Below are 67,236 nucleotides of genomic sequence, written 5' to 3'. Positions count from 1 at the left end.
TATTTTGTCCTTTCCGTGACTGGCCTACAGAGGGTTCATCTTGGCCTAACCCACTTTACGGCTGGGTAGGGACAGATGGCAATGGGTGATGGATACTTTGGTTTAGTGGTTGGTTCAATTGACTTTGGTCACAGGGCACACATGTATGGTGAGAAAGACAAGAGGTTGAAACAGATAGTAAGTACCCTAAGACATGTTTGAGGTGAACAGGGATGCCAGAGATGCAGATCACTTTTGAGGTTAACCTATGCCACTTGGATTTTTAAGGCCCTGAAGAGGCATGAATCAGGTAAAGGTAAAATGTAAAGGACCCCTGGACGGTTAAGTCAAGTCAAAGGTGACTATGGGGTTGTGGCGCTCATCTCGCTTTCAGGCCAAGGGATCCGGTGTTTGTCCACAGACAGCTTTCTGGGTTATGTGGCCAGCATGACTAAACCATTTCTGGCACAACAGGACACTGATGGAAACCAGAGCGCACGGAAACGCCGTTGACCTTCCCACCACAGCAGTACCCATTTATCTACTGGAACTGGTGTGCTTTTGAACTGCTAGGTTGGCAGGAGCTGGGACAATGCAACAGGAGCTCACTCCGTCATGGGGATTTGAACTACCAACCTTCTGATCAGCAAGCCCAAGAGGCTCAGTAGTTTGACCACCTTGTCACCTGTGTCCTACATGAATCAGGAATACCTCCATCCTCACCTTAAGGGTGTGGCAGGGGGAAGAGTTGGATTTCTAGGCCAATGTTACTCCCTGCATTGTAGACTGAGGAGCCGGACAGAGTTTGGGGATATTTCCCCACACATAGTTTTATTTCCATGTTCTTGTGTTATATAATTAAGTGGTCCAAGTTTTACCACATGTTTGTATTCTGCTTCATTATTTTCCATCTCAAAAAACAAAAAAATCAAACCCCACTTCTGACTAGGTATGAGAGAGGAAATCGTTCAGAGACCACAGCTTCCTTAAAATTCACACTTCTCTGAATTTTGCTGTGCAATTGTCCAACCAAACAAGGTGTACAAAAAGGGGATATGCTAGAGAATTGTGCGCACAAAAATAAATTTATTGGTGAAAATAGCTTACACAAATGCATTATGGGGATTGATGGGGGGTGTATAGTATGGGAAAGGCACAGACAATTTGTACAAATTTCCACATGAGTTTCTTTAATGCACCACACACACACTGATGTGCAAATAGGGCCAGTGGAACTTAAATAAGGAAACAATGAGAAATGGAAAGAAACAAAAGTTTATGGATTCATCCACCCGTAAGTCTGATACAAGTCATTTCTTTTGTTCCTGAAAAGGAACCAACTTTGGTTACCTGTAGATTGTGCCTGAACGGTATATGTCTTCCCAGGCATGGTCATTTCATTTGCACATTGTGATACTAAAACCAGTGGGTTGCATCCAAGCTGCTCATGCTATCAGCACAAGGATTTCTGCTTGCCCCTCTGTTCATGCACCCCTGAAATAGATTTCAGGATACCATGGAATGCACACAGGGAGAGGAGATGGGGGAAAGTTCTACTGGGCAATGGATAAACCCTTTTTTGGATGGGATGCGTTACTTGGATACCACCCAAAGCATGAATCAACTTTCACTCTTGCAAGTGCATATGCCATTAAAAAAATTCTGTGCAGTTAGTGTTTACTGAATGGGGAAGAACCACCTCAAGCTGACATTTTGCACTGAAATGGTGAGTGGGTTTGAAGTGAGATCAGCCTCTTCTTGGAACTTTTCTAGCTTTACCTCGGAACAATTGTTCTCTGCAAGGGAAAACATGCATGCTCAGTATACAGCTTAGGATACTGCCATCTCAGAGTTGAGACACATGCCCTATTCATGCATTCAAAATAATATTGTGTTAGTAAGGTAAAGGTAAAGGGACCCCTGACCATTAGGTCCAGTTGTGATTGACTCTGGGGTTGCGGCGCTCATCTCGCTTTTTGGGCCAAGGGAGCTGGCGTACAGCTTCCAGGTCATGTGGCCAGCATGACTAAGCTGCTTCTGGTGAACCAGAGCAGCGTACGGAAATGCCGTTTACCTTCCCGCTGGAGCGGTACCTATTTATCTACTTGACTTTGACATGCTTTCGAACTGCTAAGTTGGCAGGAGCTCGGACCGAGCAATGGGAGCTCACACCATCATGGGGATTCAAACCGCCGACCTTCCGATCGGCAAGCCCTAGGCTCTGTGGTTTAACCCACAGCGCCACCAGACATGGCAATTTGTCTCTATTAATCTTGAAGAAAGATAGCAGGCGGTTTTATTTACCCTTAGATGTCAGTCTTTTGGTAGCACTAATCCGTTTTCAAGGTTCTAAAGCTTTTTAGTTGGAGAAATCAGAAGGAAACCCCTCATAGCTCCATCCCTGCACTGAAAGTCCCCTGTACTCATGCATTTTAGACTCTTGAAAATCAAGATTCTAAAAGGAAATGAGATTCCCCACATCCTTTTTTTTAATTGTTAATTACAATAACTTAAAACAAAACAGAGTAAACAACATCAACAAAACAAAAAAGAACTAAAGAAAAACAGCCACAAATGAAAAAGGAAAAATATCAATCCATAATACAAAAGTCCAAACCAAAATTACATATAATCTTGATTTCCCTCCACCTGTATATGACCTCTTTCTCTCATTTTAAGTTTGATTGTTGTGTTATTAATCTTATTTTACCTTTATATCTCTTATAACCAATTCCTTCTTATCTTTACCTTGCAAATTTCATTCATTGCATATCAATATATTTATACCATAACAACATTTTTTCATATACTCCTTTACACAATCCCACTCCTCTATCGGTTTTTGGTCTGTTTGTCCTCTTATCACAGCCATAAGTCTTGCTAAAACTATATATTCACAAAATTTAGTTTGTTGCTCTCTTATTGAAGGGATCCCCACCCCCTTCCAGTTTTTTTGCTATAAGCATTCTGGCAGCAGCTGTTGCAAATAAGAATACTTTTTTCTTAGTCGCAGGAATGTCGTTTGTTATTATTCTCAAAAGGAACACTTCTGGTTTTTTATTACATGACATTTTAAGCATTTTTAAAAGTTCCTCTTGTATAGTACTCCAAAATTGTTTAATATGCACGCATTCCCACCATATATGGTACATTGTTCCGGTTTCTTTTTTGCATCTCCAACACGTATTAGATTTTGATTTATATGTTTTAGCCAATTTAACCGGGGTTAAGTAACATTGGTATATCATTTTCATTATGTATTCTCTCATTGTGAAGCATGCTGTAAACTTAATATCATGTTTCCACAATTTCTCCCATTGTTCCAATTGAATTGTGTGACCTATATTGAATTGTATGATCTAGATATAGAGACTACCGACTTCCATTGCTTGGAAGGCAATTGAAAAATCATGGAAGGCAATTGAAATAGCAATGGTCCCACAGACATAGCCCACTCCCAAATTAATGCAAACATAAAAGGCCTGAGGTGGTTTGAGGTGTATTAGCAATATAGTGCAGGGGGGAAATGATGTACAAGAGGGGAAATATACATATATATATATATATATATATGCAGGTTTTGGTGTCCTCGGGTGTCTTCCCGTGTAAAAGTTGGGGTGTCTAGGCGACGTTTCGACGAGGTCTCACTCGTCATCTTCAGGCTGGTGCTTTCGGCTTCTTGTTACTGGAACAGAGCGGGATCTCAATGTTTGAGTTCCTATAAATACTGTAGAGGGGGTGTGGTGTCTAGCCTCCAATGTTCTGGGCAGAGAGGAAGTTCCCAGGCTAGTGTGCCTTTTCTTCTTTTGTTCCTTAATTACTTGAGAGATACCTTGAGTGATTTCTTGAGTGATATCCTGAGTACCACTTAGGTGGGTCATTAGGTGTGGATTAGTTGCTAAAGTCTTTGTGTCTTGACCTCTTGAACTTTGTGAAGAGTTTTCCTGAGAAGATGGCTGTATTGCACTTAGTTGTGCTTTGGCTTGGCTTCGTGTATAGGGGCGAGCTGTGGTTTTGTGGCTTGTGTCAGCCAGATCTGTGTAGGGATTGCAGGGGGGTGCAGCATCCGGAGGTGCCATCATGGATTGGCTACTGGATGGTGTCAGTAATTCATCTGTGGAGAGGGTCTGGGTTTGGGTCTGGTGTGGTTGATTGGTGTTGGCGTTCTGTGTGCCTCTGGATCTGGTGTCAGTTTTTGTGGGGAGGGCTAATTTCCAGATGTCTGGCAAGCGGGATGTGTCGTCACGCTTGTTCATGTTGTGAGGGTGTTTCTCTATCTCGATGGCTTCCATGATTATTCTCTTGTGGTGATGTTCCGTGTTAAAGAGCAATTTGGAATCTGCAAAATTAATTTCGTGTCCTGTTTCTTTCATGTGTTGGAAAAGAGAAACCTTCCAGCTGACAAGAACCTACGAGAAACTAGAAGTCCGAAGAGCCACCATCTTATGTGATCTCTTGTTCCTACGCAACTGCCGAGACAACAAATTAATTCCCACATGCTTCCAACTTAAATTCCATTCTAAAACCCCAGCCACCGAAAGGATCCTGAAACGAACTGAACTATCCCTAATCAGAAACGAACTACACAAGAAAAGATACCTACTAGACCAAACCAACAAAGATCTACTCACTCTTCACCTCAAACTCTGTAACAAAATCCACCCTGCACTCTGGGACAAATGCAAACAACTAGCCGTCTGGAGAGCTGAAACGGAGACCTCACATAAGACAGACACACACACCAACAAACTCCACAAACTAGAGAAACGCCAGAAGCCCGGCCACCCTCCACAGCAACCCATGAAACAAACAGTACATAACATATCAGACAGGATCCTCACCACAACTGAAACCAAAGTACTCTCCAAAGGTTTCAACTTTGCAGTCGCCCCGAGACGCATCCCCACGGAAAACATCATATGCGGAGTCGAAGCTAGCCTAACCAAATTCAACCCAGATGAAGCCAATAAAATCAGACTTGAAGTCACCAACATCCTCTGCTCCAGCAAACCACCCAGAAGCAATTTACACAAAGAAGAACAGAAAGCACTCACCAACCTGAGGAAAGACAACAACATAATCATTCTCCCAGCAGACAAAGGTAATGCCACAGTGGTGATGAACACATCGGACTACCAAGCAAAACTATCAAAGCTACTCCAAGATCCTGCCTACAAACCTATAAAAACAGATCCCACCACCTATCTGGAAAAAACCACCAAATCCAAAATAAAAGCCTCTCCTATCAGTGAAGAAATCCAGCTAAGAATCATCCCCAGAGAAAAATCATCCAGATGCCCCAAACTCTACGGCCTCCCCAAGATACACAAAGAAGGAACACCACTCAGACCAATAGTCAGCTCCATAGGCTCACCTCTACAAAATCTCGCTAAATTTCTCGCCAAGCAACTTCAGCCCTATGCAGAATCCATCTCTTCACACGTACCAAACTCCTTCCAGTTCATAGAAACAATAAAGAAGCAAAACCTACATCCTAATGACCTACTTGTGAGCTTCGATGTTGTATCTCTCTTCACACAAGTGCCCATTAATGAAGCCTTGACAGCTATTCAAAACAAATACAATCCCCCCGAATACATCTTGGACCTGACCAACCACTGCCTAACCAACACGTACTTCATCCACAATGGACAAAGATACAAACAGATAGAAGGAGCACCTATGGGATCACCCCTCTCACCGGTCATCGCAAACCTGTACATGGAACACTTTGAAACCAATGCTTTAGACAAGTCAGAACACAAACCCAAACTTTGGCTCAGATATGTTGACGACACCTTTGTAATTTGGCCACACGGGAAGGAAAAACTGGATAGCTTCCTCACACATCTCAACAACTTACACCCCAAAATACAATTCACTATGGAAATAGAAGCCAACAACCAACTTCCCTTCCTTGACGTCCTAATCTACAAAAAACCTGATGGCTCCCTAGGACACACTATCTACCAGAAAAAAACACACACCAACCGCTACTTACATGCACAATCACACCACCACCCTGCACAAATAAACTCCGTAGCCAAGACTCTCATCTCCAGAACCAAACGCCTGGCTGACAAAGACCACTTGACAACTGAGTTACAGAATCTCTCAAATGTGTTAATTGCCAATGGATACCAGCAAAACAGGATTACGAAGCTAATCCAAAAGGAAACACCCCCCAAAAACCAAGACACAGAAGAAAACAATGGCATGGCCCTCCTTCCTTATATCAAGGGCACTACAGATAAAATTAGCAAAATCCTCCATAAACACAATATCAAAACAGCCTTTTGCACCAACCAAAAAATAGCCAATATCCTCAGAAACCCCAAGGATAAAATCCAGTTGGAAAACCAAGGGATCTATGAAATACCCTGCAAAGTCTGCCCAGCCACGTACATTGGACAAACAAACAGACGAATAAATGCACGTATCGCAGAACACAAGAATGCCGTCAAAAAAGAAGAAAAAACTTCCTCTCTTTTCCAACACATGAAAGAAACAGGACACGAAATTAATTTTGCAGATTCCAAATTGCTCTTTAACACGGAACATCACCACAAGAGAATAATCATGGAAGCCATCGAGATAGAGAAACACCCTCACAACATGAACAAGCGTGACGACACATCCCGCTTGCCAGACATCTGGAAATTAGCCCTCCCCACAAAAACTGACACCAGATCCAGAGGCACACAGAACGCCAACACCAATCAACCACACCAGACCCAAACCCAGACCCTCTCCACAGATGAATTACTGACACCATCCAGTAGCCAATCCATGATGGCACCTCCGGATGCTGCACCCCCCTGCAATCCCTACACAGATCTGGCTGACACAAGCCACAAAACCACAGCTCGCCCCTATACACGAAGCCAAGCCAAAGCACAACTAAGTGCAATACAGCCATCTTCTCAGGAAAACTCTTCACAAAGTTCAAGAGGTCAAGACACAAAGACTTTAGCAACTAATCCACACCTAATGACCCACCTAAGTGGTACTCAGGATATCACTCAAGAAATCACTCAAGGTATCTCTCAAGTAATTAAGGAACAAAAGAAGAAAAGGCACACTAGCCTGGGAACTTCCTCTATGCCCAGAACATTGGAGGCTAGACACCACACCCCCTCTACAGTATTTATAGGAACTCAAACATTGAGATCCCGCTCTGTTCCAGTAACAAGAAGCCGAAAGCACCAGCCTGAAGATGACGAGTGAGACCTCGTCGAAACGTCGCCTAGACACCCCAACTTTTACACGGGAAGACACCCGAGGACACCAAAACCTGCATTCCTGTACCTGTGAAAATCTACGAAAGCAAATATATATATATATATATATATATATATATATATATATATATACCATATTTTTTGCTCTATGAGACTCACTTTTTCCCTCCTAAAAAGTAAGGGGAAATGTGTGCACGTCTTATGGAGCGAATGCAGGCTGCGCAGCTATCCCAGAAGCCAGAACAGCAAGAGGGATTGCTGCTTTCACTGCGCAGCGATCCCTCTTGCTGTTCTGGCTTCTGAGATTCAGAATATTTTTTTTCCTTGTTTTCCTCTTCGTTTGCATTCTGAAAACATTTTACAGGACTCGGGGGCAGGGAGAGTTGTCAGCGAATATAAATGCCATCTCAGATATCTGAAGCTACTCACTTTTTTTCTTTTTTTTCTTTTTAATTTTTTTTTACAATTTATTGTACACACAAACAAGTCAGTGGGATGCAAGGGGTACTCACTTTTTACAGCAAATTTTCCCTCTAGTGCATCTTCCAATCAAGAATGCAGGATATTTACAAGCTCCCTTTGTAGGACGGACGCAGTGGCCTTTGTGACGCACACATTTTCTCCTATTGTTTATGATAGTGAATCCTGCACAAATGAAGGTGGGACAATCTTTCTAAAATAATAGTAACAATAATAATAATCTCCCCGCACACTTTTTTGCCGTCTTCCTGATTTCAGAATGTTTCATATGCATGATGTCTGTCGGTGTTCCCGCCAGCATTTCTCCTAATTCATTATTTTCGTGACTTAATTTCTATATATAACTGAATGCAACTGATTCCATTTCCTCTTCTTTGCTGCACTTTAAATACAGTTGCATGTTTTTCAGTCTCTTTAAATTGCACACGGGTTTAGATTTTGCTCCAGTGCAAAATTAAAAGCTGGAGACGAAAGTTCAAAATCAAGCAAATAAAAAAATAAATAAACTAACCACAGAAGCTTATGGGTCAGTATTGCAATTATGATTAGACTTTAGAAAGTCACATTATGGGTGCTTTCTTCATGCTGAGTTTGAATTCCTAAGGCCTTTTGGTGTGGGGCTGCCTGGGTGGTGTCTGGTGATCAAGGCTGTCTTTAGCAGATGTGACGCCAGGGTTCAAATATCTGCTCAGCACCCCCAAATTACCATGGATGGGGGGGTGAAGCTGTGCACTGCCAGCCACTGGGAGGGGCGCACAACTCTCCCCCATGTCGCTGCAGGACAGCAATCCCTGCAGAGGCTTGGAGGGAAGCTGCATGCCCGCCAATCATGTAGTTGGCAGGGCGCATCTTCCATCCTAAGCTTTTGCAGGGATCGCTCAACTTCCATGGAGGCTTCGGAGGCAAGCTACAGGCCCCCCAGCCATATGGTTGACGGGGTGCAGCTGGCGGACATGCAGGGAAAGGGGAGGCCGCTGGCAAAGCCGCGCAGTTCCCCAACTCGCTGGGGCACCCCTGAGAGGCCTGCGCCCTGGTGCAATGCACCACTAAGCCACATGGGAAAGAAGGCTCTACTGCTGATGAAATGGCTGTACTCGCCTCCATGCCTATGAGGTTTACCTTTAGTGAAGCAGCTGCCTTGGGTGAGGGAAGCCAGAGAGGAGATACCCCCCATAGGCTCATAGGCTCACTATCTACCCTGCTGCCTCTGATGCTGGTTTCTGATGAGATCTCACAATATTTCACTGCACTCTCATGAGATTTCCCCAGAGGACAGGATCACACTTCAAAACGACCTTGACAGATTAGAGAACTGGGTCAAAACAAACAAGATGAATTTTAACAGGGAGAAATGTAAAGTATTGCACTTGGGCAAAAAAAAAATGAGAGGCACAAATACAAGATGGGTGACACCTGGCTTGAGAGCAGTACATGTGAAAAGGATCTAGGAGTCTTGGTTGACCACAAACTTGACATGAGCCAACAGTGTGACGCGGCAGCTAAAAAAGCCAATGCAATTCTGGGCTGCATCAATAGGAGTATAGCATCTAGCTCAAGGGAAGTAATAGTGCCACTGTATTCTGCTCTGGTCAGACCTCACCTGGAGTACTGTGTCCAGTTCTGGGCACCACAGTTCAAGAAGGACACTGACAAACTGGAATGTGTCCAGAGGAGGGCAACCAAAATGGTCAAAGGCCTGGAAACGATGCCTTATGAGGAACGGCTAAGGGAGCTGGGCATGTTTAGCCTGGAGAAGAGGAGGTTAAGGGGTGATAGGATAGCCATGTTCAAATATATAAAAGGATGTCACATAGAGGAGGGAGAAAGGTTGTTTTCTGCTGCTCCAGAGAAGCGGACACGGAGCAATGGAGTGCTCTGATTGTGTTTCCTGCTTGGCAGGGGGTTGGACTCGATGGCCCTTGTAGTCTCTTCCAACTCTATGATTCTATGAGATGTCATTAGACCCTGCTTTGTAGGTGCCACCAAGCAGCTCAGGTAAGGGGGGGGGGCTTCAGCAGCAGCACAACGGCACATTCCAGTTTCACCTCAGGTGGCAAAATGAGACCTTTGGGTATAGGGCAGTATATCAATTCAATGCATAAATAAATAAATACTCCCGGATCCCCATCTATCGTTATCCCTAGAATCAACAACAACACCTTGAAGATCTCGGGCCCCAAGGGGTTAGACTGGCCTCGACTAGAGCCAGGGCCTTTTCGGCCATGGCCCCAGCCTGGTGGAACCCTCTCCCACAAGACACCAGGGCCCTGTAGGATTTGACATCTTTCCGCAGGGCCTGCAAGACGGAGCTGTTCCGCCTGGCCTTTGGGCAGGATGGAGTTTGACTTACTTTCCTTTGAATAAAACAAGCCCAAAGGAGGCCCCCAACCTAAGGTTACCAGATTTTTTCCAATGAATCTGGGGACACTTATTGTTTGCTATGTACATGTAAATGCTGAGAAAGCTGTAAATCTGGGTACTGTCCCCGGGAAACAGGGACGTCAGGTAACCTTACCCCATCCCACTCACACGTCCTTGTATGATCAGTGGAAACAATTGGTCCTGGCAAGTATTAACCACTCTCAATTCCAACCTGATAATTGCCACCTGCCCAGGTTTTAATTAATTGATGTCTGTTTTTATGCATATTGTGTTGTTTTTATGATGTTTGCTGCTCTGAGCCTGGCCTCATCTGGGGAGGGCAGGATACAAATTAAATTTTGTCATCATCATCATCATCATGATAGAATTTTAGACAAATTTTCAGCTTGTCAATAAACTGTGGTGCACAGAACTGGATACAGGATTTCAGATATGGTCTGACCAAGGCAGGATAGAGTGATACTATTACTTTCCTTGATCTGGACACTAGACTTCTGTTGATGCTGTCAGAAATTTCCTTAGCTTCTTTTCTTTTCTTTTCTTTTCTTTTCTTTTCTTTTCTTTTTCTTTTTCTTTTTCTTTTTCTTTTTGTTACTGCATTACTCTATTGACTCTTGTTAAGCTTGTGGTCTACTAAGATCCCTAGATCTTTTTCACATGCAGCACAGTTGAGTCAGGGGCCTTTTATATATTAGAGCACCTGATTATTCCTGCCTACGTATAGAACCTTACATTTGTCCCTAATGGAAATTCATTTTGTTGGTTAAGGCCATCTTGAATCCTGGTTTTGTCTTCTGAGGTATCAACTACCTCTCCTAGTTTGGTGTCATCTGCAGATTCATTGAACATTCCTTCTATTCCTTCATACAAGTAATTTATAAAGATGTTGAACAGCACAGAATAACCATGCAACACCCCACTTTTCCCACACAGTAATTAGCAATGTAACAACTACCATCAAGCACAGCTCTCCCATGCTAGGGTGCAATCCTATGCCTGGTTACCTGGAAGTAAATTCTGATCAAAATTGGTGGGATTTACTTTGCTGTTAATAAATGCAAATTCAGACTGTTAGATGGGGAAGATTTTGAGTCAGTGCAAAATAGGACTTATAGTGCTTTATGTAGGAAGGAAGCTAAAAGCACTACATGCATTTACCATACATTTCTTAGGGTCTTTCTTTCTTTCTTTCTTTCTTTCTTTCTTTGGAAAAACTTACCTGGCTCGATAAAAAGCACCAGGAAGAAGACAGAAAAGAGTATATAACAGATCTCCATAGCGATGGAAAATTAGCAGTGGATATTTGTCTGGGAAACCTGCATCTGAGGGGACAAGGATTACAGAAGATGGAAGCAACTGTGACTTAGTTGAGCCTCTTAAGTTTAGGAAATGCTTATTGGTATATTTTGCTAGTTCCACAGCCCTTCAGTAGGAAGTTCTTTCATGAGCTACCCACCGTGACAGCCAAATGGAGACATGTTGTGCAGAGGCAATATGGTTCTGAAAACGAGATGCTAGAGGCAAGCAAGGCATGATGTTGGCTATGACCTTCATGCTTCGTTTGGGCATGGAAGTAATTTGTGAGTCACTCTTGTAATCCTTCCAAACTCCCCTTGCTGATATCACAGAGGATATTGTCACTGGTGCATTTAAGGGTCTCTGCTTTGTTCTCTTCCTATTTACTGCCTTTTCTGCACTGAAAATGTTAACCCTTCCCCCACTCTCTCCTACTTAGCAGTATCCATGTATCCACGTAGTTTTCAGAAATGTTCTTAGCTGCTTTTATCTGTCACAATGCACTCAATGTTTCCATTGGGGGAGGAAGCTCCTCTGCTCTCCTTTGTTCCATTGAAGTCCCCAAGAGGGTCTGCTTTAGGCACTTATTCTCCTCTCCCTTCCCTCCCTCTGTAGTCTCCTTAGGAGGTCTCATTAAATCCTAGTGCTTTCAGTACCATCGATATACAAACAATACCCAGCTCTATATAGAATCACAGAATTTTAGAGCTGGAAATGACCCCAAGGGTCATCTAGTCCAATCCCCTGCAATACAGGATTTTCTACCAAATCATACATGACAGATGGCCATCCAACCTCTCCTTAAAAATCTTCAGTGAAGGAGAGTCCACCACCTCCGAGGGAGTCCATTCTGCTGTCAAAGCCCCAACAAAGACTCCATTTCCTCAGGATCTTGCAAAAGAATAATGTTAAACAACAATTGATGAACTCCTTTTACCGGCCCACAATAGAAAGTGTCCTTTCATATTGTATTACAGTTTGGTATGCTGGCCTGACAGCCACAGACAGAAAGTCTCTACAGAGGGTAGGTGAATACAGCACATGATATCCCTTGAGTCCACTAGATGACATCGCAAGGGATCGTTGCCTTAGGAGAGCGAGAAAAATTCTCAGAGATGACTTACACCCCGATCATCACCTCTTTAATCTTCTACCCTCAGGTAGGAGATATAGAAATATAATCAACCGTACCAACAGGCTAAAAAATAGCTTCTATCCGTGGGCTGTTAGGCTGTTGAATGGAAAATAACATAGCGAAATTGACTTGTGAGATGGTGTGTTGTTTGATAAGAGATTGAGTGTTTGGGTGGGGAGTAGGGCTCATTTCATTTCATTGTACACAGGTTGTACAATGACAATAAAGGTATCATCATCATCATCATCAGAACGTTCTTCCTGATGTTTTGCTAGAATCTCTTTTCTTTGTAACTTGAATCCATTGGTTCGACTCCTAGCCTCTGGAGCAGGAGAGGGCAAGCTTGCTCCATCTTCCATGTGACAAACCTTTAGATATTACATATCTACCCCAGACCTGTCTCCCTGCATCTATTCTCTTATCAACCCCAGCAAAAACACCATATGATTTTGTCTCTTTCCATTCATGAGCAACTCAACAACTGGGGTTATTTCCTTGCCATAAAATAAGACAACATGGATCTTTTTATAACTACAATTTATTTTGAACAAAGAAAAAAATCAGGAAGGTGAACCAGGACTCTTTGATTATTTCGTTCTTGATATGAATCTGAGCTTTGCTTACAATCCACCCCTGTAAAAAGAAATAAGGGAGAAATGATATTGAGATCCACATAAGTATGGGACTAAAGTTCATTTTATCCTATTTCTCTGTGGATTTTTAAGGGCAAATCCATATAGCTCCTCAAAAATCTGGGCATAGATCATTACATCAAGGGAAATGGCTTGCAAAAATGTGCATATCAGTCAAAACTGTAAACAAAAACGTCTTTTTCCGGAGAAATTTGCCCTAAAACGTTGGTGAATATTCATGGGAATTTGTTATGGCAAAATTCTGCAGAAAAATGGAGTAATGAATGTAATTTTGATTTTGTTTTTTAAGAGAAACTGAGAAGACCGAAATCGACAGATCCATCTGTCCCTAGTAGCAAGTCCACTTGGGAGTGGCAGATCTTGATAAGGAGAATTTTAAATGAAATACCGGTACATAAAATCAGTAGGTTTTTTCTGGGGGGACTCAGGGGTACGCAGACCCCTAAACATTTTGTTAATTTAAGTTTGGCCTCATTCAATATGAGTAGGAAAATGAGAGTACCCCCTAAACTATTGTTTTAGAAAAAAGCAGTGCATAAAATGCATGTGTGACATATAAAACTTCCAAGCAGAGCTTCAGAAAGATGTGTCACTTTCTGTGGGACTGGCTTCATCTGTTTCAAATTGTGCATCAACAGAGCTCTGCTCACTAGCTGGCTGCTATGAAGAGATTATTTTAAAAAGAAAGGACTCAGGCATCCCTTAAAAGGTAAAGGTAAAGGACCCTTGACAGTTAAGTCCAGTTGCAGAGGACTCTGGGGTTCCAGCACTCATCTCGCTTGACAGGCGGAGGGAGCTGGTGTTGGTCCACAGACAGTTTTTCCGGGACATGTGGCCAGCATGACTAAGCTGCTTCTGGAGCAACAGAACACTGAAACTAGAGCACCAAATGGAAATGCCGTTTACCTTCCTGCCACAGCAGTACCTATTTATCTACTTGCACTGGCATGCTTTCGAACTGCTAGGTTGGCAGGAGCTGGGACCGAGCAATGGGAGCTCCCCCCATCATGGGGATTCAAACTGCCAACCTTCTGATTGGCAAGCCCAAGAGGCTCAGTGGTTTAGACCACTGAAGGAGTGACTCCACCTCCATCATTCTACCTGGACACTGAGGTCCAGTGCCAAGGGCCTTCTGGCAGTTCTCTCACTGCGAGAAGCCAAGTTACAGGGAACCAGGCAGAGGGCCTTCTCGGTAGTGGCGCCCGCCCACCCAGATGTCAAAAAGAACAACAACTACCAGACTTTTAGAAGACATCTGAAGTCCTGTTTAGGGAAGCTTTTAATGTTTGGTGCATTACTGTATTTTAATATTTTGTTGGAAGCCACCCAGAGTCTCTGGGGAAGCCCAGCCAGATGGGTGGGGTATAAATAACATATTATTATTATTATTATTATTATTATTATTATTATTATTATTATTATTATTATTATTTAGACCACAGCACCTCAGGCATCACTTAGGACACCTCATATTGGGGATCCACAAGAGAGTGGGAACAGGGCCATGTTCAGATCCCAGAAAAAATCCCAGTTCTGGTCTGGGTACATTGAATCAGGCATGCTAACGTGGAGTCACAGCTTGCCAGATTCCTTCCCCACACCTACTCACGTGTGATGAGAGCTGCTGTGCTCAATTCTGACGGAAACAGTGTGTTTTCTGCAAAAAAACAAATAGGGGAATATAGGCAGAAATGGAATGGTTGCTTATTATTGTCATTCTCATTTACTATTTTAAAATGTTTAGATTAGAAAATATCAGAACTTTCTACAGAAAACAAACAAACGAAAACCCATACTGTTAATATAACATCATGACACTAGATGATGATCAATGCACAGTGGTTAAAGATTTCGTTCAGAAAAAGGCTTGGGTAAATGAAAAAGACCTGCACGTCTCTGAAAGAGCAGGTGCTTGGAACACAACTTATCTCAGAAGGTAATGAACTCAGTTTTCAAGGGGCCAAAACAATGAACCTTGCTGCTAGCGGACACAAGGTGAATAGAAGCCAAGAAAATCATCAGCCATGAAAAAAAATATTTTGTTTTTTATTTATTTCGTTAAATTTATATATTGGTCAATTGTAAAAAAAAACCCTCAAAGAGGGGAAATCACAACCCTTCTGTAAAACATACAAAAGTTAAAATACTAACGCATATTAAACATATTAAAATCATCTCAACTTTTTAAGCATCTGGGTTGGTTAGTCTAAACTGGAATGTTTTAAAAAGGTAAAGGTAAAGGGACCCCTGACCATTAAGTCCAGTCACAGACGACTCTGGGGTTGTGGCGCTCGCTTTATTGGCTGAGGGAGCTGGCGTACAGCTTCCGGGTCATGTGGCCAGCATGACTAAGCCGCTTCTGGCGAACCAGAGCAGCGCATGGAAACACCATTTACCTTCCTGGCAGAGCGGTACCTATTTATCTACTTGCACTTTGACGTGATTTTGAACTGCTAGGTTGGCAGGAGCAGGGACCAAGTAATGGGAGCTCATCCCATCATGGGGATTCAAACTGCCAACCTTCTGATCAGCAAGCCCTAGGCTCTGTGGTTTAACCCACAGAACCACCTGCATCCCTTGGAATGTTTTAACAGGTGCCAAAAAGTGTACAATGAAGACACCTGCTTCAATAGGCAGGGAGTTCCAAGGGGTAGGAACTAACCAATCAAGTTCTTACAAATACAGAATGCAGGTATTACAAGACAACTTAGTAGTACCTAACTTTGTAGGTAAACTGGTCCCAAGTTGTTAAGGACTTTATATGCTAATAGTAACACCTTGAACTTGGTCCAGTAGCAAATCGGCAAAAAGTGCAGATCCCTGAGCACAGGTGTTATATAGTGTCAAAGGTCATTCTTTGTGGTGGCCAAGGAGGGGACTAAGGAAGGAGGCTGGCTCTCAGGTAGATGTGACTTAATGGGTACAAAAAAGGAAGAGAGAAATAGTTGTTGGGCTTCGGATCAAAGGATAAGGCAACTCCTTTCATCTCATGATATAACTTTTAATATTTACTTTTGGTTCTCAGATTGCATGTTCTCATCCCATGTTTTATAGCATGGGTAGGCAAACTAAGGTGTGGGGGCTGGATCCAGCCCAGTCGCCTTCTCAATCCGACCCATGAACAGTCTGGGAATCAGCATGTTTTTACATAAGTAGAACGTGTCCTTTTATTTAAAATGAATCTCTGGGTGATTTGTGGGGTCTGCCTGGTGTTTTGACATGAGCAGAATGTGTGCTTTTATTTAAAATGCAGCTCTGGGTTATTTGTTGGGCATAGAAATTCGTTCGTGTGGGTTTTTTCCCTCCAAAATATAGTCCGGCCCCCCCACAAGGTCTGAGGGACAGTGGACCAGCCCCCTGCTGAAAAAGTTTGCTGACCCCTGTTTTATAGATTTCTTTGACAACAAATTTTGACATTTGTGTTCAATTGGATCATCCTTGGACTCATGGTTGTGTTGTTTTTGGAACACAGCAGTTTTGTTATCTCACTCAGTATTCCTGAAGGGAGATCCACAGGGCTGAGAAGGTCCAGCAGATCTCTGGTTTTGTTGGGGGGTTCCCAACTAGTCCCCATCCACAGATCTGCCAAAGACACATTGCAGTATCTTCCATAACCCTGCAGTGTCTCAGCCAGCAAAGCTGGATCTTATGTCAGTGTAAACCGTGAAAATGGGCATTCCAAGGGCATGGTGGGGGTGAGAAAGGAGGGAAAGGGGGCTTATTTTGGCTCCTAAACCATGTGCCCTGGGAACCTGGCATAAACTGAACAGGCAAAGAGGGTAGTCTAATGCAAAAGTCACAATAGAAATCAGTCGCCATGGCCCAATACTTAGCAATTGGGCACAGTCTCACCTGGTGGCCCCATCAGAATGAGATTTGACATGTTCTTTCTTCCTGAAATGGGAAACAGTTGATTGCCTTTTAGCCAACCAGGCCGAACACACACAAATTCATGTATGCAGAATACATTATCACAAAAACCCTGTTTATACACTGTGGAGTGTGGTGGTTAAATTAAACCTCCTGAATGTCCTACATCTGGGGAGGAGCTTCCCAGGAAGTGGAAGCTGCATTGTTCTTTGTCTGTGTCTGTGTAAAAAGCACTTTCGATTTTGGTGGAGAGAGAGACACACACACACAGCATGTGTCCGAGTTCCGATGGAACTGTTTGTTGTTTTGCTTGCTGTAAATAAACGCTGTTAAGAAAGAACAGTGAGTGGACCCTTTTTTCCTTCTTCTCATACGGAAGCAACCGCTGCTCAGCTCTGCAGCTGCCTGGAAGCAGATTTATTGCACCGCGGAAATGTGCCGGACAGGCAGTAAAGTTCACAGGTTATGGGCCGTTCATTTTGCTGCTACGTGTGAGAAAGGAATGTTACGTCCAAGTACAGCTTTGAAGTCCTGCCAGACGCTGAGGCAGTCAAGATTTTGCTGGTGAAGCGGAGCTGAAGGAAGCATCTGAGCACCAGCCAGCAGAAGCGTGAGTAAGCTATAGCCCCGGGAAAGATGGCTCAGGCTCCAGAGGCTTTCACCTTGCCTTTTGAAAGGCTGACTGGTCCCAATTGGGAGGAGTGGTCCGTAAGGATGAAGTACTGGCTGTTGGGAGAACAGCTCTGGAATTGCATGCAAACCCCACCACCTCAGGCTAGTGAGACAGTTTCTGAGGCAGAAGTGGCTGCAGCTCTGGAAAGGGATCAGCGTGTTCTGAGCATGCTGAGAACAAGCGTGGACGCTTGGCTGTTTCCAAACCTTGAGGAGATCAAGGAGGCCCGGGTCACTTGGCAGGCACTGCAGAAGGCGTGTGTAGCCACAGTGGGAGCCAAAGACTGAGAGGGGGCCGTGAGCCCAGTGGGGGATGAAAGCCATGTTTATGGAAGCTGTTTTTATGCTTCAACACATCTTTGTGATGGACAGGAACAGAGGCAGAGAGCTGAGAGGAAAGCAGTCGCAGGCTGTTCCTCTGGAAACTGCACCCAGGAGTGGGGGTGCAGGGAGAAGCTGTGAGAGCTCTGTAAAAGCCTTTGTCTCCAAAAGATGTTTTCAGTGTGGAAGTACTGGCCATCTCATGAGAGACTGTCCTGCAGAGGCGCAGCAGGAAGGGCCCAAGGCCGTCTCCCAGAGCAACCAGATTAAGACCTCTGCAAAGCATGGGAAGAATGCCAAAAGTTCCAACTGGGTTGAGCGCAAGGAGTCAACAACATTGTTTCATCTAGCAGCTTTTATGGCTGTTGTGAAACCCAAACAGGAAGCCAGTCTCTCCTTTGTTGTTGACACTGGAGCCATGAACACTTTAGTGCCCTCAGCTGGACTTCTTTGGAACTGCAAGACTGTGCAAAGTGGAAGATATGTGTCACTGGCAGATGGAAGCAGAAGGCCACTGACTCAGTCTGGGACCCTTTATTGTTCGTTCCTAGATCATGATGTTCAGGCTTTTGTGGTTCCAGAAATAGCCAACTGCCTTTTATCCATGTCTACTCTAGTAGCTGGTGGTTTCTGTGTTCAGTTTGCAAATAACATGTGTTCTTCTTCCAGGGATGGGAAGCAGCTTTTCAGTGTTGAGTGCAAGAATAGGCTTTTCGTGGTTGAGATGCCTATTGCTGGTGATGACCCCCCTGAGGTAACACAGGTGCAGTGCGCAAACATCCCACCACATGATGGCTGTTCCCATCTATGGCACCACAGACTCGTTCATACGAGTTGGTCCTATGTCAAGAAGGCCCCAGAGTGTGTAGAGGGGTGGAAATTAAAGGGATGTGATACGTTTCTGGATTGCAGAGCCTGTAAGCAATCCAAAGTGAAAACATGCTCATATCCCAGGTCGAGCAGAGAGACAAGCAAGCCTTTTGAGCTGGTCCATGCAGATTTGTGTGGGCCTATGTCAGTAGCATCTCTGGCTGGGTCTAAATATATTTTGCTTCTCTTGGATGATTTTTCCAGGAACTCTTGGGGTTTTTCGATAAGACACAAAGGGGAAGCCACTGCATTGATTAAGGATTGGATCACAGTGGTAGTTGCAATTTTCTGCCAAATTGGTTAGCTTTCAGAGCGATAGAGGGGCAGAGTTTACTGGGTCTGCACTGCAGAGTTTCCTCTGCCAGAAGGGAATCAGTTACAGGCTGACAGCACCACACAGTCCTCAACAGAATGGTGTTGCTGAACGCAAGAACAGAACACTACAAGAGGCCGTGGCTGCCATGCTGTTTGATGCAGGACTCCCACAACGCTTTTGGGCTGAATGTTGGAAATCTGCGGCTTTTATGAAGAATCACGTGTTTAATTCAGCTGTAGGGGACACGCCCTATTTTCTGCTGCACGGTAAGAAGCCCAAAGTGCATTTCTTAAGTGTTTTTGGCTGTGAGGCTTGTGTCCTCATCCCAAAGGCCAAGTGCAGAAAGGGTGGACCAAGGTCCAGGAAGATGATCTTTGTGGGATATGAACCTGGGTCCAAAGCATGGTGGTTCACATATCCTGATGGCAATCAGTCCCGGCTGCTAGTGAGCAGCAGTGCTGAATTTTGTGAGCAAAGTGGGTGGACACGCATACATGGTAACCCAGATGTTCTTTCAGAACAGTTTCTTGACTCAGATGAGGAGGAAGAGGAGGGAACTGAACCTGTTGCTGAGGAACAGAGTCCAGAGCAATAGCGGCCCAAAACCCCTCCAAGGGGGTGGCCTAGAACCCCTCCACAGTCCACTGTCAAGTCTGAGCCAAAGAGTGAGCCGTCCTCGCCCACAGGTCCAGCTGTGAGGTTCAAAAGATGCAGCAGGTCAGAGGGGGAGCTCTCTAACACTGGGGATGGTCTGGTTGGCCCTAGTGGGTCAGAGGGGGTACCAGAGTTTACACTGAGATCAGCTAGAACCACTAAGGGTAAGCCACCTGACAAGTTTGAAGCCACAAGTGTGTGGGTTGGTGTGGCTAGGTGTGAACCTGAAACTTTGAGAAGTTGCCTCAGGAAGAAGCCAGCAAATGGCATGAGGCAATGCAGAAGGAGATGAGCTCAATGGAGTCTCTAGATGTGTTCTCCCTCACGTTGCCAGCTAGCAAACAGGCTGTGAGTAGCAGGTGGGTTTATCGCCTTAAACCCACAGAATCTGGAGAACCACAGTACAAGGCTAGGTTAGTTGCCAGAGGGTTCACGCAGCGGTAGAGGCTGCATTACACAGAGGTGTATGCTCCCACCTCTGCGCACACTCTTAGCTGTTGCTGCACAAAGAGGTTGGGAGAGGAGCCACTTTGATGTGGGGTTGAGAAAGGCGGGAAAGGGGGCTTATTCTGGCTCCTAAACCATGTGCCTTGGGAACCTGGCATAAACTGAACAGGCAAGGAGGGTGGTCTAATGCAAAAGTCACAATAGAAATCAGTCGGTGTCAGGGAAGTGCCATCAGAGCAAGAAACGGAGGCAGGGCTACCCAGCGATGCCGGAGAGGGGACGAGCAGGGGGGAAGGATTTCAGCGTAACACCCATAGAGAAGAGAGGGAGATGGAGGAATTGGTGACAGGGCTCTGAGACCCTTCCCCCGAAACTAGTGGTGAGAGCGCTGGGACGCCCCTGCCTTCCCCTTACTTGCGCAGACGCGTTCCACGCAGAGAACATAGGAGGAGACTCGGGGTCAAACAGCTTTTATGCTGGAAGAGGTTCAAGAGACGCCCACTCTCGGATTCTGCAAGTGACTAACAGGTCATGGAGGGCGAGCTCCGACCCTAAGTATGGTTGGGGCAAGCAAACTAACTGAACTGAAGTAAGGTTACGCACAAGTAACCCCTCACAACCATTACAGCAATCCGAGAGTCACTGCTGTTACTTGTGCACAAGCAGTGGAAACTGGAGGGGCAGTGGAAACTGGAGGCACAGTGGAAACTGGAGGCCAGACTGGAGGCGCCGGGGCAGTGGAGCCAGCTGCAGGGGCGAAGGACCTACTAAAGAGGAACCAGGAGCTGGAACGGCATGTAGCACTGCTGATGGCGTGGCTGGACGAGAGGCGCACCCAGGACACGCAGGTTAGACCCACCCCAGTGGCAAAGAAGGTGCCAGGACTAGTACACAAATTTTTGGGGGGGAGCCCCAGAAATATAATGGATTCCGAACAGAAATAGAGTACGCCTTGCAGCTGCAGCATGATGACTTTGCTGATGAGGCAGCGCAGGTGGCGTATATCGTGGGGCACCTTGAGGGCAGCGCGAGGGAATGGGTTAGACCCCTAATGGCCTCACAGAAACCCGCCATGAAGGACGTTCGGAAGTTTCTTCAGGCAATGGACGCAATGTATTCTAGCCAATTGGGGGAGAGCGTGAACCAAAGGGAGCTGCTGAGATGCAAGCAGGGGGAACTTTCCATGAGAGACTACTGGTCCCGCTTTGCGATGCTAATACACCGGCTCGAATGGGATCTAGATAGCCCTCCCATATGGATGCTGTTTGAGGAGGGGTTATCCCCAACCGTTAAAGATGAGCTCTCCCGCGCGCCCCGCCCGGAGACTATGGATCAGCTGACAAAAGCAGCATTGGCGATAGGCGCTCGCCAAGAAGCGCGCGCTTTGGAAAGGCGGGAGGGGAGGGGAGAGCGCCACTCTGACTACCGCATTCCAGAGATGCCTAAGCTGCCTGCCGATGACGTAGTGCCAATGGAAATCGATGGAGCGCGGGCGGGCGAGGTTTCTGGCGCCAACCAAGGAGGCAAAAGGGAGGAAAAGGCTGGGAAAAGCACCAAGAAGTGTTTCCTCTGCCAACGGCCAGGACACTTTGCCAGGGTATGTCCTCAAAGAAAGGCTTGGCAAGGGATGGTGGGAGCCACTGGAAGCGAGGAGGAGGGGGCACAGGAAAAGGTGCAGGGAAACACCAGCGCTTGACTGCCCACAGGGGGGCGCAGCAGCCAAGCGAACAGATAACAGAAGTGCCCCAACTGGACCCACCCAAGGTTTCTATAGTGATAGAGGTGGTGCTAGAACTCCCAAATGGACACCCAGTCAAGGTGAAAGCAATGCTGGACTCAGGCAGCTCCTGTAATTTTTTTAGTAAGGAGTTTGCATTGGAGCACCAGATCCACCTGCTGCCACTTGATTTCCTGCTCCAAGTGACCACGATAGATGGCAGGGAACTGCTGGGAGGGGAAGTGACACATCAAACCCCACCTATGAGAATGAGTGCATCCAGGCACACAGAGATCATTGCCTTTCATGTGGCCACACTGGCGGGACCCCCGATAATACTGGGCATGAGCTGGCTACTGCTACATGATCCAGAGGTGGCCTGGCACCAACGGACAGTCACCTTCGGGTCAGCACACTGTTTGGAACACTGTCTGGGGGGGGTGAAACCCAGGGTGAGGTTGGCCAGAGTGGCAGCAACTACACTGAAGCAGAGAGCGGATGTGCCGCCACAGTACTCGGATTTACAGGAAATCTTCAGCGAGAGGGAAGCGGACAAGCTGCCGCCACATAGGCCCTTCGACTGCCAAATCAACCTGCTCCCTGGGGCGCAGCTACCGGTGGGTAAGCTGTATGCCATGTCGGACAGAGAGATGCAGGAGTTGTGAGACTTTATTGACAAAAACCTTAAGAGGGGGTTCATAAGGGAATCTAAGGCAGTGGGGGGCAGCCCTGTGTTTTTTGTGGACAAGAAAAACACGGATCAGCCGAGGCTGGTAGTGGACTTTCGAAAATTAAACCTGGTATCGGAACCCGTGACCTTCCCAATGCCCCGAATTGATGATATTCTGACTAGGGTGAGGAAGGGCAAGATCTTCACCAAGCTGGACCTCCGGGGAGCATACAATCTGATTAGAATAAGGAAGGAGGACGAATGGAAAACCACCATGTTCACCCCCCTAGGGGCCTTTGAGTACCTAGTCATGCCATTTGGATTACAATCGGGCTCAGCCTGTTTTCAAAACTCCATGCGCCATGTGCTGGGACCCCTGCTGTACAAAAACTGTGTAGCATTTCTGGACGACGTACTGATCTATTCGGACAATGTAAAGCAGCATGTCCGGGATGTCAGGGAAGTGCTGAAGAGGCTACAAGAGCACCAATTGTGGGTCAAGCTGGAAAAGTGCCAATTTCATGCCAGTGAGGTGGAATTCCTGGGATACAAGTTGTCGGACAAAGGACTTGCCATGGACCCTGGCAAGGTGCAGGCAGTGCTGGAATGGAAGGCCCTTAAGACCCGGAAGGATGTGCAGAGGTTCCTCGGGTTCAGCAACTTCTACCGGAAGTTCATCAAGAACTTCGCCCACTTGACCGCACCCATCACGGATTGTCTCAGTAGCAAGAAGAAGTTCGTCTGGACGGAAAGTGCCCAAAGGTCCTTCGAAAAACTAAAGAAGGCGTTCGCCTCGGAGGAACAGCTCCTGCACGTGGATCTGCAGAAGCCGATGAGGCTGGAGACCGACGCATCAGACAGAGCTATTGGAGCAGTGTTGCTACAGCCGGGATGGAGCCAACACACCTGGAGGCCATGCGCCTTCTTCTCACGGAAACTGAACAAATCGGAGCATAACTACACGGTGTATGATCGCGAACTGTTAGCTATTTATGCAGCGTTTCGACAGTGGAGACATCTCCTAATAGGGGCACAGCACAAGATTCAGGTTTGCACGGATCATAAGAACCTGGAATATTGGAGAACAGCTCGAGTGCTCAACCAGAGACAGATTTGATGGGCACAGGAGTTCTCCAAGTTCAACTTTGAGATCAAGTACGTGCCGGGGGAAGAGAAGGTGAGGGCAGACGCGCTTTCACGGAAGCCCGAGTATACGGAAGGAGAAGGACCGCTGGAAGCTCGACACGTGTTCCCTGAGGAACGATGAGTTTGCGGGGGAGCGTTGGTTGGGAAACGAGAACTAACCGAGCTGATTTGCCAGGGCGAATTCGCCCAAACCAGAATCAGGGAACTCAGGGGAACTGGGGGAGATCAGGGAGGCTTTGAGGAGCGGGAAGGACTGCTGCATTACAGGGGAGCAATGTATGTGCCCGGGGAAGCCCTGCGAGAAAGGGTTCTCAGACAGCTTCATGACAACCCAACAGCGGGGCACTTTGGGCAACACAAAACCATGTTACTGGTTACGAGGCAATTCTGGTGGCCAAGGGTGAGGGAAGATGTATGAGAGTATGTACGGGGGTGTGACCGCTGCCAACGGGCCAAGGGAGAGAGGGCGGCCCCGGTGGGGTTACTGGAGCCCTTACCCACACCGGGAAGACCATGGGGGGAGGTGTCGATCGATTTCATGACAGATTTACCCAAATCTAGAGGGAAGACAGCAGTCATGGTAGTAGTAGATCTGCTAACCAAAATGTGCCATTTTATAGCGTGCTCACATGCAGTAACGGCCGAGGAAACCGCCCGGTTGCTTGTGGATCACATCTTCAGGTTGCATGGGGCTCCTTCGAGGGTTATCTCCGACCGGGGGAAACAATTTACCTCGAGGTTCTGGAGGAAACTCATGAGCTTATTGCAGGTGGAAGTGGGATTCTCGACGGCGAAACACCCGGAGACCAACAGGCAAGCAGAGAGGGCAAACAGCATTTTACAGCAATATCTACGCTGCTACGTCAATGAGAGACAGAACGATTGGGTAGAGAAGCTAGCACTAGCGGAGTTTGCGTATAACAACACTGAGCATGTGTCCACGGGGATGAGCTCGTTCATGGCTAATTATGGGTTGCACCCCAGGGCCTTTCTTGGGAGAGGGGAGGAAGGGTGGAGCGTGCCCGCCGCAGAGCAGTTTGTGGAAGAAATGGAAGCTCTGCAGCAGCAGCTTAAGATGAACCTGGATAGGGCCAAGGAAGTGTACAAGAGACAAGCAGACAAACGTCGCCGAGAAGGGGAGACCATTAGGGTGGGGGACCGGGTGTGGTTATCCACAAAAGGCTTACCCTTCAAGGGCGGGTGTAAGAAACTGAGGCCAAAACGGCTGGGACCATTTGAGGTGACCCACCAAGTGAACCCAGTGGCGTTCCGGCTCAAGTTGCCAGACAGCATGAAGATCCACCCGGTATTTCATAGGTCGCTACTCTCACCATACAGAGGGGAGCGGAGGGTGCGGGAGGCAGGAGGGGAAGGGCTCACCCACCCGCTAATGGAAGACAGGGAACGCCACCACGAGGTAATGGAGATCCTGGATTCGTGCTGGCGAGGGCGGCAGGTGGAGTACCTAGTGGCTTGGGAGGGGGAACCCGAGTCAGAAAACACGTGGGTGCCTGCAGGGGAAATAGATGATGGATATCTGGTGGAAGAGTTCCACAACAGGTATCCGAGGAAGCGCAAACCCCTTGAGAGATTCTGGGAGGAGCAATTTGCCACCACTGATGAGGAGGAGGAGGATTTCGTGGGTTTTCCGGCTTCCCAGAAGGAAGGAGGAGAATCGTCAGGAGAGGAGGAGTCAGATTGGGAAGTCCCGCCCGTGAGAAATTGGAGCAGGTGGGAAGCGGGGTTTGAGTCCATGGACAACGACAGCAGCTCCTTTCGGGGGTTCCTGGCATCGTCGGCTGAAGAAGGGGACAAGTTCACAGGGTCAGGCCGGGGGTGAAGGGGGTCCTGGGGAGGAGGTGGATGTCAGGGAAGTGCCATCAGAGCAAGAAACGGAGGTAGGGCTACCCAGCGATGCCGGAGAGGGGACGAGCAGGGGGGAAGGATTTCAGCGTAACACCCATAAAGAAGAGAGGGAGATGGAGGAATTGGTGACAGGGCTCCGAGACCCTTCCCCCGAAACTAGTGGTGAGAGCGCTGGGACACCCCTGCCTTCCCCTTACTTGCGCAGACGCGTTCCGCGCAGAGAACATAGGAGGAGACTCGGGGTCAAACAGCTTTTATGCTGGAAGAGGTTCAAGAGACGCTCACTCTCGGATTCTGCAAGTGACTAACAGGTCACAGAGGGCGAGCTCCGACCCTAAGCATGGTTGGGGCAAGCAAACTAACTGAACTGAAGTAAGGTTACGCACAAGTAACCCCTCACAACCATTACAGTCGGCATGACCCAATACTTAGTAACTGGGCACAGTCTCACCTGGTGGTCCCATCAGAATGAGAATTGATGTGTTCTTCCTTCCTGAAATGGGAAAATAGTTGATTGCCTTTTAGCCAACCAGGCCAAACACATACACAAATTCATGCGTGCAAAATACATTATCACAAAAAGCCTGTTTATAAACATTCCCCCATGAAAGCAGCCAATGATTTCATTTTCACCTGTGGAATCTTCAGGTGCAGTCAATGGCTTTCACTTCTCCGTAACCTTTTTAACAAATATGGCAATTCTGTGTGATGCATTATAATCTGTACCCACCAACAGAAAGAGTTTTACTTAAAGGGGAGTCATTACTAAGTCCTAACGCCAGGGGATCCAGATAATGTGTCCTTGGGTGTGATTATAGGTGACACTCTGCTAAGAAAAGTACCGTGTCCTGCTCCTTAAGGAAGCTGCTTGGGTAATATCTACCCAGCCTGTTCTGATCCCTCTAGTACCTCTTCACCTCAACCAGCTGAAGAGGGAGGCTTAGCATTGGTGGGGCATAGGACCACCTCATGAGAAGAGAAGACTCCCTGGAAAAGACCCTGATATTGGGAAAGATGGAGGGCACAAGGAGAAGGGGATGACAGAGGATGAGATGGTTGGACAGTGTTCTCAAAGCTACCAGCATGAGTTTGACCAAACTGCGGGAGGCCGTGGAAGACAGGAGTGCCTGGCGTGCTCTGGTCCATGGGGTCATGAAGAGTCAGACACGACTAAACGACTAAACAACAACAACAACAGGGCTACATTCCATGTTCTGTCCACCTCCACTCCCTTTCTTCTCCCTTTCTGCAGCTCCTCTCCGGCAGACCCCGTATTGAGAGCAGCAGTGGTGGCCAGCTGAGAAGAGAATGCCAACCACCAAGCAGAAGGCAGCCCCATCAGAAGCAGCCAGGGCTGTGCCAGCCAGGAAACATGCATAGCCATTGTCCTCTGCCCTTGTGGAACAATGCTCACCATCCCAAGCCCTCCAATCTCTGGTGCTAGTTGCAGCAGAGGGATGTGGGACGTCACTCTCCTGTGAGAAGTGGCAGGGCTGGGTGGTCAGGCACAGTTGCTGTTCCTGTTGGGGATACCCATCCTCCCTGCCAGGGCCTGATGGCAATGGGGAGAGCAAGTGTGCCTCCACTGGCATGCCCAAGACCTCTGCCCTGTTCAGCCCCTCCCTCAGATGCTGGCAGGATTGTCAGCTCATGTAGCCAACAGAAACCACAAAGTCAAGTGCTTCAGGCAGGACATAACCATCACCTAACTGCTGGTTCTGTGATAGTGTTGGGGAGCTGGCAGGGTGGCTGCAGGCGATAGTGATGTCAATGTGAATTTCAGGGCGCAGCGGATGGGGGTGCTGCTGTTACTTTCAGCTGGTTGAATGCCCTCCACCTGAGCATTCTGCAGATCTGCTAGGACATGGCTGCTGCAGCAGCTGCAGGGACTGGAAGTTGCCCCCCTCCTCCACCATCTAATTCAGGTGGTAGTGTGGGATGAGAGCTGGCTGCAGCTACATTGGCCAGTCCTGAGGGTGGGGCATAGGACGCTCAGGATCTTATGGAGCCATAGAATTGTAGATGACCCTGAGGCATCCTATCTCACCTTTTACAGCATATCTTCAAACTGTCACATTTTCCAAGCATGTCATAAAAGGGTAAGCACTTGTCCCATCGAAAACATTTACCCTTATTAATGCTTATGCAGTCATGGGAACCATAAACTTTAGAGACCACTGCAAAATGAGAGGAAGAAAGGGAAGAGTCAACCTTTATGGCTAGCATACAATAGATTGAGAACTAACTTCTTCATGAGCATCTGACCCTATTATTCAGGCATTGGATTAAATGTGTGTGTGTGTGTGTGTGTGTGTGTGTGTGTGTTTGCATGTATTGAAAGATGAGTGACGCTACAATCTGTGGTGGCTGATAAAAACTCAGACCTTTATGTGATGGGTGCAAGGTCTGAAGTGGGGCTATCTGTGTGTTCTGCTGGGTGCACTAGGAGACCTCCCTTTGGATGTGAATCTCAATTGCGCAGTTTCAAATTGCAGGAAGGTTTCTGAGTGGCTTCAGCTTAACACATGCAGACCCCCTCTTCAGACATTCCTGCTCAAGACAGGAGGGTCAGAGGTGGAGCTATGCAGGTTCATTGGATGGAGATAGGGCAATCCAGCCAGGTGGACAGGGTATAAAATCATCAGCAGCAGCAGCAGCAGCCATTGAGAATCGGGGGAGAAAATTGTGAAACTACCTAAGCTGCAGTTTCTGAAACAATGCAGAAACAAAAAAAAGCCATCCTTCAAGAGTCATACTTCTCTTAAATATGTGGTGTGGTTTTCAACCAGCCTTGGTAATGGATGCCAATGAACTGCAAAGCTCAATCCAGATCAGACTGAGGAACTGTTAGTGGGAGATTGCTTGCTTTTGATGGGGTTACACTTCCTTTGAAGGAGCGGGTAGGCAGCTTGGGGATACTTCTAGAATGCCTTCTATTAGCTTCAGTTGGTGGCTCAGCTGTGCCCCATCTGGGCAGGGATAGCCTAACTACTGTTGTCTATGCTCTGGTAACCTCTTTACTGCAACACGTTACACATGGAACTGCCTCTGGAGATGGTTCTGGAGCATCATCTGGTGCAGAATTCAGTGGCCAGGTTGCACACTGGGACAAAATGGTTTGAGCATGTTACTCCAAATCTGACCCAACAGCACTGCCTGCAAATTGATTTCCAGGCCCAATTCAAAGTGCTTAAATGGCTCAGGACCACAATACCTCAAGGACTGTCTCTCTCATATGAACCTACCCAGACCATCTGATAACCCTCTTAGGCCCTTCTTCGTGAGCTTCCTCCATGAGAAGTCTGGAGCATGGCAACACAAGAATGGCATTTTCTGTGGTGGCTTCCCATTCATGGAATGCTCTCCCCAGGGAGGCTTGGCTGGTGCCATCATTATATATCTTTACATGCCAGACAAAAACTTTCCTCTGTTAACCAGGTCTATGGCATTTAACTACCTGTGGCCTTTTAGAAGTGGGTGTGATGTTTCTAAGGTGTTTCTCTACCCCCTCCCCCCCATTTTTAATCCTTCTTTGTGGGTTTGTTTGTATGTTTGGCTGGTTGGTTGGTTTTGATTTACCCTGGGTTGACTTGGGTAAAATAAAATGACTAATAAATTCAATTATTATTATTAATAATAATAGCATGGTAATGTATGCATACATTGGTAAAATTGCACACTAAAATACATTATATTACAGGGAAGTTCATGGAATTCAGAACTATGGAGAAATGAATTTAAGATTATGGAAGAATGAGAAACCAAAATGAAATGGAAAGGTTTGCACATCCTTACCCAACACACTTTACATGCTTTGACTCCCCTACCCCTCATGTTTTTTGAATGTTTGAATAGGCTATTGACTTCTATTTCCCTTGTTGCATAACTCCTTTATTACTGTAGTTTTCGCACCATTACATGCATTTTTTTTCCTCCTAGAAAGTAAGGGGAAATGTCTGTGCATGTTACGGAGCGAATGCTTCCTTCCTCCGTGGTTTCCAGCGGGAGAAGAGCCACTGAGAGAAGCAGAGCTTGCTCCACGCGTGTTCCTTGTCCCTTGAGTGCTTTTCCTTCCCTCCCCACTTAAAACGTGGTTACAAAGCACAGATCCACATGGATCCTCAGGATTTTTGCACTGGGTCACACCAAATTCACCATCAGATCACATAGCATGTCCATGGCTACAGTTTGCGCCAAAAAAATCACGCACCCACTGTTGCCTGGGGCCGCAGTGGTGCAAAAACGTGGTTACAAACATGGATCCACATGGATCCTCAGGATTTTTGCATTGGGCTATCCCAAACTCACCATCAAATCACATGTCTGTGGCCGCAGCATGAACCACAAAAATCATACATCCACTGTTTCATGTAGAATATTTTTTTTTCTTGTTTTCCTCCTCTAAAAACTACGTGGGTGTTATGGTTGGGTGCGTGTTATCGAGCGAAAAATACAGTATTTTAAATGTTATTTGTTAATCAATGAAATGGTAAAAGATAGAAGCACAAGGAAATAAAGAAATACTCAGTGTTACAGCAGGTTGAAAGCAGCACAATAGCTTCATCATTGAACTTACTGTTCCAAAATGTTACCGAAATAAATCCATTTTTTCCACAAATCTGTTAAGTTATATTATTTTGTAAAAAGTTAGCTTAATCATAGTTACCGTGAAACAAATTTTATCAGTACTTCTGTGTGATGAAGATGGTGATGATAGCCCACCCTTCACCAGTAGGTTTCAAGGTGAGTTAAAGCAATTTGAAATCCAGTTACAAACACATCACAGTCATAGGAACAGAATGGGTCCTGGAAACACACATCTCAGGTGTCAAGAGGTGTAAAGGGTTGCATCTTCCTCATTTGCCAAAAGTGGTATAGTGAAGATGCCAGATGCACTTCTGTTGGATGGGAATTCCACAATTTAGGGGCTACAACAGAGAAGGGTTTCACTTGGGCAACTATCAGATGTTGCCTTTAACTCTCAAAGTCCTAACTAGCTTTGGACCCAGAGCTTCATTTTGCTTAGAACACCTTGACACCCATAATATCTTACCTGGAGAAGCCCAAGATATCAATAAAAGAACAGCAAACAAAAGCCCAAAGAACTTCATGGCTGTTTTCCTTTGAGTTCTGCAAAACGGGGTGGACTCTGTTTTTCTGTTGCAACGAAGCCAGGTGAATTGGTGATGGAAGCTCTGAGGGGGAGGCAGGAATGGATCAGATGAGGATGAAACAACTGAAACTCAATCCAAACAAGAAAGAGATTTTAATACATGCAGAACTGATTATTGTAAGACAAGTTGGTCCATCATCTCTAGCCATGGGCCATGTTGGCTGATGTTGATGGGATTTGGAATTCAACATCTTGGAGGGTGGGAACAGATTCCCCATCGCTGTTGAAACACACTAAGCACCTTTGAATCTTACCTGCCAACTTCAGCTAGTCCTTGCACATCTGCCTGTCTGTGAACAGCAAGAACAGTATTCCTAGAAGGGGTTTGAATGCAATGCTATAAGGAACCAGACGACAATATGGTCTCTATGGAAGCTGCTTCCGAAACTGAGCCTCTGTTTTCAGACACAGTAGCCCTCTGAAGCTTGGTTGCTTGGGGAAGGGTTCAAGCAATGAAGACATTGAAACCATGTCTTGCTTATGGACTTCCCAGAAAATTTTGAATGACTAGCTCTGGAAATAGAATGCTGAAGCAAATAGACTCTTGACCATATTCAGCATTGTTCTGCTTATGTTCTTAGAACATAAGAAGAGCCTGTTGGACCAGGCCAAGTGCAGCACTCTGTTCATGGGCAGCCAGATGCTTGTGGGAAACTCACAAGCAGGATTTGAGCATGAGACCTATCCTGCAGTTTCTAGCAATTGATACTTCAGAAGTATTGCTGCCTCTTAACTGTGGAGGCAGGGACTCGGGTGGCGCTGTGGGTTAAACCACAGAGCCTAGGACTTGCCAGTCAGCGGTTCGAATCCCCACAATGGGGTGAGCTCCCGTTGCTCGGTCCCTGCTCCTGCCAACCTAGCAGTTCGAAAGCACATCAAAGTGCAAGTGGATAAATAGGTACCGCTCTGGCGGGAAGGTAAACGGTGTTTCCGTGCCCTGTTCTGGTTCACCAGAAGCGACTTAGTCTGCTGGCGCATGACCTGGAAGCTGTACGCCGGCTCCCTCGGCCAGTAAAGCGAGATGAGCGCCGCAACCCCAGTGTAGGTCACGACTGGACCTAATGGTCAGGGATCCCTTTACCTTTACCTAACTGTGGAGGCAGAGCATAGCCATTATGGCAAGTAGCCTTCAATAGTCCTCTCCACCATGGGTTTCTCTAATCATCTTTTAAAGTCATCCAAGTTGGTGGCCATCACTCATTTGTGCCAACATGTACCATGACCACTGCTGCCACTCCATAGGCAATATCCACTATGCTTGCTCCAAGCGGTCAATTCACCCTGCCGTCTGTATTGATGTTCTGGATTACCCACAGCCAGGATCCCTGCACCCACAGAAAGTATCATTGGCACAAAAGGATAGCTGTTTGTCCCACAAAGAATGAGTCCCTTCTCAGGAAATGTGCTGCTTCCTTATACCCTTACTCTTCCTGAATGCAAGGGAGCTATGGTTGTTGGAGTGGGACACAGCTATAACTTCTCTGACTCTTATTTTTTCCAGGCCTCAAGGGAACAAACCTGTTCCTGTAGAGCCCTGAGCTCATTGTACCTTAGACACACCCAGGAACAATATATTTCGAAACCTGGGGCGAACCACAAAATGGCACCTTTCACCCCACTAGACAGGGAAGAAGAGAGGAGTGAAGATCTATATCAGGAACAAGGGGAGTGGGTGAAATTAAATCAACCCAAACCAATGGCTAAAATTGGAATTGTGGCAGGGGGAAAGGGGTCTGATGTGAATCACGCAAGAGCAGCTACATGATACTTCCTGCAGAGTATAATTGGCATGATGTTTACTGACTTTTGAAAGAATGAGTTTAATGGATGTGGCATTATGTAAGCACATTATTCTAGAAGTAATGAGGAAGAGGAAATATGGGAAGTATAGGAACAGGAAGAGAAGAAATTAAACATTAAGGTGAAGTGGTGCAGATATAATTTTAAGGTGAATTTGTCGCATTGATATTCACTTTTCCTCCAGTGTGCTCAAGACTGTATATGTCCTACGGTGCCCAGACAAACCCCCATCAAAGAAATGACAAGTCCTAAAAGTGCATACCCGCACAAAGGCTGCTATATCCCTAAACTCCAGATCAAGTTAAAAAAGCGCCTGTCCTAATACCAAGCGTTGGGACACCAAACTTCTTGCTTGTACAAGTATCTACTATAGGTAAAAAGGTAAAGGTAAAGGACCCCTGACAGATAAGTCCAGTCACAGGTGACTCTGGGGTTGCAGCGCTCATCTGGCTTTACTGACCGAGGGAGCTGGCGTTTGTCCGCAGACAGTTTTTCTGGGTCATGTGGCCTGCATGACTAAGCTGCTTCTGGCAAAACCAGAGCAGCACATAGAAACGCTGTTTACCTTCCTGCCAGAGCAGTACCTACTTATCTACTTGCACTTTTTTGGTGTGCTTTCAAACTGCTAGGTTGGCAGGAGCTGGGACTGAGCAATGGGAGCTCACCCCATCATGGGGACTCAAACCACCAACCTTCTGATCAGCAAGCCCAAAAGTCTCAGTGGTTTAGACCACAGCGCCACCCACGTACCTGTCTACTATGGGTATTACCCATTTATTCCTATTCCATGCTTTGTCTCTTTTCAGTTTCCAATTCAGTGGCTAGCCCTTCCATTAAGCAAACTGAGGGAACTGCCACAGGCAGGATGCATGTGGGGGCAGCAAAATGGCACCCCCCATGGACCACTGTTTGACTATTCACCCCCTCCACTGGAAACCACAGGAAGGGAGAGTACAGTTGTACCAAGGTCCTGTTTGGGGGTTTCGCACATGCATCTTGTTGTCAACTATGAGAACAGAATGCTAGACTATTGACCTGATCCCGCAGGCTTCTTTTCTCATCAGTAAGTAGATCTGCAATGCTCCTGTTGCCATCTGCACTGGAATCCATGTAGCAAGAAGTGATGGTATGTAGGGCTGGATGATATATCAACATATCATACAAAACCAGTTTGAAGTTTATGTTGTGATATCGGTTTCATAATTTTTGACCTGGCAATATATCACGAATCATGGTGTCTCTCTGTGTATTGTGCAAAAATCACAATGCAGGGGAAACCATGAAGCCAGGCAATGCCTCTACATAGCTCCATCCTTATTTCATACAGCCTGATATATCGTGATATAATGTGATATATGATGATATATCAGACAGTGTGATAAATTGTTGTTTAGGTGGTGATATATCACACTGTTGAAAACCAGATATTGCCCAGCTCTAGATGTTTGCCTCTACATAATTTAATCCTTATTTCAGACATCATGATATATAGATATACCAAAATGTTTAGCTGATGATATATTGTGATGCTGAAAATCAGATATCACCCAGCCTTAATGGGGAGAGAGGAGTGCAAGTGAAGGCCCTATTCTTTTCTCAGGCAACATCAAAGAAAAGCACACTATGTTTCTCTGTATGCATACCTATCTAAGCTTCTGAGATTGTGTTCAGTTCGTCCTGCACCACCCACTTCTCCACATCTCAGGTGGTGACTATGTGTCTTTCAGAATTACCTAATGCACAAAAAAATCAACAGTTTAAGATGTCTGGCTTTCACACAACTGTCATTCCAGAATATGAGGATGAACAACATGAAAACTCATCTCTCTGAAAATCTTTCAATATGGATGTTTGCTGCAGCTAGGATTTCAACAGCCCCAGCAATGGGAAACCTTGAAAATCTACATTTGTTTTTGTGACATAAGAACATATGGACCTTTGGCCTATTGTGGGAGAAAATATGTGTCGTGCATATGTGTGTTTCCAAGGCGATGAAGGATCCACGATTTGATTATGTCATTTGGCGGGATTTTATTTCCCATGCTTCAGAAATTGATGTGCAGTTTCACCACAACAGCTCAGGAAATATGGATGCCTTGATTTATATTGGTATGTCAACATTTATTTCTCCTATTATTTATTGTTTGGTTGTTTTGTGTTTGGTGTGATGCAATGCTCTGCTTCCACAGTCTGAGGTTGATAATAATGGCAATTTAAATGGGTGTGTGTGTGATATTGTGTGGCCCTGGACACCCTCCCCCCCCCCCATTTCAATGGCAAAGCAGTTTGTGTGACCACTAACATCTTCTTTATTAACTGCAGTAAAAATGGGGGCGGGGTCAAATCAGTGTGTATAATTTTTGCTGCATAAGGAACACAGCAAGTAGTTCTGATTCATATTTGAAACCATTAAAAAGCAACGGTCTGTGGATTACTATTTTGGAAAGCCATATAAATATTTTGTTCCTGTGATTAAAAGCACCATAGCAATCCCAGTCATTGCAGTGATTGAATTCTCAGTAAAAATAACAATGAAAGTCTATTGGCTTCTCTTTTCTGTCCTCTCATGGATGGTTTTAGCTCTCCCAGGTAAGATCTCCTTTGATTAACAGGCTATGCCTGGTGTAAAGGATTTACATGACATATTATAGAAATGAGTGGTGCAGAAATATCCTTTGAATCATCATTTCCACAAATAGCAAACTCAACTAGTTGCAGAAAAAAGTCCCTGAAGAAACAAGTTAGTGGTTTATTGTACGTACCTGAACGACCCCATTTGTCATTGGGTTGGCATATGTTCAGAAAAACCTGGACATCTCCTTTTGGAGGAGGGGCAACATGCCCATCCACATGAATTTGTACATCTAATAATAATAATAATAATAATAATAATAATAATAATAATAATAATTTATTTATACCCCACCCATCTGGCTGGGTTTCCCCAGCCACTCTGGGCGGCATCCAAAAGAATATTAAAATACTGTGATACATCAAACATTAAAAGCTTCCCTAAACAGGGCTGCCTTCAGATGTCTTCTAAAAGTCTGGTAGTTGTTGTTCTCTTTGACATCTGGTGGGAGGGCGTTCCACAGGGAGGGCGCCACTACCAAGAAGGCCCTCTGCCTGGTTCCCTGTAACTTGGCTTCTCGCAGTGAGGGAACTGCCAGAAGGCCCTCGGTGCTGGACCTCAGTGTCCGGGTAGAATGATGGGGGTGGAGACGCTCCTTCAAGTATACTGGACCAAGGCCGTTTAGGGCTTTAAAGGTCAGCACCAACACTTTGAATTGTGTTCGGAAACGTACTGGGAGCCAATGTAGGTCTTTCAAGACCGGTGTTATATGGTCTCGGCAGCCGCTCCCAGTCACCAGTCTGGCTGCTGAGTTCTGGATTAGTTGTAGTTTCCGGGTCACCTTCAAAGGTAGCCCCATGTAGAGCGCATTGCAGTAGTCCAAGTGGGAGATAACCAGAGCATGCACCACTCTGGCGAGGCAGTCTGCAGGCAGATAGGGTCTCAGCCTGCATACCAGATGGAGCTGGTACACAGCTGCCCTGGACACGGATTTAACCTGTGCCTCCAGGTTTTTCGGGTGGCTTGGGCGCAGGCTGCTCTGCACACCTCAGCTGCTGCCAGCCTGAGCCATAGCTGTCAATCATCCCTTATTTGGCGGGAAAGTCCCTTATCCCAGCGCCGTGTCCCTTATTGATGATGTCAATTGATGATGTGCTTCCCAGCGGAGAGGTGACGGTGGTTTTCCTTGCTGCATCCCCTTTGCCGGGTTGCTGCGCTGTGGGAACCACAGCTTGAGGCCTTGTTTGGCTGCTGGCTGGGGTTTCTGTCTTTGGCTCAGAGGGGCTCAGAAGTTGATCATACCTGTGCCTGGAAAATCCCTTATTTTGGCTGCTGATCCCTTATTTTTGAGGCTGCTGGTCACTTATTTTCAAATCTGTAAATTGACAGCTATGGCTTGAGCCGAGGAAAGAGGTGCACAAGCAAGGTGGCAGTGGCCCCACACACCTGCATGCCTCTTTCACTAGCTTAGGCTGGCAGCAGCTTGGGCTGTCCTCCTTTTTGCTCTTCGAGATATGGCAACCCTAATTTATCAGTCAAAATATGGGCAGTACTTTTGAAAATAATAATAATAAAAAATACTCTTTATTAATATTGCACATAACTTCTGAAAACAACAAAACAAACACAACAGGGGAGAAATGGTTAATTACATTTTGTAGGACAGTACAGTGGTACCTCGGGTTACATATGCTTCAGGTTACATACGTTTCAGGTTACATTCTCCGCTAACCCAGAAATAGTACCTCAGGTTAAGAACTTTGCTTCAGGATGAGAACAGAAATTGTGCTCCGGTGGCATGGCAGCAGCAGGAGGCCCCATTAGCTAAAGTGGTGCTTCAGGTTAAGAACAGTTTCAGGTTAAGAACGGACCTCCAGAATGAATTAAGTACTTAACCCGAGGTACCACTGTAAATATAAATGATATAAACAACTAGTGCATCTTATACTCCACAAAAGGAAAGCAAACCTTGGAAATAAGCTGAAAATGAGGGGAAACGGGCATGCGTTAAAAATAATAATACAAAACTCTACAATTCATATAATTTTCACTTACACCATACTTATTCCAGGAGAAGTAATAGAAGTACTTTTAAACATTCGTCCCCCTCACTGCCTGACAAGAACTGGAGAGGGGAGAAGTTAAGGCTGCGCACCAGATTCAACCAAATCACAAATTCAGAGGAATCCATTTTCTCACCAAGCTAGGCCACACTCAGTCCGCATGACAAATCATCCAGGTAGCCAAGAAACAGGATTCTACTTTGTGACATCAGAGCAGCATGAGAGAGAGAATGGTCTTCACGTAAGACATTCCATCTTCATCACCCCCACCCCATTTAATTCCTGAGCTACTGGGACAGAGTCAAATGTTTGTTTGTTTGACTGATTTTTATATTTATTAAAGGCACCTCTACAAATACAATATAGATACAAATTTTTGATTCAGATATTTTTTTCATCTCAGAACTTGAACTGGAGGAGGTGAGCTGCAATGCTGCTGAGATTTCCTAGCTCAGAAATACAAGTCTTGGGGGTGGGGAGACCAGAAATTCTTTATTCAAATCACCAGGAGAGGACGGTGACACCTAAATTCTTATCTGGGTTGAATTTTAAGCCAGACAAGTAAGGAATGCAACTCCCCACCTGCCTCTCAAAGTAGACCTCAATTATTCGTACACAAACACACAAGACCGTATTTAGGTTTGATGAGCTAAGCTACTGAAGATAATGGGGCCCTTCAAGTGTCCAGCTGTCCTTTGTCAACAACAAATTGTCACTGTTTTTTGTGTGTTGAATATATGCTATACGGTAATTTATGGACCTAATAGGTATCTAAAGCCATTTGCACATGTTGCCATGCAATCAGTCCATGCAGAATGTAGGCACCCTATACAGTGGTACCTCGGCTTAAGAACTAAATTCGTTCTGGAGGTCTGTTCTTAACCTGAAACTGTTCTTAACCTGAGGTACCACTTTAGCTAATGGGGCCTCCTGCTGTTGCCGCACTATTTCTGTTCTCATCCTGAAGCAAAGTTCTTAACCTGAGGTACTATTTCTGGATTAGCGGAGTCTGTAACCTGAAGTGCCTGTAACCTGAAGCGTATGTAACCAGAGGCACCACTGTATATAGAAAGGAGCAAACCAGTGATATTTCAGGGAGCAGGCTAGTGGGCAGGGCCCATTACATACATCATAGGAGCCTACACAACACAAATCACTGTTGCTATATGTAGGTTTTATTTCATCTGTTTTTTATCTTATATTTTGGAAATGTACATCCAGTTTTTTTCTTTAATTTTTTGGGGGCCCCCAAGAGCATAGGGCCCTAAACTATAGCTTGTTTAGCTTATATGTAAATCCAGCAGGAAGGAAAGAAGGTCTTAGATACACAACCTAAGAGTATACAAAGATAGCAGGGGGCAAAGAAACACCCTTTCCACCTTCACAGGTGACATCAAGCAGGAAGCAGAATCTCCCAGGAAAGGAGGGATAGGGTGGTGCTGGGTGGATGAACTTTGGTACCAGGGAATATTAATGGCGATCAGAGAAAATACATAAGGGAAGGACCATAAATCAATGACAGAGCATCTGCTTGGCTTACAGAAAGTCCCTGGTAATTATTAACCACTCTCAATTCCAACCTGATAATTGCCACCTGCCCAGATTTTAACTTGCCTGAATTAATTTAAAGATGTATTTTAATTAATTGATGTCTGTTTTTATGCATATTGTGTTGCTTCTATGATGTTAGCCGCTCCGAGACTGGCCTCGGCCAGGGAGGGTGGGATACAAATAAAATTATTGTTGTTGTTGTTGTTGTTGTTATTGTTAGGTCCCAAATTAAAGAAGGGGGAGAAAATTTATTCGGTTTGCATTTAAAGGTGAACTTCTCTCCAGTTCACAATTTCCGGTTTCTTATTGGCATATTATTGCTTTTTGCAGGACTATGGACTATGGGTGGCCACTGTAAGGAGCCTTGCTTTGAAACTTCTGCTTGAAGAAGAAGAAGAAGAAGAAGCCATCCCAATTTCCACAGGAATCATCCTATCCTCAGTACAATAAAAGACAAAATCCAATAAAAGATTGCAATTTATTGGGGTCCAGGTGTTTAAGGAGGAAGATAGTAAACATCAGATCAGGTTCCACAAACAAATACTTCATATTTGTGAGTGTTGGGTCCATGGGAGTCTTTCAACTTTTCATATTTGCTCTTTCGTGGATGAATCTGGCTGCTGAAGGTAAGGTGTGTGCTTCTGTTTCTCTTTGTAGTTATTACTGTTAATATTGCTGAAATAAGTAAAAGAGGGAGGCAGCAGTTACAAGTTACCAGTCTCTGCAGCTACAGCAGGTGCTGTGATTCTCCAGTGGTTTGTCTTCACCACCAGAGGCGTATTTCATTGCCTCTTGAGACCGACGGGTGCCAACAAAAATAAAGTATTAGGGCCAAATAATCCAGTTGTCTAGCGAGACTGGTGTGGCAGGTTGCCATTTGCCTCCACACCTGCAAGGAAGATTCATGATGCAAAGTAACGGTTGAAAGGCCATATTTATGAATATAAGAAATACAGTATCTGCATGCCAAATTTGGAAAGCGTTTTGTCTTATTCTGATTTGGAAATGACCTTTCGTCCCCCTGGGCATGTTAATAGATGCTGTCTTAGGGCTTAGCCACACTTAACTTTTTGCCCTGCATGTTCCAGGCACAAATCCATGCATTAAAGTTCTGTGTCCGAGTGCTCCCTCTTTTTGCCCCACGAAAACCCGCTCTTTAAAGTCAAAGTGCAACAAATGGCAATTCAGGTTTTCTGTGGATTGCTGTTTGCTCTGATTCAGGGGTAAAGAAAGAGCTTTCATGGGGAAAGTTCTGGACTGGGGAAAAGAAAAAAGAAAGGGTGCTTGGACGTAGAGCCTTAAAGCACAAATTATGCATGGACAGTGCACAGGAAAGGTAAGTCCATAGTCTCCCCAACCAAGGTTTGGGAGAATTTTATTTCCTCCTTCCTAAGTGAGCTTTGGGTACATGAACTCAGCATGTGAACCCTGGCACTGCTATCCAGCATTCATAAGAATGTGCCCCCCCCCGACCCACTGTGCATAAGGCTGTGACAGACGGCTTTTAATGCAATAATGTCTCAGTGCTCCTCAATAATCCTCAATGCACCTAACACTTATGTACTTCCTCTCATGAGTATACGAAATGCCAAACCAAAAATATGGCCCATGCCACTCCCAGCAAGCCAATAAGAATTGCCCAGAAGTATATGGAAGTTTGTGGGGGGGGGTACTTCCTTGTTAACCGCCTATGTTGCAAAACCCTGGTGTGTGCTGCATGCATACATTCTAAGATACATTGCATATTCCCCCTTAAAATATGATATTGCATGTCAGCAGGGGGGAGGGATAGGAGGAGCCCATGCAGCACCTGAAATGTCTGGCTGCTTGAACTGAGGTTCCCGCTGGGCTGAGTTATTACCGAGTTAAACTGAATATTGCTGGTCATCTTTGATGTGTGAAATATTGATTAATGTAGCACTGTTTTGTAAGGACGAAATCCCAAATGATGAAATCCCAAATTACCACCACCACATCATCATTATTTTTTACATGGTCATTAACAACTTCTTCTTCTTTCCTCTCTCCCTCTCTCCTTCTGCATTGGCAACTTGCATAGACAACTCACTTGATCCAAACCTCTCACGTGACCTACTCATGTGTTGGCTCGACAAAGGATTGTGCTTCAAGCATACCTGCCCTTTTCTTTCTAGGACTACTGCACCATGCGGCAAACGTGCAGTTTGCTGCACAAGGTAGACAACTCTTCAATATTATTCTTGCAGTTTTGGAAATGCTTGCCACTATTCTTTTTAACAGCCATATATTTCCAGCTATGTCCATGTAGTGCTTCCCTGTGATGAGTGCCTCTTTGAACATAGCTGAACTCTTTAATTTTCCCCTGTAGGGAAAAAAAATCGGCTCTAAGATTTGGAGAGTGATTGGCATTTGTAGGTCTATATAACATTTGTGGCCATTGTCGGTCCAATCTCACCTGCCCCCAAGTTTTAAAACACTCCCCTTTTATAGGGATCTGTCCTAGATTTGGTCTGGAGAAAATCAGGCAGATTTGGGTTTCAGCCAAATTGAGTGAAGCAGTGGCATAGCGAGTTGCTTGGGTGCCCAGGGCAGCACACAAGCCCTGCAGCCAGGGGTGGAACGAGCCGCTCATGGGGGTGCGGCAAACGGCCCATGGGGGCAGGGTGAGCCAAGGCAGGTACACTGCATGGAGCCTCGCCACCGCCTCCCCCTCAGCTGTAGGCTGAGGCGGTGGGCAGACGCTGTCGGGATTCACAGAATGCTGTGTGAGATAGTAAGTCTGCAGGCTTGAGTTTGCTAGCTGATGTAACTGGCTGATGCAATCAGCCTGCAATACTTTCTAGGCTGAATCGCCTCCCCACACCATGTCCGCATGTGTCTAAACCTGCAAAGTGTTGCTCTGCAAGTGCATTCACGAGCTGTTGAGTGGAGGGTTTGAGCCTGCAGGGTGCTGGTTTGCAAGGGGATTCCAATCTTCCTGGGATCTGCTTCCCTAGCACATTCCCTGAAGGGAACAGGCTGGTGAAACAGACTCCTGCAGCCTTCTTTTCTGATTCCCTGACCGTTAGAATTCCTGCTCCGTGATTGCAGTCATGGGGTTGTTGTCTTTCACATGATGGCGTATATTTTGACTCCACAGAATGGGAAGTGACAGAGACAGGGTGTTTGTGTTACTGTGTTCCGTGAAGTGGGACTATTGTCCTTTGTTATTTCTCTTTGCTGTCTGATGCTAGAGAGAGAGGGAGCCATGTTGCAGTGCTCCATGTGTAGATTAGCCAAAATGCTGAGTTGCTGAGGTCTGTTACGCAAGCTGCGCAAACTCTGCGGATCCCTAATTGTGCCGGTGTCTGTTGGCATCAGTCGCTGTGATGTCCGGGCTGAAGAAAGCTAATGAAGCTCCTGAATGATTGACCAGGAGGGAGAGAACATGCCAATCAGGCATGTATCTCTGCCAGGGTCTTACTCAAGTGTAGGACGAGCTCCTGACACTAACTGCCCCAGACCATACTGGGCTGCCTGACACAGTGATCTGGGAGTGTCTTCACCCCAGTGGCATAGGAAGGGGGGTGCAGTGGGTGCAGGCCGCCCCAGGTGTCATCTCTGAGGGGGTGACAAATTGGCCAGAATATGTGTTTTTTAAAAAATAACTCCCTCAACCACCGCATGGCCCTTCCTATGCTGCTGCAGGAGCACTCTCCCTCGAGTAATTTCCAGAAACCAGAAGCATTGCTTCCTCCAACTTTGCAGGCAGAGCACAGCCTTTATGGCTAGTAGCCTTTGACAGCCCTCTCCTCCATGAATCTGCATAATCCAGCAGCTTTTAAAAGCCCTAATTAAGCATTAACCTGACTCCCAATTTGATTCAGGACTGGAACCAGGGAAGCGGGGCTAGGCAGAGCCCTACACTTTTGTACTTGGAATGTTCAAGTGCAGCGTTACAGTCATGCCTGTGGCGTCCACTCCAGAATGATTGTCAGGCTTGAAGCTTATAATTCTCAGGTGTTTTTGCTTGGGGTATTTGCCACCGCCTTCACCTGGCCAGTTATACACATTCTGCTCAACATAATGAGACAATAGGTGTTTTATTGTGCTTTGAATATTTTGTTGGAACCCACCCATAGTGGCTGGGGAGACCTGGCCAGATGGGTGGGGTATAAATAATAATTTTTATATTATTATTATTTATTATTATTATTATTATTATTACAAGAGTTTAATGCCCAAGAATATTTTCAACAGCCTATTTCCCCCTTGATATGTTCATGGATAATATAACTCACACAGGCCATCATTCTGACTCTTTCTTTCTTTCTTTCTTTCTTTCTTTCTTTCTTTCTTTCTTTCTTTCTTTCTTCAGCATTGTAACAAATATGTGGCTGTGTGGATTTGGTAAAGGTTTTTGCTCAATGTGGTACTGCCCTCTCAAGCACTTTCAGTTTGGAATATGTGGCAGAGGAAGCCCATGCTGTGTGAAGTCCATTCCAGGAAAGTAGGCCAATCTCTCCAGGGTAAGTCCAGAGAAATGTTCATAACTATCCTTTCCAACTCCCATCTAAGTGCATTGCCAGGAGAGGTGGTGGTGGCCAGCAACACAGATGGCATAGACAAATTCATGGAGGGTAAGGTTATCAAGTGTCTAGTCATCCAGCAGGGCTCTTTCTAGATTGTTGTTGTTTAGTCATTTAGTCGTGTCTGACTCTTCATGACCCCATGGACCAGAGCACGCCAGGCACTCCTGTCTTCCACTGCCTCCCGCAGTTTGGTCAGCTTCGAGAACACTGTCCAACCATCTCGTCCTCTGTCATCCCCTTTTGCTTGTGCCCTCAAGCCTTCCCAAACCAGGGTCTTTTCCAAGGAGTCTTCTCTTCTCATGAGGTGGCCAAAGTATTGGAGCCTCAGCTTCAGGATCTGTCCTTCCAGTGAGCACTCAGGGCTGATTTCCTTAAGAATGAAAAGGTTTGATCTTCTTGCAGTCCATGGGACTCTCAAGAGTCTCCTCCAGCACCATAATTCCAAAGCATCCATTCTTTGACGATCAGTCTTCTTTATGGTCCATCTATCACTTCCATACATCTCTACTGGGGAAACCATAGCTTTAACTATACGGACCTTTGTCGGCAAGGTGATGTCTCTGCTTTTTAAAATGCAGCCAAGTGAGAGCTGGACCATAAATAAGGCTGATTGCCGGAGAATGGATGCTTTTGAATTATGGTGCTGGAGGAGACTTTTGAGAGTCCCATAGACTGCAAGAAGATCAAACCGATCCATTCTTAAGGAAATCAGCCCTGAGTGCTGAGTCCTGGATTGTACTGTTTCCTAATTCTGATTACTATGGCACAGAATAATTTCCTTCATTTTGCATTTTTTAAGTGAAAAGTTTTTATTTGCTTCTCACAGATTGGAGTGCAATTATAGTGATATATATATATTTTCCCAGATTTTCAACTCCTCTGAATTTTATTATGGATTTATTGACTCAAAAAATGCACCAACAAATGCATTCAACAATGTCTATTTTAGCATAAAATGTACTTTATTTAGATAGTGTATGGTGGTGAACCTAGTTCTAGTCAAAGGGCTGGCTGTTTTCCTTTCTGGACAAACTTCCAGGGGTTACTAGCCAATGGAGTCCAGAAGGAAACATGGGTTGGCTATTTGCAGTATGGTAGCGCTGCAGAGAGCTTGCTGGAGAGACCATGCATTAAAAAGAAAGGGACTCAAAAATAACTTAAACAAGGTTTTAATTACAAAAACTCCTTATACACTAAATACATTAACAACAAACCAGACCCAACCACCAACCCATCCCCCAGGGTAATGGGAAAGCTAGGTGCTGCTCCTTATATACTACACCCAAATGCTGACACACCTTAATCAAATACAACTCAGCAGCACCTGCTATGTTTCACAGCTGTAAAGCTGGGTCTCGTTATCTTGCTCTGGCCCCTTAAAGACATACACATCAAGTGGAACGATGATGAACCTTTACATTTAAAGAAACCATTCAACAATGATCAGAGGCAAAGGATGATGGAACAGATTATTATTCCTAGAGGGCTGCATTTGGATCCTGGGCCTGAGAGTTCCCCATCTCTGCTGTATTTTGTGACAAAGTATTTGCTTCAATATACATTTTCAACCATTTTCTAGCCCAATTCCCTGCAATACAGGAATCTCAACTAAAGCATCCTTGATACATGGATTTCCTACATTGCAATAGGAAAAATTGCTTGCAAAAAATATGTATATCAGACAAATGCACATACCAAAATAAAAATAAGAACATATATTGGGGGGGGGGGAGGAGAGACATTACAAATGGATGTAGGAATGAGGTGACCTGAATTTAAGATGGGGAAAACCAGAAACGAAGAGAAGCCGTTATAGACAGATTCTTCAACATTTTAGTGCAAATCTTTTCTAGTAAACACATTTTATATGCATCTTTGCCTAAAGCATACATTTTTGCAAGCAGTTTCTCCTAATATTCATGCTATTTTCACTAAAATATGCATATTCATGCACACTTTTCTCCAATACATACATTTTTGTATACCATATTTGGCTGAAAAACTGCATCAGAAAATTCAGAAAATTTCAAGCAAAGGTGGTGTTTCATTTCTTACATCACTTCAGAAAGTGTGGTTTGGATCATTATACCTTTAAATGGAAAATGAGTCAAATTTCCCCTCCTGGCCAGCCTCACCTAACCCATTATATTCTTTAATAGGGTGACCAGAATGCTGCGAGTGTAACCAGTCGACAGCAGAGTTTATTAGGACTCCAGTGCTGAAGTCGGAAAAGTCTCAATAAAGAGAATTATGGGTGACATCAGCAGGTTTTGATGAAGAATAAAAGAGACAGCAAACCACCTGGGATCAAAATAGTGTAAAAGAAACAGCAAAGATGAGACTCAGCCATGCTATGGCTTAGAAGAATTTGTCTCATTTGGTCAAATCATATTTTGAAGCAAATGGAGATCTGAATATCTCGAGGTGTGTGTGTGTGTGTGTGTGTGTGTGTGTGTGTGTGTGTAGAGCCTTCTCTGATTCATGTACTCTACATCAATTTGCTTGGACTCCCAAGGAATCTTGCCACCAGGAATTCATATCTTCAGTTATCCATTTCATTACTGACACAATCAACCAACCAATAAACGATTTTGATGTGAAATTGCTTTGCTGAAATGTTTGTGCATCTACTTCATTGGGTGGTTATCTAAAGTGACATTATTTAGATGTTTGGAGATACGGAACACATATCACCACTTGATTTTGCAGGTCAACAGTGTTGAATGCACCCATGCACAATACTATCTAGAAATTACCATTGCAAGGAAGAAGAAAGCTTGCAAGAAAAGAATAGTCCACCCTATGTGTGGTGTAGTCATTAAGAGTGGTAGATTCATAATCTGGGGTACCGGGTTCACGTCTCCGCTCCTCCACATGCAGCTGCTGGGTGACCTTGGGCTAGTCACACTTCTCTGAAGTCTCTCAGCCCCACTCACCTCACAGAGTGTTTGTTGTGGGGGAGGAAGGGAAAGGAGAGTGTTAGCCACTTTGAGACTCCTTCGGGTAGTGATAAAGTGGGATATCAAATCCAAACTCTTCCTCTTCTTCCTATGTATGGGATGAGTATATTTTATTGTGTCCCAATAAAGTCCTGGAACTTGTTTTGTGAGTGCAGCTGCAAAGCTTTAAAACAATAAAGGGCAATGATCAAAATAAAAATGGGACACCCCCCCCTTGAGATGGTACTAACAACGGATCAGATATGGAACACATCACCTGGCTATGGCTTAACATCTTCCTCCAGCATCAAACACCAGCAGCTAAACTAACCCTACAACATTTCCCTGTATCCCTGCTTTTGAACAGTGGTATAGCTGTTGAATAATTGGTGTGGCTAATTGGATTGGAACCCAATTAGGCGCAGCTACTTGAATGGCAGCCCGGCACTCTTCCGTCTGCGGCCTCTCTGCTGGTCCTCCTCCGGCAGCCACAAGTGCAGAGAATTTCACGCAGCGTGCTGTTGCTCCCCGGTGTTAAACAGATCAAACACACCTAGGCGTCAGTGTGTTTAAAACTCATTCTTTATTCAAGCAGTTAAACAATTACGGAGCTTTCCTGGACTCAGCTCACACATTTTGCTTCCGTCTTTTTCGGACGCAGAGACAGAACAGGCAGTGAGATAAAGCCACTCCCACCTTCTGGTCACACCTCAGGAATGGAGAGACGTCACTCAGAACTCCTTAACCCTGTGAGTTCTGAAACCAGTAACACCCCCTCTTCTATCCAGTCCTGAGGTGACTTGGGTGTTTACCTTTACAGACCTCTGTGAGATCAATCCCCTTTTCAATGCCTTACGCACCTTCCCAGCGTTCTGATCAGGCAACTGTGGAACTTCCTCACAACTCCCAGGTTCTCATTGTGTGAAACCAACCCACACACCTGTGGCCTGATACCTCTCAGGTGGAATGCCCTTCGTGGCTCGAGAGGACCGCCTGGGTACAAACTCAGGTACTTCCTCTGACTCACTGTGGTCAGCTAGTGTGTCCTCTGCATCACGGGATTCCCCCTCTGACTTAAAGCGTCTTCGAATTCTCTGCATTATGCTAACAGGAGACGCAGGCTCACTCTTGGGCTCTATTTTAACAACCTGTGGAGATGCCACACCCTGTTCTTGACCCTGGTCATCGACCTGGTCTTCATCAACAGGTTCAGCCCCTGGCTCTCCCTCATCCTCATCCTCAGACAGACATTCTGAGAGAACATCAGGACTAGCATTGCGCTTTGACATACCATCTTGTTCACAGAACTCAGCATGTCTGCTGACCAGAAGCTTGGTCTGATCACCTCCTGGATATGCAAACCTCCACCCCTTTGTCGCAGGCTCATACCCACAGAAGATCATTTCCTGGACCTTAGGGCCACCCTGCTTTTGTTGAGCCTTTGGCACCGGCACCAAGGCCGGTGACCCAAACACACGGAAGAAACGCACCTGCGGTTTCTCTCCGTAGAGCACGAAATGTGGGGTTTCACCTGCCACTGAATTGTATGACCTGTTAGCCATAAAGGTCACCGTCCTCGCCGCCTCCCACCAAAACCTTTGAGGCAAACCAGAGTCACACAGCAAAACCTCTGCTGCTTGAACCAGAGCTCTACTTCTCAGCTCTGCCACTCCCCTCTCCTGAAGAGAAGTTACCTTGTGATGTATCCCTTTCTGGCGAAAGAACTTCTGCAGAGCAGACCCAGTAAACCCTCCACATCGGTCACTTTTGACTCCTTGCACCTTGGTGGAAAACCTTAGTTCCACCTCTGCAACCCAATCTTTGATCAGTTGTGGTGCATCCTCTTTCAATTTGAGAGCAAAACACCATGAAACCTGGCTAAAATCATCCTGCATCGTCAGCAGAAACCTGGCCCCTCCCAGACTTGGCTTTGCCATGGGACCAAACAGGTCTATGTGCACAAGCTCAAAAGGTTTTGTGGTTACCCACTCCACCCTGGGATAACTGCACCCTTTTACCTTTGCCCTTTCACATGCCCTACAATTTAGGGATCTGCCACACTCTTCTATTTTACAACCCTTAGTGCACTCCTGCAACATTTGGATTTCTTCAAGAGAACCATGAGCTATCTTCTTGTGCCATGCACACGCACATGAAACATGAGTGGGAACTGTAGCACGCATAGCTTGTGCCCTCTCAGCATTCCCCTCACCCTTCAGAGGCATTTCTAGAACAAAGAGATTATTCTGCCCCTTTTCAACACTGACCAGTTGCTTTCCTGCCTTGGAAATTGTGCATACATTGTTTTCAAAGCACATCTTATACCCTTTTTGTAACAGACAAGGAACAGATAAAAGACAATGTTTCATCCCAGGCACCACGTGAACTTGTAACTCCGCCTGCAAAACAGAAAGATAAACATTTGCTATGTTAGAAACCGGCATTTGTCTCCCATCAGCTAGCACAATACTTTCCCCAGCTGAAACAGATCTGCAGTTCCACATCTTGACAGCAGGAGTCTCTGTAATCAGATGCTGGCTGGCTGCTGAGTCAATTATAAAGCGTAGCACTCTCTCCTCCCTGGAGCTGTCCTTCAACATCGCCATAGCAACAAACGTCTCGCTGCCCCCTCCCTTGGGGCTTCTGCAGCTGTTCTCTCTGGTTGTCACAGCAACAAACTCCCCCTTGCAGGAAGACTTGCTCGGGACCTTGGCAGCTTCCGTAGATGCAACTGCCTCCGTTGCCTTGGAGACCGGACTGGTCTCTGCGTTCCCACACAGCTCTGTAGGCCTTATCTGCACTTTGTGCAGGTGGCCGGCCTTGAAGCGTCTAACTCTCTGCAGCTTCCCAGGCACCGACTCATGGCGAAAACAACTCTTGGCTGCCTTTGGAAAACAAGCCGTTTCTGAGCTTTCACTGCTCACTGCCCCCCCCCACTGCTCTCAGGGCTCCCAGGACGTTTTCCTGCACCCCCTCTGGTGGGTAAAGGGCTCCCAACGCTTGGCCTCTCACACAGGTACGGTGCAGCATTCATACAGCTGCCAGCAATAGTCCCTTCATCCCCCCGTGGGGGCTCACAGCTCCCCTCAGCTGTGTGTCAGCTCTCAAGAATGTGCCCAGCGCCATCTTGCCTCTCCCCTTCGGATGCAGCCACATCTTGGCCCTTGCTTCCCACTCCCGCTTTACAAGCCTCACAGAGTGCCAGCCAAGCAGCCTCAGGCCTTTTAGCATCCAGGATAACATGCATCAGATCAACACTCACATTCTCTGCCAGAAAAGCAAGTACACGCTTCTCAGCTTCACTTAGCTTTGAAGCTTCAGCTTTCCCAACCGCCTTCTGTGTTGGCTGAACTGCTCCCCAAAGGTTTGTCCCGACGAGAAAAAATTCCACGTGAAAGCTCCACTGCAACCAGCTTTCGCAAGTCAACTTCTCACATGGCAGCTTAAGCTCAAAGCCATGCTTCTGGGACTGAGCCATCTCTCCCCGATACCCAGTGTACTCACGTAACAGCAACTTTCCGGCACCTGTCTCAGCAGATCAGCTCTTTTCCCAGCGAGTTCCTCTGCCCCAGACACAGGCAGGACTCCAGCTGGCCCCAGTGTCTTCTTCAGCTGGCTTCAAACACACACCGGCACACCGTCGCAACAGCTTCAAAGCAGTAATTAGCGACCCATAACCTGTTGAATAATTGGTGTGGCTAATTGGATTGGAACCCAATTAGGCGCAGCTACTTGAATGGCAGCCCGGCACTCTTCCGTCTGCGGCCTCTCTGCTGGTCCTCCTCCGGCAGCCACAAGTGCAGAGAATTTCACGCAGCGTGCTGTTGCTCCCCGGTGTTAAACAGATCAAACACACCTAGGCGTCAGTGTGTTTAAAACTCATTCTTTATTCAAGCAGTTAAACAATTACGGAGCTTTCCTGGACTCAGCTCACACATTTTGCTTCCGTCTCTTTCGGACGCAGAGACAGAACAGGCAGTGAGATAAAGCCACTCCCACCTTCTGGTCATGCCTCAGGAATGGAGAGACGTCACTCAGAACTCCTTAACCCTGTGAGTTCTGAAACTAGTAACAATAGCATGGGTTGCAAGTGTCCGGGGCGACAGGGAGTAGGAATGAGAGAGAGAGAAATGGACAGAGTATGCATACATATTCAACTGCCTAACGGCACCTGCTTCACCCAAGAAATCACAGCTACAGAAATGAGAAGAATTGTTCCATTGTCTGGAAAGGCCACTTCCTGGTTTGCATGGAGAAGCCATTTTCAACAGAGCCCAGCAAAAGAAGCACACGGCTGTATTGAGGCAGTACCGGGTGTTGGAATTTTGTGCCCCTCACAATTTTGCGCTCAAGGCTACTGCTCCTGTGCCCATTCTACGCCACTGCTTGTGAGCTTCCCATAGACACCTGGTTAGCCACAGGGAGAACAGGATACCTGACTAGATGGCCCACTAGTCTCATCCAACAGAGCCATTCTTATGTTCACATGTGCTATAGGCATTCAGGGGAGGGAGAGCTATTTGTCGAGATAAAACACAAGTTTCATATGCTCTATGTCCCAACAACACGGCTGTGTTCCATGTGTTTACATGAGCCTCTGAGATGAAAAGCACTCAGTAGGGATTGGCCCCCTCCCCTGAATTCAAAGAGACCTATTTTGGGATAACTTGTTTGCAGCTGTCCTGACGGAGCATACATTTTGTATTTTTGAATGTTCTGTAGGCATCAAAGATGTCCATGAAGTCCAACCTCAGGCACTACCCACCTCATTCCGTCTCACTGTTGAACGTCCTGTGACAAAAGTTGTCCAAGCGAATAATCTGTACTCAGTATTATCTTTGCTGTGTGTTCGTCATTGCTTTCCACTGTGTGCCATTAAAAACTCTATGTGAAGTCCGACAAAGACAGTTTCTGCACAATTCTCTACCATAACCAAACACACACACACACTGCATTTATTTGTGTCTAGGCATTACCCTCCCCCCCCAAGAAGAAACCAAGAAGGAAGATAGCAAGTATTTTATTTAATTTTTGATCAGATTCAGCAAATAACCTGGTTTGCCACAGTGGTTGAATTCTCAGTAAAACAACCATGCAAGCCTTTTGGGTTATCCCTCTTTTTGTTTTACGGACACTGTTGACTTCTCCAGGTATGTTTTTATATGTGTGTGGGGGGGGGTATTCACCTTATTAATTATCAGGGCAAGGCATCTCTCTAGAATGCTTGCATAGCAAGCCAGCTGAAGCCAGAGACCCAACAGAAAACACTGGTTTTCTAGACAACGTGCCAACCAACCACTCCTTTTGCCATTTATCACAATTATTTCAGAGATGCTAAGAAAAATCATTTGTTGAAGATTCTGACATGAATTGACCTGAACTGTACCTCCTGAACTAATGTTATCCTTTAGATTTTGCATTTCTCTGAACATTGCAATGCAGTTCTTAGCTAAAAAAAAAAGAGAGAGTCCCAGAAAATATAAATGCATATTTTTACCTTAGGCATCAACTATATTGCATTCTGTGTTTTGTGTGTGTAAGATATATTTTCAACAACCATTGAAAACTTTCCTTTTTCTATAACTCTCTTAAGTGGATATTTTTTATCCCACCTTCCTAGGCTGTTGAGACTGAGAAGCTGCATACATAAATTGATTTGTATTGAAATGTGTATTATGCACATTCCTCTTCCGTTCCTAATCTAACCTTCTGTCAGCCAAGTGCATGTTTATACACTGGTGGGGATTCTACAGTAAGAGGCGGCCTTTTCCAACACTGAATCTATATGGAAAAGACCAGGTATTAAATGATGGTGTCGGTGACAATAACGTTGATCGGTAAAATGATGCCGAAAACTTACAGCTGATAAAACTGCTGTCTGCTGTGCCGTTTTTCAAGCTCTATCTGGCATCAAATGAGGAACCAGGTCTTGTGTTGTATATGGATTATGATGCTAAGAAGAGTTGGAAACTTTTGAGAAATACTGAAATCTCAGCTCTCATATTCATTTCTTTCTTTCTTTCTTTCTTTCTTTCTTTCTTTCTTTCTTTCTTTCCTTCCTTCCTTCCTTCCTTCCTTCCTTCCTTCCTTCTTTAGGGCTTTCTGCTCTAAGGGACCTTGATGAGATCTCATGTTTATATATTAAGAATACTGACTGTCAAAAACACTGTCCATTGTATGCGCTGAACCTTGGATCATGTTCTGAAGGGAAGAAGTGTTGTAAAAGGTAAGCAGAATTTGCCACAATGATCCTTGCAGGGCCATCAAGCGTGTTCATGTTCCGAGGAGTTGTGGTTGATGGCTCTGCATTTGAGAGTGGTGTGAGTTCATGCAGAGCTCCTGTACTCTGTGAAGGGAAATGCTTGTCCTTTCAGATGGCAAATACAACGTATGTGAAAGTAAAGTAGGTAAGTCTAGCTAGTAAGCTGTGCTGGATGCATAAATTCACATGTAATGTACCAAAAAGGGGAGGCACATCTGGTTTTGCCCTGCCACATCCACCACTGACAAAGAAATGACAGCATAATCATCACTGAAATGGGGTGAAATTTAGCCTATAATGGATGTGATCTTGCACAAAATTGGTGCCAATGTCAGCCACACTTCTCCACTACTGACGCCGGAGGTGAGGCAGGCTGGGCACCAGTTGGCATGCGACCTGGAGGTGGGGAGGGTGTTCTGATGCCTGAAGCAGCAGCTTCAACCTGCCTAATGGCTGGGCCATTTTTGAGCAGCAACATGCAAAGTTTATAACAATATTCAGTGCTTTTTTCTTTTTAAAAAATGTTTAGGGGTACTCTCATTTTCCTACTCATATTGAAATACTGCCCCTCAATGAGGCCAAACTTACAAAATGTTTAGGGGTTTGTGTACCCCTGCGTACCCCCAGAGGAAAAGCACTGACAATATTATCATTTACAGTAGGTGATCTGAGATGTGGCTACATGACGAAATTTGGCTTTCTTAGCTTTGTGTTGGGTTTCTTAACTTTTATTGACTTTGTGCTTTCAACCACCCCCAAACTACACATTATTGGAAAGTCTGCATTATCATGCATGCATCGGGGGAAATAACATACGAAAATGTTTTGCAGAAATTGGAATATTGGGCAAAATTAATTCAATATATGTGCATATTAGGAGAAATGTTAGTTCCTCCTAAGCTCAAAAGCGTTAGTGAATTTTGTTGACTACTTTGGTTGTTTTTAAAAAGTATCCCAAATATGCAGAAACATGACAAAGTGAACATAAGATTAGAAGGATGAGAAACTTTCCCTTAGGTATGGACTGTGATCTTAAAGTTATAGACTATCAATATGCTCTGATCTCATATTCAATTATTCGGTCATTCTATATATTATAGGCACCAGCCACAAAGTTCATCTTGTATCTGCAGAACTGGGAAACAATCTGACTGATACGTTTTAGGTTAACTTGTTTTCTCTTACTTTTATTGATAATCTTAATGCAAAGCTTTTTTTCCCTCTAAACTGCTTCGAGGTTATTACAATTAAGTAATATATATCATATATTTTGTCATATATCAGCAGTTGAGCTGAACAGAAGACAGCTAGGCAGTTAGCAAGGCTAGCATTTCCTGACTTGAGCCTGTTTCGATCACGATTTTTCCTTTCTTTCTTTTAGCTTGATAAATCACATGTTTTCATGTAAGTCAAATGGCGGCTATTGCCTGGTGTGGCATTGTCTTGATAATTACAAGAAAATTGGGGTGTGTGGCAGAGGAAGTCCATGCTGCTTAAGGTAGGCAAAATTCCCTTAAGCCAACCTTAAATGTGGTTGCCTTTATTTGCCCCAAACACAGAGACAGAAAGCAGGGCAAGACACAGCCATATATGGCTTAATGAGCACGTTGACAACCTGGAACAGGGAAATAGCTGGCTGCCTTTTCCTCTGTCTGCTTGATAGGCTACTTGCTCTGACTGAGCTCAGGCTCAGGGGATTGCTTGGTCAGGTGCAACAGTCCCAGCCCCCAGGGATCATAAGAAAAGATTCTGACAACACTATGGAATTAAAAATTGGGCCACAACTTTATTAGACTTCCGAATGTAGGAAGACCTTGGCTTAGGCCTTGGGCGTGTATCCCTCCCAGCTCCCCCCAAGTGGGGGAACTGGGGAACATCAGGGTAAATGGGATATGGGGGTGCTCTGTGAGACATAAATGTAGCAGGCAGCCAAGCCCATAGCCCTGCACGCAGGGTAGCTCACTGACAACCTTTCAGTGTATGGCCAGTGACACCCATTATATAACCCCTTTAAGAAAGGACCCTAGCGTGAGTGAAGGAAGGATAACACTTAACAAATGTTTCCTTATCTATAATCCTAAACATCCCCACAAAATGCTTCAACAGAATTCTCTGAACGTTTGATGTAAGGCACAAATGCTGAAGATACAACAGCTGCTACCCCATGTCCCTTCATCTTGTTTCTTTTTTAAGAAAAGACTCCTCATCTTTGAGCAAGTAGCAGAAGATGAACAGATCTGAGAAAGGGTATCTGAAGAAGTGTGCATGCACACGAAAGCTTATACCAAGAACAAACTTAGCTGGTCTCTAAGGTGCTACTGAACATTATATATATATGAGTCTCTCAGTCTGATGGCAAGTGATATGTATCAGGAGGTTGTCCTACACTTGAGTAGAACCCTGGTAGAGACACATGCCCAACTTGCATGTTCCGTCCCTCCTGGTCGATTGTTCAGGAGCTTCAAAAGCTTTCTTCAGCCCAAACATCACAGCGACCGATGCCAACTGACATAGGCACACTTAGGGAACCACAGAGTTTGCGCAGCTTGTGTAACAGACCTCAGCAACTCAGCATTTTGGCTAATCTACTTTATTTACATAGAAACACACACGGAGCACTGCAACATGGCTCCCTCTCTCTCTAGCATCAGACAGCAAAGAGAATGAACAAAGGACAATAATCCCACTTCACGGAACACAGTAACACAAACATCCTGTTTCCGTCACTTCCCACTCTGTGGAGTCAAAACATACACCGTCATGTGATAGACAAAAATCCCATGACTGCAATCATGGAGCAGGAATTCTAACAATATAATCACGGTCTTCTTACCAAGCTGAAATCCTGGGCAAGAGACGACAGCCATTTCACCATTCTCTCCTGGAGGAGAAACTTGCTGATCATTTGCCACAGGGCAGGACTTTGTCATGGAGCCCTTGGTTGCAAACATGAGTTCACCAGATGTCTTTGAAGACATCTTGTTGCCTCCCTCTGCCTTCAGGGTTCTCTTTCTAACTTATGGTGGGGACAAGCATGCAATTTATTCAGCACCTTTAGCTTTTGATTGCTTTTTCTGTTATCTGAGCTCCCAAAAGCAGTATTGCATCAATGAGAAAAATTCTAAAGGTGGGCATCAACAGTGCTATGAATTTGTTGTTAAATTACACATTGCTGCACGAGTGATTCAGTGACTCATTTCTTTCTTTCTTTTGCAGGCAGTACTAAGTTTGGGGTTTGTCTTCTGCTTAATATACAATCTCTTTATCAAAGGGGAACATCAATAGAAATACATACCCTGAATCTCCCATTATATAGAACTTGGTACTGCTGATCACTGAAATAAATACACGGTGATTTGAAACTGCATTGTAAAAATGTGTGTGAATTGATTTTTTTGGGGGGTGGAAAATACTTATTTAAAGTCCAGTCACTGAGTTGATTAGTTATGTCTCTGCAGTGCCTCTGCACTATCCATTGGCTCCCTTCTGTGCCTGTAAAAGTTGTGAAGCAGGCAAGGGCGAATACAAGATGGAGCATCAAAGGTGTTCCCAAAATTGGAAAGGTTTTCCTTCTCTGGCAGGGCCGCCAGCAGATCACTTCATAGTCCAGTAGTTCACTGAACTGAAAGTAAAGCCACTTTCCTTATAGGCAATATGCACGTTGAAAAGAATGCACACACAGGAATTTTTAGCGGTACATCATCTCCTTTATTTGACACGTTATGCACTGGTTTTCCAAAGATGTGTAACAAGTCCCGCAATCAACAATGTAGGATCTCAGTCTCATGGTAACATATTCTGAAGGCTAAAGAGTAGTGGCTCATCATGTACATGAGAACATAATAGTTGATGAGGTGCCAACTTCAGTTTCCGTAGTTCCTATAGGAAGATAGCAGATTTTTATTTTCAGGGACATCCCTCGCACAACATTTGCAAGAAACAGAAAGCACAGTCTACCGGAGAATATTCATGCAGATTTTCAAGGACAAAAATAGTACTTCTGCATGAAAGAACTTACAGATATCACCATAACACAAGCTGGTGAATGTCATTATCTCCTTCAGCCTCCTCTCTTCCCCAAAACAATAACCCAGGAAGTGAAGAAGAGGCTGGGAAGGCAGTATGGATGCCTCTTAAACTTTTCCTTGAACCATCTTTTGGCTATAATGTGCACTGATTAATTTTCATGGGTCTGGGGGATTTCCTCATTGTTCCAGAGCTGAACCTTGAGAAAACTCATTCTTACCTGCAGGCAGTAAAAGACCTTGACATATCAAATTTCAGTGGCACTCTGTGTGATGCACAAAACTGGGAACCCCCCACAACTCTCACCTTCTATTGGATGCATTAGTGGTAGTGTATGCTGTGGCACCCCGTGACCTCTGTGCCCAGCGTGACCACACCGGTTGCATTACCTGAGAGCCTCCTCTGCTGCTGAATTGAACCCCAACTAAGCAAAATCCCCCTTCAGATTTTCTGTCAGCACTCTGCCCCAATTAAACATGTATTTGCATTTTCAAATCGCCATTTATCAGTGTCTGTGTATGACAAAGCACTCCCCCCAAAAAGTTACTCTTCTGCTTCACATTGTTGTACAGTGGTATCTCGGGTCACAGACGCTTCAGGTTATAGACGCTTCAGGTTACAGACTCTGCTAACCCAGAAATAGTACCTGGGGTTAAGAACTTTGCTTCAGGATGAGAACAGAAATCGCATGGCGGTGGCAGCGGGAGGCCCCATTAGCTAAAGTGGTACCTCAGGTTAAGAACAGTTCAGGTTAAGAACGGACCTCCAGAATGAATTAAGTTCTTAACCCGAGGTACCACTGTACTCAGGTTTCAGAGCCATTCTCCAGTTTTCACCAACGAACAGGTACCAGCTCCTTATGGAGAGAACAAACTGTGTACAGTCATACCTTGGGTTGAATGTGCTTCAGGTTGAGCGTTTTCAAGTTACGCTCTGCGGCAGCCCGGAAGTAAAGGAGTGCGTTACTTCCGTCTTTTGCCACTCCCGCATGCGTAGACACTCAAAATTACATCACGCTCATGCACAGAAGTGGCAAAATGTGACCCGCACATGCGCAGACACGCAGTCACATCTTACATTCTATTCAGGATGCAAACGGGACTCCAGAACAGATCCCGTTCACATCCAGAGGTACCACTGTATTCCAGAAGCAAAACTACTGGGACCTGTGATGTTGCAGTGTACTGTATATGTAAATTTGAAAATTTGAAAATGCAAACACATGTTTAATTGGGGCAGAGTGGATTTAAAAAACAAACAAACAAACTGGGAAACTTTACCCTGAACAGCAGAAGATCCATGTGTCACACTTTCCAATTTCCATGGGTCCGATACTGCATGGGCCTTCCTGGCACCAACCTTCAGCAGCTTCGCACGCTTCACGAGTTTCTATAAAACCGGTTTGACCTGCAAACAGAAAGAGAAAAGGCATTGTAAGCCACTCATTCATGGGTGCAGCTTTTTAATATCTTCGGAAGTGAGAGCTGGACCATAAAGAAAGCTGATCACTGAAGAATCAATGTTTTTGAATTATGGTGCTGGAGGAGACTCTTAAGAGTCCCATGAACTACAAGAAGATCAAACCTATCCATTCTGAAGGAAATCAGCCCTGAGTGCTCACTGGAAGGGCAGATCCTAAAGCTGAGGATTCAATACTTTGGCCACCTCATGAGAAGAGAAGACTCCCTGGAAAAGACCCTGATGTTGGGAAAGATTGAGGGCACAAGGAGAAGGGGACAACAGAGGATGAGATGGTTGGACAGTGTTCTCGAAGCTACCAACATGAGTTTGACCAAACTGCGGGAGGCAGTGGAAGACAGGAGTGCCTGGTGTGCTCTGGTCCATGGGGTCACGAAGAGTCGGACACGACTAAACAACTAAACAACAACAATATTCATTTCTAGGAAAAACACCCCCTCCCATGCAAGACCTTTGTAAAAGAGAAGACTCAAGGTACACACAAATTCACCTTTGCACACACAAAATAACTTCCATATATGAATTAAGCTGCAAACATAATCTCCAACTCCTGAAAAGATTCCGTCTCTGAATTTTTTTACATGTCACTTGGGATGACAGAAAAACTAACATCAGTGTACTGGAAGAAGCAAATATCACTAGTGTTGAAGCAATGATTCTTCAACATCAACTTTGTTGGACTGGTCATGTGGTTCAGATGCCTGATTATCATCTTCCAAAGCAACTACTCTATTCCCAACTTAAGAATGGTAAGTGTAATTCTGGTGGACAACAAAAGAGGTTTAAAGACACTCTCAGGGCAAATCTAAAAAAAAAAAAAAAGTAATATAAACACCGACAACTGGGAATCACTGGCCTGTGAGCACTTCAATTGGAGACTTGCTTCTACCAAAGGCATCGTGGACTTTAATGAAGCACAAACTCAGGACGAAAGGAGAAACAAGCTAAGAGGAAGGCATGTTTGGCAAACTCTCACTGTGATCAATTCCCACCTGGAAACCTATGTCGCCACAGTAGAAGGATGTGTGGATCCAGAATAGGCCTCCACAGTCACTTATGGACAGAATTTACAACCATATTTTAAAACATACAGAACTTAAAAAACTAAAACACCTCAACTTTCTAAGCATCCAGGTAGATTTGTCCAAACAAGAATGTTTTCAGCAGGCTCCAAATAAAGTGAAGGTTTCTCCTTGAACCACTACAATACACTCTCCCATATTCCCGTTCCTCGGACCTGGTCCAGGAAGGTTCCATGGTCATCCGTATCAAATGCCAACGAGAGATCAAGAAGGAAGAGCATGGTGTCTCTCCCCCTTTCCTTCGCCCTCTCCCTCTCCCTCTTCCATACACATACACACAAAAAGCAGCAGCAGCAGCAGCAGCAACAACAACGACAACCAACATCAATTTCATTCTGCAAAGAACAAACAGCCCACTATCTATGCAAAATAGTAGTAGTAGTAGTAGTAGAAGTAGTAAATTTTATTTATACACCACCCTCCCCAGCCAAGACCAGGGCGGCTAACACCAGGTATAAAAACAATTGATTAAAATACTATTTAAAAACAAGATTAAAATACAACATTAAAATGCAGCCTCATTTCAGTAGAAACTCAAATAAAAAACCTTTGGGGGATGAAAACTTCAAATCTTCACCAAGGCCAACTATCCAGACTGGTCCTACGTGGGCCAGAAAAAAGCCAGGGAAGTCCCCAAGTAGGAGTTCCATCATACAAGGAGAAAGGAAAGAAGAAAGAGGGGATGGGGATCAAGTTGATTCCAAGCCAAAGGCCAGGCAGAACAATTCTGTATTACTGGCTTTGCGGATAACTGGACAGAACTCTCATATGAAAAATAGAAATATTAAAAGAACAATAGGGGAGGTGGCATTTCAACCTGGCCACCCTAAAGCAAAATAACTTCCAAGGGAAGCTGTTACATGAAACAGCCGAATTGCAACACATCATGGTATGCATACCTTGGCACCCTATGCCCTTTAAAAATGTGGTGGGTTTTTTTGGGGGGGGGCATGGGGGTTATTGGGCTGTTGTTTTTATTTTGATTAGGTATTTTGTGGTTTTATATTTTGATTTTATTCTGTGAACTTCCCTGAGACCTCTGGGTATAGGGCAGCAAATAAATTCAATAAATAATAATAATAATAATACCTTTGGAAACAAAGAACATCCCAGAAAGGACAGCAATGTAGTAGTAGATTTTCATGGTTGGGATCTCAAAGAGGACAGGGAGAGGTTTTATGCTACTAAGGTTTTATGTTATTGCAACGGCTGAATCTTTTACTATTTATAAGCCTCTGTCATAATGATAATGATAATTTTATTGTTTATAACCCACCCATCTTGCACTGATGCTCCTAATGTGCTGTGGCAGAAATTCTTGGCACTTTGCATCAAAGGAGAGCTATTTTTGCATCGCAGCACAAGAACACAAGGTGAACCAGAGAGAGGACACCAAGTACAGTGCAGTACCTGAACACTATCCAATTTGTAGCTTTTGTGGTCTGTCACTAAAACAAACAGAATGAACTGAAGAGCACAACCGAGTTAGTACAATGAGCACTTTTAGTGTTCTTTGGGAGAGTCAACAAGCATACGGGGAGATGTGCTCCACTGCGTACTTTGACCATAGCTGTCAACGTTTCCCTTTTTTAAAGGGAAATTCCCTTATTGTGGTTCAAGGACCCGACCCCCACAATGTGAAATGACTACGCAAGGACACGTGATATAAGGTTAATGGGCAAGAAAAGGCCACAACTTTATTGATTACAGTGGTGAAAAGGTGTTGGCTTAGGCATTGGATGTCTAAAACAAGGGAGTTTATTCACCAGTAGGTGGAGCCTGTTGATGCTAATCCAACTATAGGCTCTCCCCTTATGTCAATGAATAGAAGATGAATAGAACCACTCCACAAGTATTGCTGTTGGCATCCATCTTCCTCAAAAGACAATGGAGTGCCCTCCAGGTCTGAAGTCAGACCTCTGTGTTAGCAGCCCTGAAGTGACCTCCCCAAGGTGCAAGCCTGGGCAGTGTGCATGGAGGTCCTGGGCTGCCCAGATGACAAGACTCCCTTCTCGGGCCCACAGATGTGGTAGACCAATATGTTTGGCACCAGCCTGGGCTGCAGATTTGCCAGAGCGAGGCATACAAGATGCCATCCGACCACCATAGGGACTATACTATGGATATGTGTAGAGTTTGATCCTTTACCTTTTCTTCTTCCAAAGATATCCCACAAGGCACTGAAGGTTTTGGATCAGAGTTTTGCTTTGCCCAGGTTGACAAGCTCCACCTGCCCCTTGCCACTGGTCTTGCTAGTCAGGGATGATGGGAGTTGTAGTTCAAGAACAGCTGGAGGCCCAAGGTTGGGAAACACTGCTCTAGAGCACATGCAGAAAATGCCTTCTTGATTGGTAGACCCACTTTTGGGTCTCATCCTCTCAGTCCACCAGAACCTATCCTCTCATTCAAGGAAGTCCCTAACTCACAGAGTTTTTGAAACCCATTGACTACTGGGTTTAGCCAGCCAGACAAAGAAGTTGCCCTGGGTGTGGTCACTGTCGCATGCTGGCAGTTTACAGGAGTCTCATGTGAGAGCTGAATGCAGGGTGGGGACCAAAGGTGCATAAACCTCCCCAGAAGGAGCATGTCCCCCACCAGAAGTACCACCCCTCCCCTAACACCCCTTACATCCAACTCTATAAGCAGGTGATCTTGGCATAAATATGCATAGGACCACCCTATTTGTGGGTGGCCCATATAAACCAACATTTTAAAAATGAGCAATCTAAAGTTAATATATCAAATGGCAGGTGCAAGTGTCATTTCCAATCTTACGATCTGCAGCAGTTGAGTTCATTCCCACAATTTCCAAGATGCTGGTCCTTAGTTTTGCATGGGGCCTTTTTACAAGTTCCCACGAGTTTAAAGCACTTTTCTGGAGAATCAGCAGTGGTGTTATCACCTGGAACGATAAAATGGGGTTGTTTAGGAAAAGCCACCTTTGAAATTCTGACAAGCTGCCACAAGACATCTTGGCTATTCTTATTAAATTCTTAAACCTCTGGCACCAGTCATCTGGGCTGTTCATGATCTTTCTGCCAGTTACAGCATTTGAATACAAATGTCTATTGGAACCCATTTAATAATGACAATATATACTTATATAGTAATTGTGATTGTCTAACAGCTACAGTTGATGCTAACCTATTCTACTAATCCACTAGGTTCAGTCAATGTTCTTCTCTCCCTAGTGGAAACAGGAGAAGAGCTACTTTCGTACCACCTAGTGGATTTGGGGAAGAGGCAAGTGTAGATCCAGGGTCTTCTTGACTTTTCATTCCATAATCCACAAGCTCTTCTTGAAACCTGATTTGTCTTAGAACAGACGGCAGGCACTGCAACCTTCCCACAGTTTGACCTCACTCCCACAATTGTCTCCCAAGACAGATGGAAGCCAACCAACTAATGTATTCTAAGGTCCTCTGTTAGCCACAAATCATTTTGTGTGTTTTCAATATATTTTGTTACCCCAATTCCCTTGGCATAAATGGACAGACTCTAGTTTTGTCACAATCAAGCAAGTACCGGTAGTTCTTGACCATTACAGTGCACATTGTTCAAATATACAAAAGGGGATTAGTTTTTGCTTCTCTACAGTTAAGAGAAAGAATATTGTTGTTATTGGCAACCTTCTGTCTCAAGAGACAATGGAGTGTATCTTGGGTGGGGGGTGGGGAGTTAAACCACTGTGTTAGCAGCACCAAAGTTACTTCCCCAGGGCACAAACTTGGGCAGTTTATATGGAGGTTCTGGGCTGCCTAGATGACAAGACCCCCCTCTCAGCCTTGCTGATGTGGTCCAAAGAAAAGCAGAGCAATATGTTTGGCACCAGCTTGGCTGCAAGAGTTGCAGGAAGGAGGTGTACAAGGCACCATCCAACCACCTTAGGGACTCCACTGATTTGTGTATGGTTTACTACTTAATTTAGTCTTTACTTCTCCTGAAGATGTTCCACATGACAGTGGCAGTTTAGGATTAGAGCTTTCCTTCTCCTATGTGGGTTGACGAGGCCCATCAGTGCATTATTCCCCTCTACAGACTGTTGGACCCACTACTGGTGTCATCCTCTCAGTCCACTGAAGCCTGTTCTCATGTAGGGAAACTCACCAAGGGTTTGAGACCCACCGGCTACCCTCACCAGGTTTAGCTGACCAGTCTAAGCCATTCCTGGGGTATGTGCCACTGTCAAATTTGTGACAGCTTCTAGGAGCCAGAGGTGAGAGCTGAGTGCAGTTTGGGGATCAAAGGTGAAAAAATTACCCCAGGAGCATAACATGTCCTCCACCAGAGGTACTATCCCTCCTCTAACACCCCATACACCACAGGGAAAGAATAAATAGTGAGTAAATATGGCATTATTATATTTGCAATTCTAAATCCATGCAGAAGAAACTAAGATTTTCCCAGCACAGTGTGAGTTACCACTGAATAGGACCAACCTGTAAGTAGGTGGTCTTTGTAGAACAATGTTAAAAAAATAACAATCTAACTAATAAATTAAATGGCAGGTGGTGAAGTCATATTTGGTAGCTTTTTATCTGGGGGGGGGGGGGAGAATCTTACGATCTACTACTGCAATAGAGTCCTGGTCCGCATTTTCCTAGATCTTTAAACGTAGCATTGCATGAATGCTTTCTACAAGCTCCTGAGTGCTTGAAGCACTTTTCTGGAGTATCAGCTCTGACACCATCACCTGGAAGGAGAAAGTGGGGTTGTTTAGCAACAGTAAAGGTAAAGGGACCCCTGACCATTATGTCCAGTCGTGGCTGACTCTGGGGTTGTGGCGCTCATCTCGCTTTACTGGCCGAGCGAGCCGGCATACAGCTTCCGAATCATGTGGCCAGCATGACTAAGCCGCTTCTGGCAAACCAGAGCAGCGCACGGAAACGCCGTTTACCTTCCCACCAGAGTGGTACCTATTTATCTACTTGCACTTTGGCATGCTTTCGAACTGCTAGGTTGGCAGGAGCAGGGACCGAGCAACGGGAGCTCACCCTGTCGCGGGGATTCAAACTGCCGACCTTCTGATCGGCAAGTCCTAGGCTCTGTGGTTTAACCCACCCACGTCTCCTCTGTTTAGCAATAGCCACTTCTTCAATTCTGACATGGGCTTGTATCTTCAGGGTAAGATGTGTCCCCTGATCTCCTTAGTTGGGTGAAACAACCATCCCTTGCCCTTGTATGACAGGGAGCAACCAGTCTTTTGAGCTTTTTCTCTTAAGGAAAACATTTATCTTCTGAACTAATCTGTTGAGAGAAAGGGCAGTTGCTTGGCCTGTTATGGTCAGGGTTGAAATGACCTTCTTGGGTGTACCTTGAATTCCTTGGGCTTGTACATTTAGGCTAGAATTCGTTGCTTCTTCTGCCCTGATAAGAGAAAGAATAAATAGTGAGTAAATATTTTGTTATTATATTTTCAGTTCTACATCCATTTTGAAGAAACCATGCTCTTTGCTGCAAGGTTGGGTTTATCTTGGGATAAAGATGAATTGGACGACCACAGAAATAGGTGGCCCATTTAAAACAATATTGGTGACAGATTTAAAGAGTGTATTTACCTCTTCCACAAGGACCCAACAGGGAAAGATTTTTTTCACAATCAGTTGTCAAAGCCACTAAGACCGCAATGTGTACCATTATCTCCATTATTGTTTGCAATTGTTATATAACCATTAGCAATTTTGACTTAAAAAAAGGAATTGAAATATCCATGGAATCAAATTTGGCTTGCATGAATTCAAAATTCCACTGTATGAAAATGATATTGCTTTATCAGAACTGGAAACATCAGTTTAAAATACATGGACTTTATTTAACATCTTTGGAGATGTTTACACCAATATATATTAAAGTACTTTTGTAACGCTTTCTTGATTCTTTTTGCAAATCACTCTGAGGGTTTTTTTTATAATCAGGAAGTGTATAAATCACATGAAATAAATACATAGGGATAATTTATTTGCATGACCAGGCAGCGACCACCCCAACCCCCAGGGACCACCAGAAAGGAACCTGTCATGACAACCTGTTATGGAATTAAAATTTGGCCACAATTTTATTATTAAACTCTCAAATGTAGGAAGGCCTTGGCTTAGGCCTTGGGCGTGTATCCCTCCCAGCCCCCAGCGAGGAGAACTGGGGCTCCTCAGCGTAAATGGGATATGGGGTTGCTCTGCAAGATGTAAATGTAGCAGGCAGCTCACCCCATATCTTTGCATGTGGGGTAGTTCACTGACGACCTTTCAGTGTATGGCCAGTGACCCCCATATTACAACCCCTTTAAGAAGGGACCCTGGAATCGCTGCTGAGGGGAGAGGGTGAGTCACCACTTCAGCCCCCCCCCCACTTAGGGAAGAAAAGATTAAAGGATTCCACCCAAGGCCTTAAACTGCCAATGCTGTGACGAATTGCTATGAGGAAGACAAAACCTGCCAATGCAGGAGAATTTCTTCCTGGCTCTTCAACAGCAACCAGTCCAAAGACTAGCAGTGCCCGCTGAACAGCAAGAAAAAAGGTTAACCTGTAAATAAGAAACATTAGGGCGGAGTATAATAATAATAATAATAATTATTATTATTATTAGCAAAACGGGCCACAACTTTATTGAATACAAAGAGGTTTGGCTTGGGCATGGGGCCAAAAGGGAAGACAGCAGTCATGGTAGTAGTCGACCTATTGATAAAAATGTGCCATTTCATGGCTTGCTCACATGCGGTGACGGCAGAGGAAACGGCCAGATTGTTTGTGGATCACATATTCAGGTTGCATGGAGCTCCCTCGAGGGTCATCTCAGATCGCGGGAAACAATTTACTTCAAGGTTCTGGAGAAAGCTCATGAGCTTGCTGCAGGTCGAGGTGGGGTTCTCGATGGCGAGACACCCGGAAACCAATGGACAAGCGGAACGAGCGAACAGTATACTCCAGCAATACCTACGCTGCTATGTCAGTGAGAGACAGAACGATTGGGTAGAGAAACTAGCGCTGGCTGAATTTGCATACAATAACACTGAACACGTGTCCACGGGAATGAGCCCGTTCATGGCCAATTATGGGTGTCACCCCAGGGCCTTCCCGGGGAGAGGGGAGGAAGGGTGGAGCGTACCTGCAGCAGAGCAGTTTGTGGAAGAAATGGAGGCCTTGCACCAGCAACTCCAGATGAATTTGGAGAGGGCCAAAGAAATTTACAAGAGGCAGGCAGACAAGCACCGTCGGGAAGGGGAGACCATACGGGTGGGGGACCGGGTGTGGTTGTCAACCCGAGGGTTACCCTTTAAGGGAGGGTGCAAGAAGTTGCAGCCGAGGCGACTGGGACCTTTTGAGGTAACACAGCAGGTGAACCCCGTGGCATTTAGGCTCAAGCTGCCTGACAGCATGAAGTTACACCCGGTGTTCCATAGGTCACTACTCTCTCCGTACAGGGAGGGGCAGGAATTCCCGGGACGGGATGGAGAAGTCACCACACACCTGCAAGTAGAGGAGAGAGAACACCACAACCAAGCTACGGAAATACTCAATTCCAGGTGGCAGGGGCGCAAGGTACAGTACTTGGTCGCTTGGGAGGGAGAATCCCGGTCCAAAGAGACGTGGGTTCCCGCGGAGGCAATCAATGATGGGTATCTAGTGGAAGAGTTCCACAGTCGGTTCCCACGCAAACCAAAACCACCAGCGAGATTCTGGGAGGAGCAATTTGGCACCACCAACGACGAGGAGGAGTTCGAGGGTTTTCCTGACTCCGAAGAGGAGGGAGAAGAAGCGTTGGAGAGGGAGGATTCAGACTGGGAGGCCCACCCCGCGGGGAGAGATCAGAGAGGGTGGGAAGCGGGTTTTGAATCCTCTGAGGATGGCGACAGCTCCTTCCGAGGATTTCCCGCATCATCGGCTGAGGACAGGTATGAAGTTGGATCCAGAGGTCGGGCCGGGGGTGGAGGGGGTTCTGGGGGAGAGATGGATGTCAGGGAACTGCCATCGGAACGAGAGGAGGAGGCGAGGCTCCACGACGATGCTGGAGAGGGGCTAAGTAGGGA

At 45.4% G+C, this 67,236-nt stretch overlaps 1 protein-coding gene and 3 long non-coding RNA genes across 12 annotated transcripts; 2 read left to right on the top strand and 2 right to left on the bottom strand.

Moving 5' to 3' along the window:
• Positions 1–13,035: 13,035 nt before the first annotated feature.
• On the bottom strand, positions 13,036–37,479 carry LOC310842044 (uncharacterized protein). Of its 8 annotated transcripts, none has more exons than XM_083733916.1 (7): positions 37,460–37,479; positions 30,769–30,910; positions 27,763–27,892; positions 26,167–26,208; positions 17,019–17,060; positions 14,776–14,823; positions 13,036–13,146 (listed from the first exon to the last, which is right to left on the bottom strand). In XM_083733916.1, exons 2-7 carry the CDS (start codon positions 30,824–30,826, stop codon positions 13,134–13,136), a joined length of 333 nt encoding a protein of 110 aa, XP_083590042.1. In that variant the 5' UTR covers positions 30,827–30,910; positions 37,460–37,479; the 3' UTR covers positions 13,036–13,133. The 8 variants fall into 8 exon arrangements, with proteins under 8 accessions (XP_083590042.1, XP_083590039.1, XP_083590040.1 ...); XM_083733913.1 differs by lacking the exon at positions 37,460–37,479 and adding an exon at positions 37,316–37,453 and having other exon boundaries at positions 30,769–30,957; XM_083733914.1 differs by lacking the exon at positions 37,460–37,479 and adding an exon at positions 37,316–37,453 and having other exon boundaries at positions 30,769–30,951.
• A 1,740-nt stretch (positions 37,480–39,219) lies between these two features.
• LOC310842082 lies at positions 39,220–46,040 on the top strand. 2 transcript variants are annotated; one of them, XR_014562833.1, is made up of 4 exons: positions 39,220–39,500; positions 40,934–41,069; positions 43,211–43,361; positions 45,584–46,040. It is a non-coding gene; the product is annotated as an uncharacterized lncRNA (long non-coding RNA). The 2 variants fall into 2 exon arrangements; XR_014562834.1 differs by having other exon boundaries at positions 39,220–39,505.
• Positions 46,041–51,372: 5,332 nt separating this feature from the next.
• LOC310842265 lies at positions 51,373–55,942 on the top strand. The gene is made up of 4 exons (XR_014563049.1): positions 51,373–51,513; positions 52,460–52,589; positions 54,007–54,123; positions 55,842–55,942. It is a non-coding gene; the product is annotated as an uncharacterized lncRNA (long non-coding RNA).
• Positions 55,943–56,310: 368 nt separating this feature from the next.
• LOC310842079 lies at positions 56,311–60,434 on the bottom strand. Its single transcript, XR_014562830.1, has 3 exons — positions 60,302–60,434; positions 57,932–58,058; positions 56,311–56,504 (listed from the first exon to the last, which is right to left on the bottom strand). It is a non-coding gene; the product is annotated as an uncharacterized lncRNA (long non-coding RNA).
• Positions 60,435–67,236: the final 6,802 nt, after the last annotated feature.

The sequence above is a fragment of the Podarcis gaigeae genome, assembly GCF_964106915.1.
Source record: "Podarcis gaigeae genome assembly, chromosome: 3".
NCBI lineage: Eukaryota > Metazoa > Chordata > Lepidosauria > Squamata > Lacertidae > Podarcis > Podarcis gaigeae.
This window is presented reverse-complemented; position numbering and strand designations above follow the sequence as displayed.

Bases quoted from the DNA above. Each gene is read 5' to 3' on its own strand.
- LOC310842044 (XM_083733916.1), bottom strand. From the start codon at position 30,826: ATGAAGTTCTTTGGGCTTTTGTTTGCTGTTCTTTTATTGATATCTTGG. The intron at 26,209-27,762 runs GTGAGATAGGAT...TTCCCATTTCAG, and splicing joins TTGAAGATATGCTGTAAAAG to GAAGGAAGAACACATCAATT. The intron at 17,061-26,166 runs GTGAGACTGTGC...TTCCCATTTCAG, and splicing joins CATTCTGATGGGACCACCAG to GAAGAAAGAACATGTCAAAT.